This window comes from Hemicordylus capensis, chromosome 6, assembly GCF_027244095.1.
Source record: "Hemicordylus capensis ecotype Gifberg chromosome 6, rHemCap1.1.pri, whole genome shotgun sequence".
NCBI lineage: Eukaryota > Metazoa > Chordata > Lepidosauria > Squamata > Cordylidae > Hemicordylus > Hemicordylus capensis.
This window is the reverse complement of record NC_069662.1, coordinates 29,020,465-29,078,917: the sequence shown is the minus strand read 5'-3', so window position 1 is coordinate 29,078,917 and position 58,453 is coordinate 29,020,465. Positions and strand designations below refer to the sequence as shown.

Sequence of the window (58,453 nt, the reverse complement as noted above, 5' to 3'; positions counted from 1 at the left end):
ATTTAGAAGGAAAAATATCTCCAAGTGACACCAACTGGAATCTGCCCAAGAGGTAGGAGTGGAGCCACTGCAAAGCAGTGCCTCACACCCCCAGCCACCTCAAATGTTCCAGAAGGATACTATGGTTGATAGTATCGGAAGCAGCCGAGAGATGCAAAGGAGTCACACTCCTTACGTTGAGTCCCAATTAAAGATCATCCATCAGGTCGACCAAGGCAGTCTCCACCCCATAGCCTGCCTGAAAAACAGTTTAAAATGGGTCTAGACAATCAATTTCTTCAAATACTGCCTGGAGCTGGGAGGCCACCACCCTCTCAATTACATTGCCAAGCCAAAAAGGATGCAGGCAGGCCTGTAATTGCTTAACTCTGAGGGATCCAACACATGCTTCTTCAAAAGAAGTCTAATAATTGTCTCCTTGAGATAAGGAGGCATCTTGCCTTCCCTCAGAGAAGCATTTATAATCTCTACCAGGTCTTCTGCAACAACCCCCCTGGCTGATAGTGTAAGCCATGTCGGACAAGGATCAAGAGAACAGGTGGTAGACCACACAGCTCCAAGCAGCTTATCCACATCCTCAGGAGTCACAACCTGAAACAGAACCCACCTAACCACATAAGAGGAGTCACTGGACATCTCTGCATCAGTCACCGCAAAATTGTGGGATCTGAATCTACATCAGTGCAAATACGAGATATTTGATCCTCATAGTAACTCATTTAAAACATTCAGTGGCTTTGTAATTGATGGTTCCAAATTCTGATTCACGGGAGGAGAGGCACAGACTAGTCATCTCAGAACCCTGAAAAATTCCACTGGATGTTAGCTTGTGGACGCAATATGGGCAGAAAAGAATAGCTTCTTTGTTGCATGTGTCACCTGAGCATAGATCTTCAAATGTGCTCTATATTGTAATCTGTTGGATTCGAGCTGAGTCAAGACTTCCTCCACTTGCGCTCCGGTCATCTACCTTGCTGCTTCAGCCACCATAGTTCTTCCATGTACCAAGGGGACAGTTTCAAAGCAGGTTTGAGTGGAACCCTGAGTCCAACCTTAACAAGATGGTGGTCCGTCCATGACAAAGGGGAAATCGCTGGAGTCCCAACCCACAGAACACTACTGTCATGGCCCAAACCTCTGAGTCAGAAGATTCAGAGGAGGAGCAGGAGGATTTGGTTGGGAGAGCAGGCTCAGAAGCACAGCAGGAGGATTTGGCTGTGAGAACAGACTCTGAAGCTGAGGTGGAATGGCAGCAGACAGGGGAATCTGAACAGCTGGCAGAGATGAAGGCTGAGGAGACTGATCAGGAGGAAGTTGGAATTTCACCTGTGTTAAGAAGACGTCTCAAGAAAAAGGCTCAGTGGGAGACACGCAGGCGCAAGATCTCGCAGGAGAGGGAATAGAAATGCTGAGTCAGGAAAGCCTGATTGGCTGCCGATTATCTTGAACCCTATATCAAGCAAATGCTGTTCCTGAGACAGTACTGTCAGCAACGTTGCCTACCACAGACAGTGTTCCTCGTGCTTATAATTGTTCAACCTTTCTTGTTTCAGCCTGTCCTTGTTGTGTTCCTTCCTTGCTCCTTTATTTCAGTTATTGCTCAGATATCATAGAGGGGGATACCTAGTTTAGTTTCAAGGGGACCTTTTTTAAATATATATACTACTTTATCTTTGATGGTCATTCTTCGCTTTCGTCCATGCAGCTAAGCTGCTACTTTCTTATCTAAAGAATTCCTATCTTGACTCACAGAAGAGAAGCTGGAGGGATCGTAAATCCTGTCGGGTCAGCTGTGCCAACAGATTTACAACTACTCTGATCAGAGTGAAAAACCAGATCAAATGTGTGACCACCACTTGGGATAGATCCATAGTTGTCATGGCCTCTATGAACTCCTGAGCTGCCCTGGACAAATTTGTCCCAAAGTAAACACTGAGGATCCCCACCATCAAAAGCCTGAGGGACTACAACGTCAACCCGAGACCAAGTCTTTGAGCTCAGTTAGGGACTCTGTTGGGCAGCGGGGTGATAGGTACACCAAAAGAAGTCACAATCCATCCCTGGTCTCCAAATCCAAGTACGCATTCAATATGGTCAGACACTTCAACAGGAATACATCTGGTAAGGGAGATGTTATTCTTATAGACCACAGCCACTTCAACCCTTGCCCATGTCTCCTCACCTGAGTACCCTGGAGGGAGAATCTGGGACCAGACTGAGCCACCAGCCTCCCCCAACCAAGTCTCCGTGATACATACCAGGACAGTCCCTTTATCCAGAATCAAATCATGGATAGTTTCCGATTTATCTTGGGCTGACCTAACATTACAAAGGAGCAAGCTGAGGCTCTGTGAATGGCTGGCACTGCTCCTCATGGTCAAAGAGCTGGCAGGAGAGCTGGATGGTGAAACAGCTACAAGATTTCGGATTTCCCTTCCCCTGTAATGGCCCACTGACCTGCCAATGTTACTTCTTCTATTCGCCACCACCACTGGAATAGCTACCCCATAGTTTGCAGCTATTCCCCCTGTCTCCCCATCTCCAGACAAACCCAGATACATTATAAAACAATCTCACCCAGGACTTATATAAAACAGAAGCCAAAATATAAAAGCCCACCCACTACTAACACATATAGATAAAATCCTGGGCCAGGAGGCTGGGCCTTCACCCTCGCTATCACCAAAATGGCACCACCAAAGGCATGACCCCCACTTTGGTGTTGCCACTTTTTGTACTCAAAACCATTTCAGGTCTTTTGTAGACAAAACAAAATGCCAGTTTTTCAAATCCGAAAGTTTTATACACAAAGCAAAACATCTCTGTTTCAGCTACAAAACGTTTTGTTGTTTCGGACCTCCATTTTATGCCAATCTCTGAGTCAGTCTCCATTTTGTGTTTGACATCTCTTTGAATTTCCCGCCCTTCCAGCCTTCCAATCGGTGACCTAAAGCATGATCTGACCTGCTGATGATTCCCTCCTTGTTCCCCATTGGCTCTTTTGCTTCTTGCCACTCTTCACTGACCCCATATTGGCCAAGGGAAGGGTCGAAGAAGGGGCAAGGTTGGGGGAGTTCAAGGAAGGGTTTTCAATTCATTGAACAAGTTAGTTACTCATTCGCCATTCTGCCTTTATGCCTCATTAAAGAGAGAGAGAGAGAACTAGTTTGCATTGCATGGCATGCCTCAAGTTGCCATGATGATGCCATACCATTGCCTATGCCTGCCTCCCTTGTTGCCAGCCTGAGCCTAGCCTGCCAGCCTGCTATGGCTACTGCATGCCAGCCTGGGAATGGATTTATCTGCTGCATTGCCTTTTTGTTCTAGAAGAATTTTTTTCACCCCCTTGAGAGATGTCATGCCATTGCCTATGCCTGCCTTGTTGCCAGCCTGAGCCCAGCCTGTAGATTCTCTGGCAGCATATGAAATTTTCAATGACAAACCATGAATCCACTCTCATATGCTACCAGAGAATCTACACTCAAAACAGCTCAGAAACAATAGAACCCAGTACCCCATGGGTTAGCAACCCATGGGGTGGTTGGCACCCTATGTGCTCTACACCACCACTTGCTCTGGGCCACTCTGGTGCCCCCCAAGTGCAGTAATGGGGCTGCTGAAACCTCCATCATTCCCTATGGTGAAGAACCTTAAAGACACATAAACTCCATTAAATCTTTAAAAATCAGACCTCTGCCCAATTCCTTTGAAATGTTTCTGACAGCTTCCTTGCCCCGACTGGGCACTACCACCCACCCTACTCTCCTCTGGGCCACCCCCTTTCACTCCAATGTGAAGCTATACTTTTGCTGAAACCTCAATTATTCCCTATGGGGAAAATCTTAAACTTCAAAAATTCACCAAAAATCAGCCCTTTGCCCAATTCCTCTGAAATTTGGGTGGCAGCTTCAACCCATTGGGCACTACCACCCCCACCCACTAGTTTTGCCCTGGGGCCATTTTTTAAAATACAAAATGTTTCAGTTTTGGATTTTGCAATTTTGAAAAAAGAACAAAACTTGTGTGTTTCAGATTGGCTGATTTCGAACAAAACAAAATTAGGGTGTTCTGTATTGGCTGACTTCAAACAAAGAACAAAATGGGGGTGTTTCAGATTTGGGCCAAAAACAAAACAGAAAAAAAAGCTCAACCCTAATCATGGTGGAGGACCTCCCCAATTTCCAGCAACCCCAGGAGAGTGGGGTCACTGTTTCAGGGCACAAGCAGGGGTGCACATGACCACATGGGCAGATGGGTTAGCAGGGGGCACACTTGGCAACAGTTGCTAAGATAGAGAGAGCTCTTGGCAACAGTCTCTTGGCAACAGCCGCTAAGATAGGGAGAGTTGTCGGTGGGGTACCCTTCCCCACGGCTTCCTCCATTGAGCAACCTGGCTCAATATAGAGCCCCAATGGCCTGACACTCTCATGAGAGAGTTGTCTCTGGGAGAATGTTTTTTTAAAAAAAATCATCACACATTATTAGTGATTCTGCCTGGCAACCGTGTCCCCACAAACAGTTCTTCTTGTGATTTGTGTGTCCCCATGGCCTGACACTTTTGTGAGAGAGCTGTCCATGGTAGAAGGGGTTGATTTGTTGTCACACATGAATAGAGATTGTGGCCGACACCCCTGCCCTGTCGCCGTCATGGTTTTTCTCATGAGTTGTGAGGGAGTGTTCCCCATGTCCTGGCACTCTCTTGAGCGAGCACAGTCCATCCTGGGTCAGCATCTATTATTACCACCGAGGAGGAATCTCCCTTCTTAGTAATGGCAATGCTGATCCTGCTGCCCAGCTTTTCTCTTGATTAAGTCTAGGGGCCAAACAGATACCCCCAAGGGGAAGGGGCTGGTCCCCCTGCTCATGTTCCCAACTTCAGTGTTTGTGCTTGTGAACATACATCATTCTAATTTCATTCTCAGGGACCAAAGCACTCTATGCCCCCCATCATCCTGCCCCCTTTTCCTCCTACTTGTCAGGAGTGGGGAACAAGGGTTGGAGTGGGAAGGGGGAATGTCTCTGTGTGACTTTGCCGCATGACAGGCTTGGAAGCCTGGGATGGGACATAGCAGCATCTCTGTTCCCGGGCTTCTGCATTGCTGGATAGGTGACAGGAGGTGTGGGGCTGGTGCTCAGAGAGGCGGCCAGCGAGAAGCAAAACAGATATGGAGCTAGCATGATTGCAGGCGAGTCTGCACCCTTGTCTTACTCATAGTATACAAATAATGGAATTGAATAGATTCTTTATTACTGTCGTTGATCAGACAGAAATATAACACAATAAGTAGTAACCTTCAGCAATCGTGAATTCGCCAAAACTTTCTCACAGAACACAGTTTAGAATATTACAATACATAATACAGCCAACATCCATGATTTTACCAATTGCTCCCTTACACAACCTGCTATGTAACAAAATTGTGTCACCTTGATAGAAACATTAATATTACTGTTGCACAAAAGAAGAGACATGTAAAAGGCCAATGGCCTGTGAATTTAGACAAAATTGGTAACAAAAGTGCCGACCAAATATCCCTATAAAACAAATGGGGAAGCAGCATGCGATTGATCATGACAACCATTCCTGACTGACATGGGCATAGCCACTGAGAAAAACAAGATAGCAACCTTCTAAAATACAAATAATGGGAATTCACACAATGTGGTGACATTCACTTCCACTCTGAATCACCATAGCATACTATATATTGTCCTCCCTTTTATATTATGCTCTATCTAGCCAGGCCAGGCCCTTCTCCTTTATGTTAAGATTGACATTACCGGAAATACCTGTACCCCCAAATTCAGCAAGCACACCTTCAGTAGTCACCATCACATAAATACATCATTATTGATGGTGTATTTGGTGATTGGGTTAACGTATTTCTGCTGAGCTGAACCACACTCCAGTTCAATTAGGCAAAGCTGCCTCTGCATGTCAGAAAGCAAAAAGAGCATATATATCATCTGCACCAGCTCTATGACTAAAGGTGGAACTCACCAGCCTTATCCAAAAGTGAAGGCGTTTTAAATTTTTAATTAGACATCTTTGTGGCCAATGGACAATTCTCTGTATACTGGTGACATAGATCTCTTATTTCTTACAATTGATACCTCCAGTATTTCATTCTTCACCACTACGGACACAGCTATTCTGAATAAGCTAAAGATATGCCGTAATTATGAACTATTCCTGGGATAACTGATCTCTTCATTAATCCTCACCAATTCCCTCCTTTTAAAACAATGGTGGAATTTTCAGGGTCTGGCTATCTAATTCTGCAGTTACAGAGCCTGTAGAGAAAAAGGGATACATTTTCCCATCATGTTTTTTAATAGCAAAAGTGTATAATTTACTTTCCTTCTGGACATCATAAAAAGTCAGACTACTGCTACTGTCTGACATATTTAAGAAGATCCCTATCCTTGAAGGTTTACCACTCAAGTTTAGATGGGTCCATGGGTCTGTCCGAGCCCAGCACTCATTTCGCTCATCAAACTCGATGACCCAGTAGCCATTCTGAGGGTACAGTGTGACATCTCCTTTTCTGGAAGCGGATTCAGAGGCAACCCCCAAGCCCCACCTCTTTTTTGGGCCAACCTCCACTTCCCAGTAATGCTTGCCGTTAGAAAAGCCCTCTGTTGCCAGGATACATGTGTAGGAGTCAAATCTCTCCTTACTATTTGAAACCTTAGAAACAATTCCTGTGTCCCTCACACATTTCCCATCTTCAGATACTTCCAGTCTTGGGTGAGCTGTCTTGGGGTTCAAGACAATATCAGCTGCAAAGAGAAGACAAGGCAAAGGTCTTAATGAAAAGACGCAGAAGTCATCCTGTGTGCATTCTCTTCAGCATCACCTCTTATGGAATACACTCAGGTTTTTATATACCTTCCAGTGTATCAATTAATAGAAAATATAGATTGCTCTCAAATTTGAGTGGGAAACTACACATACTAAAACATGGCCCGCTACTACATTTACATTTTTCTTTGTAAGCAGCAGTTATGGGGGAAGGAAGCATCAGGACCGGGATCATGTTATGGATGGAGAGAAGCATTAACCCTCCTGACTCCTAACTGTATTCCTTTTTTTAAAAAATCACCCTGGGACTAATGCTGGGAAGGAAGTTACTATATGGATTAATGTGCACAGGAATTCTTATTTAAAAATGTTAGAGGAAGTGCTTATGTGACATGCTCCTGAAGCCTTACGTAGACACAGACAGAGTTTTACTGCTTTGGCAGTTTAGCATTAAACTCTTCATGTCACCAGTAATGGCCAGTGACACCACCTCCCTCTCATCCCTATTTTGTGGGGCATTAAGAACATTTATTTTACTTGCATTACTTTCCCATTCTTTAGATGTTGAGTCACGTGATACTATTCAAGTGGAAGAGCATCCATGGAGTCTGTTTTTAAATTGCAGTTTAAGAGCTCAATAAAGCACACCAGCCATCCTTCAATAATGCACCCTTTCAGAATGTCTTCCTTAAAAGAAAAAACTAGATTTGAAGGTAGTATACTACCTCTCCCTATGTTGTAAAGCATATTTCTTCTGAATGAAAAAGGTCCAGTTTCACTTACTGTTTTGATTGTAAGTGAAACACAACTCCAATTAAAAGGAGGCATCCCCCTGATCTGTACTGCGTCTTTTGAGGACTGATGTAGCTCCAAGATATGATTACCAAGAAAGATTTGGGTTACACTTCACAGGATATCATCATCATCATCATGATGTTTATTTACGGTCATAGACCAAAATTTAAAGCATACATAATAATATACATATGATATAATAATAATAATAATAATAATAATAAGTTCAAAGATCCAGTATTAGCTCATCCTAATCAGCAGTTTCCAGTTTACATAATCTGGTTTACCATCTGTTGTCTAACATTCTTAGCTGCCTCACAAAACTTAGCAGCTTTAATTGTTACTTCCTCCTTCTGATCTGAGAGCAAATAGTTGACGTAGAATACATCTGTATGTGCTGGGAAATCATCCAGTAATGGAGAAATATAACGAGATCGAAAATCCCTATAAAAGAGGCAGCGGAGTAGAATATGAAAAATAGACTCCTGTTCTCCAGAACCGCAAGGGCATAATCTCTGCTCTTTTGGTATCCTTTTAAATTTACCTTCTAGTTTGGCTGAAGGTAGCACATTAAATCTAGCCAGTGTAAACATCCTGCGATACTTAGTAATCGTAATCTTATCCAAGTAGTTCGCAGGTTTAGTATTATACATTTGTAATCCTAGAAAAACTTCTTTGGAGATTAAAGATAGATCAATCTGCATTTCCATATCATAGATCCACTGCTTTAGTATCAGTCTTGCACGAGAGAAACCCATTTCTAATAGAACATCCGGACTAAAGCCATATAAACTTATTTGATGGGATATTGACAGCTTTCAACTAGAATTAAAATTATCAATAAAAATTAGGTGGACGAGACCTGTAGAGAAAAAAGACAACAGGATATCTGGATAAGATCTACAGATTTTCCCTTAGTGTTCACCTCGTTTGTGTACGATTTTGTAATGTGTAATTTTTTTACTTTTTAAAAAAGTAGTATTTGCTAATCATACCTCTGTAGAAACGGGCATCTGAGAATTCTGTGAATAAATCAAAGAACAAGAAGGTAATACAGAACTGTATTCACATAACTAGCAATACTAGCAGAAGAAGCCCAAACACCAATTCTAGGCATGGCAATACTCCATGAACTGGATGGTATTGCAAAAAGGAAGGAAAAATGGTGGGGGGGGGGCTTAACTTTGTAGTGAAAGAGCATACATGCCCCTCGCAAATTTGCAAAATGTAGCATGAGAAGGATTTTGTTTGCCTTTTTGCTCTCCAAAGGAGAAAAAAATATCATAGAAGGGAATGGTTCAAATTATATTAGCACATTAGTGGTAGTATAGTTAAGAATAGGGCTGCGCACTGAATGTTTATGGGCCTCCGAACCAGTTTGAATGACCGGCAGTTCCACCGGTTCGAAGGCGAGAGGAGTTGACAATAAGGGCAGGGGGGTGCACTTACCCCTCCCTCTGCTTTCCCCCCACCGGCACTCCGTTTGCAAAGGGATACCTCCCTGCTGCCCCATTGCCTCCTTGGTCCCTACGTCACTGGAAGTACCTGATGCAGTTGGGTTGAGAGGGCAAGTTGGCAAATTCTGGAGAATGAGTTCCTGGTTCTATAATTAGCTTTTTGATAAGAAGAACAATGTTCCCTTCCTTCTGAAGTTGCTAGTGCACCCTGAAAATATTCCCTGACTCCCAGAGGCACAGTTTTGGATTACACAGATAGTTTCAAAGGACAGGGAGATCATTCTTCCCTCCTCTGAAGCACTGGCACTCCTTTAGTCTGCAACACTGCAATGCTGCACTGACACTTCACTAGTCGAAATGCTGGCCATTGTTTCTGATGCTTCCATACAGGATCATTATAGTGAACAACTATGAGAATTCTCTCTAGAAATGGCAGCTCCCATTTGCCCTGCGACATCTTCAGAATGGAAACACATCTTTCATCTTCAGAATGAAAGAGCATCTAAAAGACCATCTTAAACGCCACATCAAAGCAAGGGGTATGTTTCTTAGGAACAGACTAACTTCACATGAGTCTTTTAGCCTTCCTTCCTTAAGGAAAGTCAGCTTATGAGATCTCACAGCTGTGTGTGTGTGTGTCCATGCTGTGTCTGTGTGCATGTCCCTCTATCAACTTCACAGTGCCTGGAATGATTTCAACTAAATTTGGTACAGTGTGAAGACACATAGGGATACCTCAAAGGAGAAATTTGTGATGATGTCATCCACCCCAATTCAAGATTGTGGATGCGTAAACATTTGAGGCAGAAGTGGCTAACTTGTGAAGATGGTAATTTTAAACTAAGATTCTAGTTAAAGAGAAGTAAGCAGAATATTTTTTACTAGAACTTCTTATTTTTGCTCCCTTTGGTTCATTTTGGAGTGCATATACTCATCGTTGATATCAGTTATGAAGATAATAGGCATGTGTAAAATATACTTTTTTCTTAAATATTCTTAGAAATAAACTCAGGTTTTCCTTGTTACCACATTTGGTATTTTAAATGGGGGAAACACATTTAGGTTATTGGTACTTACCCAACTGATTTTGTAATTTCTCTGCAAAATAAAAAATAAATCAAATGAAATATTAGAGAAAATCACTATATGAAGGTCAACATTATGGGGAAACTCTTTGCCACCAATAAAATCATTTGTGACTGGTACTATGCTGCAGAAGGTATAAAACAGATGCAAAGCTATTCTTCATAGAATTTTTGCTTACGATAGTTTGTAAGTACTGGCCCAACCACCTTCTTTGATTGTTAAGCATCCAACTATGCATGTTTTGTTGAAAAATGAATCCTTTGCAAATTTGGATTTGCAATGTCAGTTTCAATCTGACATCACTAAAAATCAGTAAAAATAGGTAAAATCAGAATTAATTCCATCATGTCATGTCAGAATGCCAGAATTTGCACTGTGCTGTAAGAGAGGAACACAGACCCCTTTATTATCCTAGTGAAACGATCTCTGTGTTTTTTGTAAGCTTCTGACTCTTGTGAGCAGTTGTGTTAAAAGGATTGCTGTTGGTGGTAGTGCTTTTTGGCTGATTGCACTTTGCTTTTTTGCTTGTTTGTTGGTTCCATGGTATTTTCCTTTGTTTCTTGTCCTGCCTGGTTATTATTTAGGGTCCTTGATTTCAGATTTTTGTGTGTGCTCTGTATGTGTGTTTGCTTGCTTTATTCTGTTAGTGCAGATTATTGCCACTTCCCTGTTCCCTTTAGGCAAGTATTGTGGTTTGTTTGTTTGTTTGTTTGTTTGTTTGTTGCAGTCTCTCCCCTCCCATTCTCCCCCGACTTCTTATCAGTCTCTGTACTGACCAGCCTCCCCTCCCTCTAAAGAATTGACAGGGCATGAACCCTTGTCTTTACTGACAGGCTAGTGAACTCCAGGGCAGCCAATCAGTACACCAGATGGGTGGGACCTAGAGAGCAGTTGGGAATTCTGGGAGCAAGAAGCGTGGTCTTTGTTGGAGAGAAGCATGTGTGGAAAGGCTATCATGGATGTTTCTCTCATGGAATAACTGCAGGTCCTTGAGAGACAGGATTGCAGGAAGCTTGATTCTCATCAAATGTTGGGTGAGATTTTGAAGAAAAGGATTAAGCACAGCGAACAATTTGTTAGATTTTGCGTTAGAAACTTATATTTCTTTGTGTATGTGCTTTGCATATTCCTGATAATCTTCTATTATTGTTTACCTGCAACGTAATTAAAATAGGATACAGTAGCCTACGCTCAATCCACTTAAGGTATTGCAAAAGACTCTGTAAACCTTTAAGTGTGCCTAAATGCAAACTGCAACTTAAGCATAAGACAAACTATTTTTGTAACCTACTAAGTATTTTTGAGTGTATTTAAGACCTAAAAGCCTCAGATGGAAGCAGTCTGTAGTAACTGAATAAAATTGGTTTTTTGTTCTTTTCTTTTTACAAGCCTCTCAGAGTTCATTTTTAACTCAGGAAAAAAGGGGCCAGAAAAGTGGATTTCTCTGGTGCAAAAGCATCCTCAAGCATTCAGCTGTCAGTTTGTTTTCTCATCCATACACGTGGATGAGAAGCATACATGTGGAAGGGGTTTTTTTAATTTGCCCAATACCCAGTTACAGAGGGGCCGTGAATTAAATTACCCAATCCACTGGTCCAGTTCTCTGCAAGCTTTAGTGCAATTGTTGGCAGCATTTTAAATCTACTTGAAATATAGAAAGGTTTTATGAGAAACCCACCCAGGCAGCTCAGCTGGGATGACTCGTCATTTTCATTCCCTCACGAGCTAGCTCTGGGACAAAGGCTTTAATTCACTACAATCCCCCTACCCCTTCTTTAATTTTTATAATTATTTAAAAACCTTCTGTATTCCTCTTTGCTCTGTTGCTTGTGTCTCTGTGTTGACTGTCCTGTGCTGTATGCTTCTCAGTGCCATAAGCACAAACACATTATTTTCAAATCTTAATGATGTGTTTATTTTTCATCCCCTTTCACTCACTTTCGTTCCCCTTCCCTTCCCTAGTCTGTGCAGCAAAGCACAAAACACACACACCGTATTTACCCATATTCCGGGATTATCAATATTTTCTGTCTGTTCTTGGCTTACCATTATTTCAATTTTACAAAAGAATTATTCAAGTTTGATATGTATCATCATTTGAATTTTTATTTTTATTGGTCAGTACACTGTTCACTGTTCAGTAAACTGTGCAACCAAACAGTTTGCCATGCAGAAGCTAATGTCAGGCAGAGCTCATGGTAGAGCCTGAGGCAGCTGTATGGGTGTGGGTGAGGCTTCTGTTTCCCACCCACCTAAACTCAAGATTTCCCTGTTCCTTCCATCTGGCAGGGGAGTGGAAGGACTGGGTGAAGGAGGTGATGTGCAGGGGTGGAGCCACCACTAAATGTTATCATTCAAATAACCCGGGCTGCCAATGGAAAGGGCTGTGCCAGATGCCTAGCGCATGTGACATCATGCACACATGAGTGTGGCTAGATCACTGGTGGGTCTGCCCTAACCCTCCTGAACACATTCCCAGCCAGTGTTTGATGGACGAGTGCATTTATTTATTTATTTATTTATTTGATTTCTATGCCGCCCTTCCAAAAATGGCTCAGGGCGGTTTACACAGAGAAATAACAAATAAATAAAATTTAGCTTCTTCTCCCTTGCTGGGGGGAGAGGAAGGGAAATAAATGAATGAGTTCCAGAGAGCTTGCAGGTCTCTCTGGAGCCCTGGCCACATCCCTTTTGTGTGTGACCAAAGTGAGCTCTCCAGAGCCTACTGCAGCCCATTTCAGACTGGCTGTCATTTGGGAGACAGGTGGTAGGGTGGAAGGAGCCCTTGCCTCTGTCTCCACCACCATCCCTGGGCACCTGTGAGCCATTTCAGGATGCCCAAAATGGGCCACAGCAGGCCGGGCTGTCATCTTGAAGGCAGGCGGGAAGGTGAAAGGAGTCTCCACCACTGCCTCCACTGTCCCCAATATGGCAGCGGCATGGGCTCCTTCCACCTTCCTGCCTTCTTCTCAAATGGCAGCTGGCCTGAAATTGGCTGCAGCAGGCCCAGTCTGACATTTGGGAGGCAGGCAGGAGGGTGGGAGGAATTCTCACTGCCACGGACACTGGGATGGCATAGGAGAGGGCTCCTTTCTACCGTTCCTTTACAAGTATACAGGCAAGCCCATCGAGTTGGCTCGATGGTGGAAACCGACCCAGCCGCCTGAGCTGCCCAGCACATCTCAAATCCAGCCAGTTCCATGCACATCCCTTTAAGCACTGTCATGAGAGGGAACTGAGTATGATAGTTTAACTTGGTATTTTGTTTCCTCCCTTAAAGCCATTATATAAGTCTTCTTCTTCTGAAAACGTTATAACCACTGCCACCATAAAATCATATGTATGTTCCACTTGTCCCTTTATGCTGGTCAACATGACTTCAGGGAGCTTCAGTAGGGTTCAACAGAATAACTCAAATTAGATGTCTTTCACAAGTAAAATAAGGAACTGAATTTTCTTCATTTTAGCTTGTTATCAAAGGTTTGATCATTGCTACTTGAACTTGCATCAGTTACTAGGTCACCATTAACTAAACTTTTGGCTTTTGCACACACCTCCCAGGTGTTTTGACAACCATTTAACTAATTATTTTCCTTGACTGATTCATAGTGGAATGTTTATTTATTTTTTTCTTCAACGTTCTTCAGGTCACCATTTTATCTTTAAAGTTCACACCAGGCACCTTTTATAAATACCGAACTCTCCCACATCAGGCTTTTATTTGTTTGTTTGTATTATTATTAGAGTCTCTAAGCCTCCCCTTCTTGGGACTGACCCTCACCAGACCCTAGCTCCAACTGCTTCTTCCTACTGCCTCAATGGTTTCCTTGCTTTTTGACTGACAGCTGCTCTAAGCACATTGGTAGAGAAGTGCAGAGCATCTTCCCTTTAAATGCCTACTCATCAGAAGCAACTTGCTTAATAATAGGCATGAAGACCATATGTTAGGGATGTGCAAACTGGTTCGAATTCAAACCGGTTTGGCGGTTTGAATTCGGACCAAACAGGCATTGGGTTCGACCTGCTCTTTCAAATTAGAAGCAAATTGAACCTGGTTCAATTAGAACTGGTTCAAACTCATTTTAACTGGTTTGGACCTCCAAAGGTGGCTTTGGTGGTAGGCACCCATGGATGCCAACTACCACCCAGACCCCAAAGCAATCGGGCACTCCTAAGATTTTTTATGAATTTTTTGAAATTTTTTATTGCCCAATATTCCCTATGTGGAGTACCTAGGGGCACAAAGGTGGGGTGAGTAGTAAGCACCCAGGGGTGCCTACCACCCACCAAACCCCAAAGCAATTGGGTGCTCTTACTATTAATGGTGAATTTTAAAATTATTATTTTCCCCCATAGGGAATAATGGGGATGTTGGGTGGCCCTGAACCCCCCTTTGAGGGGTGGCAGGGAACCCCAAGGTGGGTCTGGGTGCACAGCAGGAATGGCCTCAAGCCATCCCAGGCACCCCCAGGTCCCTGGGATTTTTAGTTCTTAAGATAGTCTGTAGACTATTACTTCCCCTGCAAGGGAACACACTGTGCACTGATAACCTTAATTGCTTAATGACTGACCTGAGGTCAGCAATTAGGTCAGTGAAAGTCTTTCTGCAAAATCTGCAACATGCAAAATGGAAGGAAAATATAAATACCTTTAAAAATCCATATCTTAAGAACTAAAAATCCCAGGGACCTGGGGGTGCCTGGGATGGCTTGAGGCCATTCCTGCCATGCCACCAGACCCACTTTGGAGTGCCCTGCCACCCCAGAAGGGGGGGTTGGGGCTGCCCCACATCCCCATTATTCCCTATGAGTGTCCAACTGCTTTGGGGTTTGGGTGATAGTTGGCACCCATGGGTGCCTACCACCCAAGCCACTTTTGGAGGCTCAAACTAGTTTTAACTGATTCAAACCAGTTCAAACCTGGTTCGAATTCAAACCAAACCCGGGGTGGGGGTTTCCAAGCAAAATAAAAACCAAACCACCGCACCCTGGTTTAAACCCAGTTCAAATTTGAACTGAACTGGGCAAACCGGTTTTGTGCACACCCCTACCATATGTATGGCAGACTTTCCCCCACCCCCAATAAACTAGCAGGAAATGCTAATGTACTTTCAATGGAAAACCCATATTTACAAGATTGTGTACTCACCGATTTGCTTTTGAAGTTCTTCTACAAAATAAAAAATAAAGACATTATATATGTTGTGTGAATTTGTGTGTGTTTATGTATGTGTGTGTGTGTGTGTGTGTATATATATATATATATATATATATATATATATATATATATATATAGCAATTTTTAATATTTTTCCTCTGCATTTAGCAGGTATAATCAGTTGTTTCACAGGTTCCCAATAATTTTTCCTGCTATGTGGCCACCAGTTTCTATATAATGTATCATTTTCACAATAGAAAGATTATCTGGAGAACTTATCTACTAGGGGTGTGCAATTCGGATTTTCAGTGTTTTGATTTGGATCTGAACCGAAACATACCCAATTTGTTTTTGGGTCAGAATTTGACCCATCCAAATCACCCCAGATTCAATTTGGATCAGAATTAATCTGAATCTGAATCCGAATCAACTTGGATTTAAAAAATGGGTCCCAGGGACAAAAGTGTGGGATGAGGTTGTAGTGCCTAATGGAGGAGGCTAACACCCAAATTGCAGAGGGATTGGGCAAAGGGCTGGTTTTTGGTGATTTTTTGAATTTTAGTTTCTTTGGGGCAGATTTGAGGCATAAAGTGGAATCTGGGGCAGAAGAGTGGGGTGGGGTGGTAGTGCCTAATGGGTGGAGGCTACCACCCAAATTGCAGAGGGATTGGCCAAAGGGCTGATTTTTGTTCATGTGCCTTTAAGGTTTGCCCCCATAAGGTATAATGGAGATGTATCACTTCATGTCTGGGGGGAATGGGTGGCCTAGAGCAGTGTGGGGTTGGTGGTAGTGTCCAAGGGGGGCAAGGAAGCTACCAGAATTTTTTCAAAAGATTTGGGCAGAGGGCTGATTTGTTGAAGTTTACGCATCTCTTGAAGGTTTTTCTCCATAGGGAATCATGGAGGTTTCAGCAGCCTCATAACTGCACTTGAGGGATGCTGGGGTGGCCCCGAGTGAGTGGCGGTGTTGTGCACATAGGGTGCCAACCAACCCCATGGGTTTCTAACTTCTGTTGTTTCTGAGGTGTTCTGGGTGTAGATTCTCTGGTAGCAAATGAGAGTGGATGCATGGTACTGAGCCCTCCCACATCAGGTGGTTTTCATTCATTCATTCATTCATTCTTCTCTCCAGACCTTTTTATTGCGTAGATTAAAAGAAAATTAAAAACTACAAATAAAGAACAGACATTTTGACATAGAGACATCAACTTCAGGGTTCCATGTTCAGTTAATAAATAATATTTATTTATTATTAAAGTCTCTAAGCCTCCCCTTCTTGGGACCTACCCTCACCAGACCCTAGATCCAACTGCTTCCTCCAACTGCCTCAATGGTTTTTTTCTTTTTTGACTGAAAGCTGCTCAGAAAGGTTCCAAGCAAACCAACAGAAGTGCAGAGCATCTTCAACCCCTATTTGCATGATTGTGTACTTACCTATTTGCTTCTGATGTTCTACAAAATAAAAATAAAAGGAAAGGTAAATCAATCAATTAGAATCCTTTTAAAAGTGTAGAAAAAATCAGCAGCCGGTTGCTTAAAGTCTATCCAGATGCAAAACATTTTTTCATACTTCCTTCCCATGCTGATCATTGCTGCAACATACACAAGAATCACATCTCACAATTTTCTGAACATCTATTCTGAGAATTTTTTCACTTCTTCAAGAGAGGAAGAGAAAAATTCAGTGTTTTAGCTGAAGTGGGCTTTACAACTGATGTTATGATAAGGAGTCAAGAATCAGGAGATGGCAGTGTTTGTTCTGTCTATTTGTAATGTGAGTGTTGCTCATAGGGACACTCTGGAGACCTAATGGGTAAGAGGTCAAGGTAGAAAAGCATCTCTGCTAGTTAGGGATGTGCCCAGGACCAGTTAGGATAGTTTGGTTCGAATATGAACCAACCCAGCCCAGTCTGGTTCCTGTTCTAGTCAAATTATGTTATTGTAAAATGCCCAGAGGCGAAAGTACAAATTTGACAAACAAACAAACGGGGTCCAGTCCAGTTCAATCATTGGATCAGGGAACTGTTTGTAAATGGGAATCTGGTGAGGATTCCTCTTTATGAGCAAAGGGGAGGGGCTTCCCTAAAAATAAACGGAGTGAGAAGGGAGTCAGGGGATCTTACCCCAAGCTGTGGCAGTGTTGGCAGCATAGACAGTGTTGGGGACAGTGGTGGGGATGGCGGCGGGGCGGCAGTGGTTTCCCACAACCCCCAGCAGCCTCCCTAGGGCAGCCTGGGCTGGCTGCACATGTGAAGAGGCATGAACCTGGCTGCAGGAGGCCCAAATGGGTCCGTAGCCAGCCCAGGCTATCCTGGGGGAGGCTGGCAGGGGTTGAAGGGAGCCAGTGCCACCCTACCCCCACCTACACTGCTGCTGCTGTTCAGGGTAAGGTCCCCTTACACCCCTCTTGCCTGTGGTTAGCTTTAGGGAAGCCTTCCAGGCCCTTCGTTCATAAAGGGGAATCCTCATAGAATCCCCCTTTATTAGCAAGCCCTCAAATTGGTTTGAGTCAAAACAGTGTAATGAGACATGTACAAATGAACATAGTGCCAAGCTTTGAAGAGTGCCTTGCACAGATGCTGTTTGGGGTACTACATATTCTTGCTCTCACACTAAGTAAGTTGGCATGTGTAACATTTCCACCCCTAAATGAGTATTATGGTAGGATTCAACCCAGTTCATGGTCCATTGTCAAAGAAGCCTTATCCATCTACATGGATATTGAATGAGCTATCTTTGCAAACCTCAATAAAATACTGCACAAAAGAACCTCATTACCTGCAAGTGTTCCGTTCTGCATTGGAGGGAGTGGGTAGCAAAACCGCAGATAACGGGGCATTAGGGCAATGGGAATTGGGGGGTTAGGTCCCCTAAGCAATGAAAAAGGGGGCAAAAGGGTGGAAAGTAGGGGAAATGGGGGGAGCATCTTACGATGCTCTGTGGGTCCCTAGCTGTCTAGCAATGCTCCCCAAATGTCAAAATTTGCTCGGTTTTTCCACCAAAAAAAAAAAAATCACACACCCCTGTGTTTTTACCAAAAGGAGCAACAAAATGGCTCCCTTACTCAAAATGGCTCCCTTACTCAAAATGGACGGTGACAACGTCCTTAGAGGTCAGTTTTGCTCACCCCAACCTGTGGTTATGAAAGTCTTGACCCCCCTTTTTTGCTGGTTTTCTTTGCATATGCAAAGGTCAGGTGCCAATTACCCAACCATGGATACACCAAATTACAGATGGGTCCACAGATGCTGAGGTTTGCCTGTATTGCTAAAGTATTTAGAATAACTGATTTATTTTGGAAATCATCAATATTATCACCAATGAGAAAAAAGTGGATGGATAAGCAAACAAATACTTCCATTTGCAACCAATGGGTTGAGTTGGCTTTAATCCTGCCTATCATGTATCAAGAGTACCTTTAGGAACGAAAGGAAATATTTGGCCTAGATGGTTTTGAATGGTTTCCCTTGTTGACATCAGGAAATTCCGTGGGGAAATATTTGAAACAATCTTCATGTGACCATGGATCCCAGAAAAAATATCAGGGAAAATATTTCCTGAAACACAGAAATGACAAATAACATTATTCCCTACCTGAAGGATTAATCCCTTCTTGAAGACCTGGAGAGATCTGAGACATTTAGAGAGACCTGACAAGACAAGACAATATTCTGACACACATCACAGATGAAATTTAGGAGAAATCTCTGTTTCAGTTTTTCTGCATTTTGATATTTGAGGCTGAAGCTCAGCTCCCAAAGGATCTGCATATAGCCATTCAGATTTCCAGCAGAGAAAATATGAATTTGTGTCATAACCTTTGTGCATGGAGCTGAGTAGCAGGGATGGGTAACATCAGAATTACGAGATACAAATTACCGGGGACCAGTGGTCCCGAAGGAGTCCAGGGCGCGACTCTGTTGCATATATTTTTGTCTTGCCTCTTGCCGCCATCCCGCGCCCGCCCCGCGGCCGGTATGATCCCAAACCGCTGATCTTTAAAATAATTCTAGCCACCATGTGCATGGCCGGAGGTTGCGGGGTGAGCTGAGTACCCCCCCACACCATGGGCGGTGAGCAGAGTGGGAGTGGCTGCTGAGCCCGACCATCTCAGCGGCCCTTGAGAATTGCGTCCAGCACACCTGCACAGTTCTCAAGGGCCACTGGGCCAAAAGGTCAGTCTCAGTGGCAACTCCTGCTCCACCCACTGCCACTGCCATGGGTGTGTGTGCTCAGCTCACCCCCACCCCCCATCTGAGCACATGGTGGCTAGAATTATTTTACAGATTGGTGGTTTGGCCTCGTGATGGCAGCAGTGCGCGTGCATGGTGGCAGCAGGAGGCAAGACCAAAATATATGCAACATAGTCAGGCCCCGGACCTCCTTCCAGACCACCGGGCCCCAATAATTTGTACTGGCTCCCCCCCCATCAGCCCCAGTTCTTACAGGCAGCCAAGCCTAGGCTTGACTGCCCATGAGAACAGCCTCACATGAAGAAGTTTGTATCAGTTCTCAATAAACACTGCCACTTTTATTTTGTGCCCAGGCAATTAGAACTCCTTTTTATGAAGCTATCCATTCTTCTACTAAGTATCTGCTGCTAAGGTACTAGGAAAGCAGTTTTCCTCTATTTTTTATTTATTTATTTATTTTTAAAACGGCTTGGAAGAGTAAATGCATTAAAAAACAGCCCAGATTTAAAAAACAGCCCAAAGCTGCTATGGCACTGTCATGACTCCTACCAGAGCCAGAGGAGGTGGCAGGAGTTCACTGGATTTGAATCCTTATCTGTAAGGGATTCAAAGTAGGCTGCCACCATCCACTATATTTTGATGTGGGAAAACCCATTCTCCATATGAGATTCCTGGGGGGTAAAATGGCAAAACCTTCCCAAAAAGGGCTGAGCAGTCCTAGGCTTTCAAAGGCATGTGACTATAGCAGACCCAAAATGAAGAATAGCACACTTCACCTACAAGGATTTATTTTTAGATTAAAAGAAAAACAAGAGTATGCAATCGGAACAATTGTCTCTTCAGGCAACTTCAGAAACACAATAAAGGAAAATAACTTCCCGCTTGCGTCTAACTGAACTGATCCCTATCTTAATATTCTCAGGCATGGCACTTCCTGCTGTTTCCAGCCTCCCAATTCCCCAGCAGCTTCTCAGCCCACTGTGTTCACAAGAACAGACTAACCAACATGCCAAAGCTTCTGCGGGAGGGTGAGCCTTTCCTAAAAAGGAAAAAAAGCCCAGGAAATTCAAATCAAAGGGACCAATCCAGAGGACTGGGTGGGGATTTGTTGCTCAACCACCAGCCATTCCAGAAATAAAAAATGGGGAGCAAAAAGGGGTGGGCAGATTTCCTTTTATATGAAGGCAAAGGGCGGAATCTTCTTGGGCCTTCTCAGTTGCTGCCCCGAGATTATGGGATGCGCTCCCTGCTGAGTTACGATCCTCCCCATCTCTGGCTATTTTAAAAAAACATTTGAAAACCCTTTTTTTTAACCCAAGCTTTCTCAGGTTTTTAAATAAAAAAATACTGTTTAATTATATGGTTTTTAAATTATTGTATTGTTTTAACTTTATATGTGTTATATGTTGAACTGTTTTAACTTTTATATGTGTTTTAATGGTTGTTGGCTGCCTAGAGATGTAAGTTTGAGTGGGCTATAAATTTGATAAATAAAATAAATAATGAATAAATAAATAAATGAGGCCTGAAAAATGGTAGGGGCTTCAGTTCCTGAAGTTTTGGGAACTTTTTGCCATGAGACAAGCATTGTATAGCACTCAAGCCTGAGGAAGTGTCCAGTGTGCCTTAAAGAGTTGGTGATAGCAGCAGAAAAAGTTTTCATGGGATTAAAAGTGTTCCTGGCAAGGCTGGGTCCTGGATTTAACATGTGGCCTCTGAGTCATGGCACAAGTACATAGTCCTTAGCCGGCATCATAATGACCAATTTATAAAATGAGACTTAAAGATGACTAATATTCCATCTGCATGAATACTGTATGAGCTATCTTTGCATACCTTAATAAAATGCTGTGTAGCTAAATATTTAGAATAAAATTTATTTTGAAAATCATTATCACTATCATCATCAATGAGATAGAAGAGGACAGATAAGCAAATAAGTACTTCCATTTGTAACCAATTGATTAATTTGGCTCTAATCATGTCTACCATGTATTTAGAGTACCTTTAGATATGAAAGGAAATATTTGGCCTAGAGGGTTTTGAATGGTTTCCCTTGTTGACATCAAGAATTTCCAGGGGGGAATATTTGAAACAGTCTTTAAGTGACCACGGATCCTGGAAGAAATATCAGGAAGAATATTTCCTGAAACATAGAAATGACAAAGAACATTAATCCCTACTTGAAGACCTGGACAGATCTGAGACATTCAGAGAGACCTGGCAAGTCAAGACAATATCCTGACTCATATCACTGATTAAATTGAGGAGAAATCTCTTTTTCAGTTTTTCTGCATTTTGATGTTTGAGGCTGAAGCTCAGCTCCCAAAAGATCTGCATATAGCCATTCAGGTTTCCAGCAGAGAAAATATGAATTTGTGTCTTAACTTTTGTGCATGGAGCTGAGTGGCAGGGATGGGTAACATCAGAATTACGAGATACAAATTACCGGGGACCAGTGGTCCCGAAGGAGTCCAGGGCCCGACTCTGTTGCATATATTTTTGTCTTGCCTCTTGCCGCCATCCTGTGCCCGCCCCGCTGCCGCTATGATCCTAAGCCGCTGATCTTTAAAATAATTCTAGCCACCATGTGCATGGCCGGAGGTTGCGGGGTGAGCCGAGTACCCCCCCCATGGGCGGTGAGCAGAGTGGGAGTGGCTGCTGAGCCTGACCATCTCAGAGGCCCTTGAGAATTGCGTCCAACACACCTGCACAGTTCTCAAGGGCCACTGGGCCAAAAGGTCAGTCTCAGTGGCAACTCCTGCTCCACCCGCTGCCACTGCCATGGGTGTGTATGCTCAGCTCACCCCCACCCCCCCATCTGTGCACGTGGTGGCTAGAATTATTTTACAGATTGGTGGTTTGGCCTTGTGATGGCAGCAGTGCGTGTGCATGGTGGCGGCAGGAGGCAAGACCAAAATATATGCAACATAGTCAGGCCCCAGGCCCCCTTCCGGACCGCCAAGCCCCAGTAATTTGTACAGGCTTTCCCCCTGTTTCATCAGTCCCAATTCTTATAGGCAGCCAAGCCTGGGCTTGACTGCCCATGAGAACAGCCTCACATGAAGAAGTTTGTATCAATTCTCAATAAACACTGCCACTTTTATTTTGTGCCCCGGCAATTAGAACTCCTTTTTATGAAGCTATCCATTCTTCCACTAAGTATCTGCTGCTAAGGTACTAGGAAAGCAGTTTTCCTCTAATTTCTTTTTTGGAAAACTGGGCTTGGAAGAATAAATGCATTTAAAAACTGCCCAGATTTTTAAAAACAACCCAAAGCTGCTATGGCACTGTCATAACTCCTACCAGAGCCAGAGGAGATGGCAGGAGTTCACTGGATTTGAATCCTTATTTGTAAGGGGTTCACAGACTGCCACCATCCACTTTATTTAGCAGGGGGAAAGTAACTGGCTCTATCTACCCCTATAGATAGGGCCCTATGCCACCATCCCAATGCTACCATCCTCTTTATTTAGCAGGGGGAGAGTAGCTGACCCTTTCCACCCGCAGCACAGTACCGTCAGTGACTGTTGATGGTGTCTATCTTATGTTTCTTTTTAGATTGTGAGCCCTTTGGGGACAGGGATCCATCTTACTTACTTACTTACTTACTTACTTACTTATTTCTCTGTGTAAACCGCCCTGAGCCATTTTTGGAAGGGCGGTATAGAAATTGAATTATTATTTCTTGTTTACACAGTCAGACAGGTGTTATTGACCGGTTTGTTTTATCCAGATATCGAGTCCTTCCCAAGGACCTGGGATGCCAGAATTTTATTGTCAGTTGTTATAGATATCGTCGCAGAATATAGGCTGTTCCCAGTAAAGCTGCTTTTTGTAATTGGCTGATGGTGATTTCTGTGGCCCCTATGGTGTTGAGGTGCTCTTCAAGGTCTTTTGGAACTGCACCCAGGGCGCCAATTACCACTGGGATTATTTTGGTCTTTTTCTGTCACAGCCTTTCAATTTCAATTTGTAGATCTTTGTATTTGGTGATTTTTTCTATTTCTTTTTCTTCTATTCTGCTATCCCCTGGTATTGCTATGTTGATTATTTTGGCTTGTTTTTCTTTCTTCTCGACTACAGTGATATCTGGTGTATTGTGTGGCAGATGTTTGTCTCTTTGTAGTCGGAAGTCCCATAATATTTTTACATCTTCATTTTCTTCAACTTTTTCAATTTGATGGTCCCACCAATTTTTGGCTCCAGGTAGCTTGTATTTTTTGCAGATGTTCCAGTGTATCATCCCTGCTACCTTGTCATGCCTTTGTTTGTAGTCAGTCTGTGCGATCTTTTTACAACAGCTGATTAGGTGGTCCACTGTTTCATCTGCTTCTTTACAAAGGCGGCACTTGCTGTTTGTTGTTGACTTTTCTACATTTGCTCTTATTGCATTTGTTCTTAGTGCCTGTTCTTGTGCAGCCAGTATTAAACCCTCTGTTTCTTTCTTCAAGTTGCCATTCTTAAGCCATTGCCAGGTCTTGGTGATGTCTGATTTTCCACTTATATTGTGCAAATATAGACCATGCAGTGGCTTATTTTTTCCATTTTTCAGCTCGGTTCTTGATTTGTTCTTTCTTGAAGGCCTGCTTTGTTTCATTGGTGTTAAATAGTTTCGCATTATTGACCATTTGAAGTGCATCTTCTTCACTGTCCTTGATATATTCTTCAAGGCCTCTTTTCTCCTCCTCTACTGTTTGATGGACTTGCAGCATTCCTCTGCCACCTGAGCTGCGAGGGAGGTATAGTCTATCTACATCACTGCGGGGGTGCAGAGCATGATTGATGGTCATGATTTTCCTGGTCTTACGATCTAGCGTCTCTAGCTCTGCCTGGGTCCAGTCTATTATTCCTGCAGTGTATCTGATAACAGGTATAGCCCAGGTGTTTATGGCTTGTATGGTGTTCCCACCATTGAGTTTAGACTTGAGGATTTTTCTAACTCTCCTGATGTATTCACTTCCAGTTTTTCTTTTAACTTCAGTGTGTGCAATGTTATCAGCCTGGAGAATGCCCAAGTATTTGTAATGTTCTTTCTCTTCCAGATTCTTGATCTTGCTTCCATTGGGCAGTTCTATTCCTTCTGTTTTTCTTATTTTCCCTCTGTTCATTATTAATGCAGCACACTTGTCTAGTCCAAACTCCATTGCTATATCGCTACTGAATATACGGACAGTGCTTAGCAGTGATTCGATTTCTGACTGGGACTTTCCATACAACTTCAGATCGTCCATGTACAGCAGATGGTTGATTTTACTGGATGTTTTAGATGTTTGGTATCCGAGGCCTGTTTTGTTTAGTATTTGTGAAAGTGGGGTCATGGCGATTACAAACAACAGAGGGGATAGTGAGTCCCCTTGGAAAATGCCTCTTCTAATGCTAACCTGTCCAAGTGTCTCGCCATTGATTGTTAACTGTGTACTCCACATGCTCATTGCTTTTTTAAAATAAATATCTGAATGTTTTTGCTGACACCAGTTGTTTCTAAACATTTTAGTATCCATGTGTGAGGCAATGAATCAAAGGCTTTCTTGTAGTCAATCCATGCAACACTTAGATTGGTTTTTCTTGTCTTGCAATTTTCTAAAATCATTTTGTCAATCAGCAGCTGGTCTTTTGTGCCTCTGGTGTCCGGGCAATTTCCTTTCTGTTCAACAGGAAGCTGTTTGTTAGTTAATAAGTGTTGCATCACTTCATCTGCTATTATTCCATTTAATAATTCGAACATGGTTGGCAGGCAGGTTATTGGTCTATAATTACTTGGAACTGCACCTTTTGCTGGGTCTTTCATGATGAGATGAGTTTTCCAAGTTGTCAGCCATTGTTCAATATCACCTCCTTGCAAAATGTGATTGAACTGTTTTGATAGTTGTTTATGAAGGCTTGTTAGGTGTTTAAGCCAAAAGCCATGCAGTTCATCGTTGCCTGGCGCAATCCAATTTTTAATTTTCTTTGCTCTTTCACTTCTTAATTCTGGTGTTATTATTAGATCTTGCATTTGTTGGTTACATTTTTTGACCTCTTTCATCCAGCCTGCTTTTTTATTATAATCTATTGAATTGTCGCATAATTTCCCCCAGAATTGTACTGTTTCTTCTTTATTTGGTGTTTCTACGTTTCTTGCAGTTTCTCCTTCTATGCTTTGGTAGAAATGTCTCTGATTTGACTGGAATTGGAGATTCTGCCTGTGTTGTGTAGTTCTGGCTTCATATCTGCTAATCTTCTTTGACACAGCTGTTATTTGCTGCTTTATTATTTCCAGGACTTCTCTAATTTTCCTTGAATCTAGGTGGTATTTTTGGATCAGATACTGTTTGGTGTTTTCATTCTTCAGCTTCTTGTCTTTCATATCTTTCAATTTACTAGCATCTGATCTAAGCCTGGAAATTTTATTTTCTAATCTAATCTTCCATTTAGATGATGAACTGCTTTCTTTCTTTACAGGTCTACTGATCTTATATCCGAGCTCTTGTGTTGTTATTGTTGCTGCACTGTACATTAGTTGGTTTGTTTCTTGCAAATTCTTGGTTGTTATCTCTGCAAGTGCAGCATTGACATCTTTTAATGCCTGAGCGAGTAGTTTTTTGGCAACTGTTTTTAGAGGTGGAAGTTGAACCCTGATGGTTGTTTGGTTCATGTGCTCAGTTATTTTTTGCTTTAGTTCTTGTTGCTTTTCTGTTAAACGGCATTTGGGTTTTTGAGGTGAAGGCAAAGGGGAGGTTGCCTGATTTTGATTTTGAAACAGTTCAGTAACAGTGGCATCCTCGATTTCCAACACCTCCTCCACCTGCCCCTGAGCAACTTCTTCACTTGGTGGTAATTCTTCTTCCATGTCTTGAGCCTGTGTTGCTCTTTGCAGTTCTTCCAGCTCAACTCCTGTGAATACTTTATTTCTTATTATGTATCTTCTATGGTCTGCTAGACTTTGTTCTGTTATTTCTGTATCTGGATGCTTCTCTTTCCAAATTTGGTACATTCTTTTTAAATAACCTCTTCTAGTTGGACTAGACTTGTAATAGCAGATCATTATTTCCTTGTTGGCATTTTTCGTATATTTTTTTTTGGATAAGCAACATTTCTTCCAGTAACTTTGCTGTCTTCAGCCCTGGTTGCTCAACTGAAGATCCTGAGTCCTGTTGCCCACTTGCCACCAGATGTCCAGGGACTATAGCACCTGGCACGGTCCTTGTTGACCCGGGCGACGACCGATCTGGTATAGATTTATTAAAGTTACGTCTCACCATATTGTTGATGGGAGAGGCACTCTTTGTCTGGCTCCTCTGGTGAGACCTGTCCAGTATGGTTGGACCTCTGGCATAGCTCTCACCTTCCTCAGAGCACACAACCACGCCAAGGTAGTGCCTCACTGGGGGAAATTATTATTATTGTTGTTGTTGTTGTATGTACCTTCAGTTTGTAGTGAGTTTCACCACTGGTAATGTAGGTTTTTCACACTGCAGCATTACAAGTGAACACTTCGACTGAGATAAAACCAGAGTTGAGGGAGGAAGCTCCTCCCTCACTCCTGCTGTGATTGACTGCCGGGGCTATCCTTCAACCAAGTAGGAAACCCCAAAAGCTACTTTCCCCTCCCTCTGGCAGTCTCCCTGACTGTTGTTTGGGTCTGGACTTATACTTCCAAACCCCGACAAGGAGTGTCCCATGGGGGGAGTGGCAGTTGGAACCATGGGGCCGTTGGACCAGGAGCTCCATGTTACATGCAAATGGTGCCATAGTTTGAGGTTGAGGAAATGGGAGGAGTAGGCTAAACCTATACCAGCTCCATGCAGGCAGGGAGGACAACATGACTTTGTATGCACCACTTCAATAATATGCAAGAGGGCACATGGAAGGCAGGTTTTTTTTGTCTTGCTTTCTTTATATGATGGGTCCTTTTTGTTGGAGTCAAAAGGCCTAGAGGAATATGCAAAATACTGTAAACCCCAAAACTCTGATGCTCAGTTCTATTTTACAGAAATCTCATAGTTTTGGAGATTCTCAAACCTGCCCCCCCCCAAATGGGCACAAAGGTAGGATTCAATCCAGCTCATGGCCCATTGTCATAGAAACCTTATCCACCTGCATGAATATTGTATGAGCTATCTTTCATACCTTAATAAAATGCTGAATAGCTAAATATTTAGAATAAAAATTATTTTGAAAATCATTATCAGTATCATCATCAATGAGATAGAAGCGGACAGATAAGCAAATAAGTACTTCCATTTGTAACCAATTGATTAATTTGGCTCTAATCATGTCTACCATGTATTTAGAATACCTTTAAATATGAAAGGAAATATTTCGCCTGGACGGTTTTGAATGGTTTCCATTTTGGACATCATGAATTTCCAGGGGGAAATATCTGAAACAGTCTTCATGCGACCACGGATCCCAGAACAAATATCAGGAAGAATATATCCTGAAATAGAGAAATGACAAAGATCATGCATCCCTACTTTAAGACACCTGGAGAGATCTGAGACATTCAGAGAGACCTGGTAAGACAAGACATCTTGACTCGCATCACTGATGAAATTAAATGGAAAGTTCTGTTTCAGTTTTTCTGCATTTTGATGTTTGATGCTGTATCTTTCCCTCCTGCAGAGAAAAGATGATTTTGTCTCTCCACCTGTGTGCATGAAGCTGACTGGCAGGGATGGGTTAACATCAAAATTACCTGACTGAGGAATCCTTTACTGTCTCAGTGCCCCAAACTGGAGGCACCTTTTTGAGTAGGAATTATCTTATATTTGACAGCTGTAGAACTGTAATATTCCAACATATCATCTTTTGTAGGGGCTGTCAGCCCCTTTGGTAGAGGGAATGTTTTTTGTTTCAGTTCTTTATCTGTGTAAACTGCTTTTGGGACAGTTTTGTTGAAAAGCAGTGTATAAATATTCTAAATCATTACAATAATTCATTTCCTTTCATTCATAATCCACCACTTCTGGAGCTGCACAGTGATCTAACCATCAGTAGTCACAGATTTACTGCTCTAAACTCTTTTCATATACCCCACAAATTTCTAAATATCCTAGATATAACTTGTTCAGGTTGGATTTCTCAGATACAAGCTCTAAGCATTAACTTCTTTTTCATAGTCTGTAGATCTGTTCATACGTATTGGCAGCAGCCCATCAGAGTCTTGAGAAACTATTTCCCTAAGCTTGCTACTTGGGTTCTTTTGAGTGGAAATAATAGGGAATGAATCTGGGACTTTCTGATTGGAAGATGTGTATTCTACCACTGCATTGGACAGGGTTAGACTGAAAAGCAATTATTTTTGAAACCCCACCTAGAATAGTAGTAGGCCATCCTAGAAATGTAGCAGGCCATCCTTGTGAAGAAGACTGGTTATGATGCTGAATTGCATGTTCCTTTAAATCCATTGCTTCTTGTGTCTTTTCAGCAATTTCTGATCTGTAATACAAGTGACAGTAGCAACAAATGTAATTATGAGCAAAACACTATCTGTCACATTCAAAATGAACCTAATAAACCACAACCACCTATCTTATTTAGCAAAACATCTGCTCTGCTCTGCTCAACTGCAGCTATCCCCTTTCTTCTCAACTACTCAGAGGGGTCAAGAAAATATGAAACCCTCACAATCATTTAATTCTTGCCTCCCAAATGTGTTTCATCTGCTTGTAGCTGTTTGCCTTCACCACCCCCACCCCCAACACCCACCTTCTTGTCACTTCCTACTGCTGAGATTTACCTTGGGAACAGGGACTTGTCCTTTTTCTTTTCTGGTTATGTTACTTCATAAACCACCATGTACACTGATGATGCTGGCACGGCATAATAGCAAGAGCAAACCCATGGCATCTGAGCTTCTTCAGTCTCTTACTGATTTTCGGTAAGACTGAGCTTTGTAATTCTTTCCAATGTTCTTAGTTTTGAAAAACCAATTGCAGATATTCCAATCATTTGAACTACAATTCAAAAGTTAAGATGACCATTTTATAACCTGTTTGTGCACATGGTGGCCCAGGGAGATGCAGGGGAGGCCAGTGGGGGGGAGACACCCACCCACAACTACAGCAGCACCCCACAAGGCCACCGTAGCCCCTGGCAGCAGTAAGTCAAACTTTTTCAAAACAAAATTTAATGTCACTCACATCCCCGAACTGGGCATGAACCAGTTTGAATTCGAACCAAACTGGGACCCCCATTCGAGGGGGCAAACCCAAACATGCCTGATCAGGTTCAAATCTGGTTCAGCTTCAAACAGAACCAGGCAAACTGGTTGTGTGCTCATCCCTACTGCAGAGGCAGTGGCGGGCACGGGTTGTAGTGGCAGTGACACTTTGCTGCCTGCCGCTTGAAAATGTCTGCAAAGAGAGGAGAGACCCACAGCTCTAGTTCTGCACGTGGGCCCCTTCAGAGGTTGTTATGCTCCTGCTGACCACAGTCATGTTGCTAAGGGCTCTTCAACACCTGGAAGTAGCCCTAGTTAGAGCCATGTTCAGGAGTGATCCTAATTGTGGACATGGTACACAAGAATCAGGAGTGACTCTAGTTTAAGATAATAAAAGAGTCACAAAGAATCTTATAAAGGGAGTGAGGATTTTGCTACACATTAAATAGTTATATGGTAAATTAATGGTGTTAGTTTAACTACCTTCTTAATGAAGTTGAATGTGCCTGTTGTGACATGAAGCAAATTTCCTACAACTTTCTTCAAGTGAGAAGACATGAACAACTTTTTTCTAGTACCCATGATAGTCAGGTCCCATAACTTGTCTCCTACCTGCATTGCTTCACTGGCTTCTGTGGCTTATTCTGAAGTGCTGGAGTGAGTGAAGGAGGCCTCTTTAAATAATGGAGGTCTTTAAAAATAATTAATACAAGTTAGAGGGCCATATTATACTATGACTGGATTGTCTGACACTTTACTGTAAAGTTCCAGTCCCAAGTGGGACAAACATTTGGGGTAAAATCTGCTACCTGTCACTCTTGACAAGAATGCTCTAGCAAACCCAGTCCCATTTTGATGCATTTTGTAACCCCACCCCCACATTTTCCATGAGTAAAGTATTTGTCTGAGAAGACAGACATTGTACTCAGAAAGAAATTCTCCCTTTTATCATGAATACTGGGGAAACATCATTCCTTATCACAGGGAGACTCTGTCCCCAAGTACAGTACTTGCCTCCTTAGAGAAAAACTTTACACATGGACTACATGGGTGTAAGGTTAAAGAACATGATGACATGGGGCCTGCCAACACACTCTCATGGATATTGGACCCAAGTACAGCATTCACAGTCAGGATCATGCTTGATCAGGGCTTAAAGGTTAGGAACATATTGTGAAATTTATTGACACTACAAATGGACAGGCAAAATGATATAGTTTACACCAACCCTTTTGGACCCTTCTCATTCTCCTCCTCTCTGCCCCCACAACCCAGACCTCTCTCTTCATCTCTCCCAACATATTGCCTCTTCACTAGGGATGTGTGGCTCTATTCAGGTACAAAACAATTTGTACACAAATCTACCAGTTTTGGGCGATTTGTAGACAAAACAAATCGCCCCGTGCTAGCTGGCCAGATTCAGGTCCAAAACAAATCTCCCAGATTTCAGACCTGAAAAATTTGTAGATTCAGACCTCCATTTTGTGGTGTTCTCGCTTGCTGTCTCTATTTTGTTTCAGGAATTTTCTTTTAAAAATCCCGCCCTCCTAAGCTTCAGATTGGTGACTTACAGTGTGCAATGATTGGCTGATGATAACCCCTGGTTCCAGATTGGCTCATTTCCATTCAAATCTTGTGTTGCCAAGGGTGACTGACCCCACATTGGCTAGGTGAAGCGTCAAAGAAGAGACAAGCGGCAGGGAGTTTGAAGGAGGGATTGTCAAATATACTTAAGGAGGCAGGCAGCCACCATTCAACCTTTCTACCTCATGGGAGAAGAGAGAGCGAGAGCCAGAGAAACTTTGCTTTGCCTTTCCTACCTGTTGCCTGGAGTGGATTCTCTGCTTTTTGTTCCTGCTTTCCTGATTGAGGAAAAGAGAAGAGAATTTTTTTTTACCCCCTTCCTACTGCTGGGAGAATCACTGCTTGTGCCTGCTGTCTGTGAGAATCGATTTGGGTACAAAATGATTTGTACCCGAATCTACCTGTTTTGAGACATTTGTGGACAAAACAAATCACCCCTGTGTGAGCTGGCCAGATTCAGACCCAAAACAAATCAGGGGTGATTCAATTTGGGTACAAATCAAATTGAAAAAATCGATTCATGCACACCACTACCCTTCACCATGGCACACAAAGCGAACCATGGAAAAATTTCTCTAGCACTCCAATCTTCCCAGAAAGTATGGGTTTTCCCCATCTTCCTCACCTGTTCTTCCTCACAGCCCCTTCTCCATGATCTCTTGTCCCTTTCTAGCCTGATGGTGGTTGCAGTTGCAGCAGCTTCTCTAGTTCCTAGTCTCCTGTTCTCCTTGCCTTTTGAAAGGGCAACATGTGGGGAACTGAACAGCCAGAAGTGTGGACCCCTTTTTAAAAGGTAGGGGAAACTGGAGATTTGCAGTAGAAGAGCAGGCAGGGCTAAATGGGGCCTGGTGAGGTGGTTGGGGTGCCACCTCTGCCATCAGCCCTTCCAATATGCTACCTGAAGTTAATGCCTTATGATGTTGGATTGGTGGGCTGGTTGTAGCAAGAAAATTAAAGTGGCACTCACAGCTCGCAAAGTGTCACTTCAATATTTATGGATTTACATCAACCTTCAATTTGGTTCCAGCTGCAATCAATTAAAAGAACAGGTCTTGAAATATAATGCCCCAAATGGTCTGGAACCAAGATAGCTGAAAAGGTTTTCTTCCATATCAGTTTTACAATATGATGTGCTAATGAGGGGGGATGTTGCTCTGGTTGCCTCATTTATCAGAAATTTGGCAGGATGCAACCAAAGACTCTGGCTGACATACAGAGCAGGGAACCATTGGTCCAGTGAGAAAAGCAACCTAACAGTGTTTCCAGACTAACAGCACCATCCCATTGAGGAAGGGGCAATTATTAATGACTTCCTCTTCCCCAGGACACCCTCTGTGCCATCCAAAAATATCTGATGGCTGCTCAGCCACTTCCTGAAGAAAGGGAGGTCATCATACATTGCCCCTTCCCTGCTGTACTGCTGCAGTTAATCTGGAAGTGCTGTTAGTCTGCTCTTCTCACTGCACAGATGTTCCCTGACTCTACATGTCAGCCACTGGCTTCTCCCCCCCAGTCATTATGCCCAGATTTTGGAACTTCCTCTGCAGGTACAAAAGAACATAAGAAAAGCCCTGTCGTATCAGGCCCGTCCTATCTATTCCTGCATCCCATTTACTGCAGTGGCCCACCTGATCCCTCTGATGCATCCTAGTCAAGCATCCTGTTTCCTATAGTGGCCCACCAGATGCCTCTGAGAAGCCCACAGGCAAGGGGTGAGGACATGCTCCCTCTCCTGCTGTTGCTCCCCTGCAACCAATATTTAGAGGCATCTTGCCTCTGAGGCTGGAGGTGGCCTCAGGCTACTACTCTGGCTACTACTCTATAGCCCTCGGAGTAGTAGCCATTGATGTATCTGTCCTCCATGAATTTGTCCAAGCCCCCTTTTAAGACATCCAGGCTAGTGGCCATCACCACATCTGTGGCCAAGAATTCTATAGATTAATTATGTGCTGTCTGAAAAAGTACTTCCTAAAAGTACTTGGTCCTAAACTTTGTTGCCTTCAGTTTAATGGTTCTAATATTGTAAGAGAGGTAGAGAAATTTCTCTCTGTCCTCTCTACTCCATGCATTATTCTATACAACTCTGTAGTGTCTCCCCGTAGTCAAATCTTTTCCAGACTAAAATGCCTTCTTAAGAGATGGTGACCAGAACTGTACACAGTACTCCAGATGTGGCCATACTATACTAGAGATTAATATAAGAGCATTGTAGTATTAGCATTTTTATTTTCTATCCCCTACCTAATGATCCCTAGCATGGAAACGGCATTTTTCACAGCTGCCACACACTAAGTTGACACTTTCAATGAGCTCTCCACCATGACCCCAAGATCTCTCTCCTGGTCCATCACTGACAGTTTAGAGCCTATCAAAGTATATCTGAAGCTGAGCTTTTTGCCCCAATATGCATCACTTTACATTTGCTTACATTGAATCTCATTTGCCATTTTGTCGCTTGCTCACCCAGTTCGGAAAGATCCTTTTGGAGCTCCTCCCAATCTGTTTTGGATTTCACTACCTGAAAGAGTTTAGTGTTATCTACAAATTTGGCTACTTCGCTGCTTACCCCATCTTCTAGATCATTTATGAATAAATTTAAAAGCTATGTTCCCAGTACCATCTGGAGGACCCCACTTCTTACTTCTGTACATTGTGAAAACTCTCAGAAGCTTTAGAAGCATTTAATCCAGTATAAGCAAGCGTGGCTGCTTGATTTTTTGAATTGTTCTGTGTCCCACAGTGATACTGAGGCTGTTCTCACGACCAGCCTAACCCAGGCTAGGGCAGCCCAGCCTTGGTTTAGCTGGTTGTGTGAAGCGTCGGGATCTTTGTAGATCCTGGCACTTCTGCACAGCCTGACCCCTTTACTAAACTGTTAGCCAAGTTTAAGCTGTTAGCTGGTGTGAGTGCATTCTTTACCCGGCTGCTGGATATTGTGTGTCTCCTCAAGCTGCATGCAGCCCAAGGAGACACAGAGATGGGGGGATCTCCCAATGCACTGCGCACAGTGCATTGTGGGATACATGGTGGCTGGAACAGGTTCTAGCCACATATCACTCCATACTCCCCCCTGGAGCACTGCTCATCTGGGCATGTGGGAGGCATGCTGAAGACCCAGGGCTTGGTTGCCTGGGGAAAGATGAGTTAAAAGCAGCCTTCCTCTGGACCCTGCCCACCCACTCTCCACAATCATGATTATCACCTCAATATTTCACACTCCCACTATAGCCAGGTAACCTGGAAAGTCAGCTAAGCACTCTGCATGGCCTAAAGCAATATGAACACAAAGCTTTCTAAAGGTAAACTACAGACACAGAGCATGCTGATGCTATGTTTCACAGAGAAGTAAGAAATGGAAATTTGCTACCATTAGTCAGCCACAGTATGCAATGGGGGACACAGACAGGGAGATATTTTAAACGACTCTGCAAAACAACCTAACTCAGCCTTAGGCAAGTTGAAAATTTACACTGGACCAGAAGAACTTCAGCCTCTTCAGGTCAGGTCAGGTTTCTAGTTGCAGCATTGCAGCTAGGGGAACAGAGAAACTTTAAAGCAAGTGAGCTTCGAGGTAGGGAGTTCTCTTGCATCCAAATCGGGGGTGGGTGGTTAGATGCTCTCTCTTGCCCCCCCCACCACAAATGGACTCTCATAACACTCTCACCCCATTTCCCATTTTACAGGGACAGTGTCTCTCTTTCCCCCCTTTGATCTCCCCTTGGATTTTCAAACTTGGCTGGCCGATCAGTCAACAGTGGAGTAAAACTATTCAAACTTCAGGGGACAGAGAGGGAGGGACAGAGAACACACATGAGGATTCTTGGAAGCCAATGGGCTGCCTGCTTGCAATAAAAAAGGCAGCTCCTGAAGCAAGAAAGTAAAGCAGTGATTGGATGAGATGTAGTTTGGTTTCGGAAATGTATTTTAAAAAAACAGAATACCTGAGCAAATGTATTTTAGACACAAAATATTTCTGAGAAGTATTATAGATACAAAATACAAAAGTATTGAAAATACGTATTTTAAATACATGTAGTTTAGATATTGCCCATCTCTGCCTGCACGGCACTCCAAAACTCACTCCCTAGCATTGAGTGAGTTCAAGTGCCGTACCATGCCCACTTGCATGGCCAGGCAAGCATGCAAAGAGTGTGGCCAGGCAAGGGACCAGGGCTGTGACAGTTCCTGAATTTCTACAGAAAAAGCCCTGTCTGGTACAGAGCCTGATCATAGAGACAGGTACATTTGCACTGCTCCTTTTTAAATAAATGTTCCAGCAGTAAGCCATTTTTTTAGATATTGGTGGGCTTTCCTCAGCCTCTTAATACTCTTCACCCTAGATCTTGTAAGCAATTGGCTTGAAAATCTACACAACCTCTCTAGTTCTGAAGAATTTTCAGATCTGAACATCTAGAGATCATCTATGAACTAAATTAAATTTCACACAAATATTTCTGAACAACCCCTTGCAAGCTGGACCACAGCATACCATGTCATATGGGATTTACTTAAGCTTACCTCACTTTTTTCAATATGGTAGTATAATCAATGTGATATGATAATATCATAACCCCCCCCCCTTTAGAAAATACCTTTTCCAGTAACTGTGATGGTGTAGAGAGTGTTCAGCCTCAGACTACCAAAAAGCAAACCACAGGTGATAGTTAATATGTTGATCTGGAATAGAATGGAGATTGGAAAGCAAATTAAGCCAACTACTGAACCTTGACACCAAAAATGAAAGAGGACAAGTTACATATTAACTGTCAGAGTTCTTTGCCCCACAACTATGGAATTTTTCTCACCTGGGAGATACAACAGGCTCTTCCTGTCCCTATTTTTAGGCATTTATTGGTTACTTTCCCTCTCTCTTCCAGGGCCTTTTGATCCTGTTTTACAAGGACTGTGTAATATTGGATCTTGGTGCATGCTGGTCCAGGACAAAGTCAGAGCACACACTGGTTGTGCCATGCTGCATGCTGCCTGATCAGTGCACATTGCTGCCTGCTGTATCAGGCAGCATGTGCTGTGTCCAGCTTTTCTGCCACTGTGTTTCGATGGCATTCTGGTCTCCCTTCCAACAGCCAACTGATTGGCTTTTGAGAAAGCTGGAAAACACAGTGGGAATAGCACACAGCAATGACATACGGAGGCTGGCAAAACAGTGCATGACTAGAAGGTAAAGAGTGTGTGTGGAAGCAGAGGGTTTTGCTCTGGTCCCTAGAGAGCCCAAGAGAAGTTGCCCAGTTGCATCACTGCCAGGTTTGCCCCCCACCAACCCCGGGAAGAGCTGGTGAAGGGGTAAGGCAGCGGTTTGACATTCACCTGCAGTGACATAGGTCAACAATCCATCGCTGTTGATTCTGGAAAGGCAGTAAAGGTAAAGTGTGCTGTCAAGTCAATTTTGATTCCTGGCACCCACAGAGCCCTGTGGTTTTCTTTGGTAGAATACAGGAGGGATTTATCATTGCCTCCTTGTGCAGTATGAGATGATGCCTTTCAGCATCTTCCTATATCACTGCTGTCCAATACAATGCCAGCAGGAATTTGAACCAGCAACCTTCTGCTTATTAGTCAAGCATTTCCCTGCTGTGCCAGGCAGTGGATGATATGAATTCGAGTCTGGTGGCAGTTTGGAGTTGGCAGAGATAGAACAAGCTAAAAATTAAACCAAACCAGACAAGATCAAAATAATGATTGGATGGGGGTTCTGATGATACTGATTTAGATATTTAACCTGATCTGGATAGGGTTGAAGTAACAGGTTTGCAATTTGGAAGTACTTCTAACACACAGAAAACACACCGCTCATCCCCAAAAATCCTCCTCCAGCCCTGGGTGATGGTGGTTTCTGTGACAGAAGGCGAAGCATTGGCCAGAAATCTGTGATGCTCTCCCAGAAGTATTTAATTAGGTATCCCTAGAAAACTGTTAAGCAAAACTCCTCTGCAAAACTTCATTCAACAATGGCTGCTCTTCTTCATGAACAATATAGTCGCAGAAGATAAACTGTGTTTAAACAGTTTATCTTCCCTTGCTATACAGAAAGCTTCTTATTGAAAGCAAATTTAATTAAAATGTATGTTTGTGATTTGGTGCAAAAAGGTCTGTAGCTTTCCCTTCCTTATCTGAAGTGGAGAGTTGTGTTGTATTTTTTAAATATGTTTAGTTCTGAAAAGCTGAAGCACCCAATCCTACTCAATTCCCAGAAGCTGTAGAGGGAGGTTGATGTTTTATTACTGCTTCCCTCATAAACACAAAATAATCTTCTATAGATTTAACAAAAGGTTTAATCAGAAACAACTCCATTTTCTGCATCTCCTTTCCCTCCCTTTTCTTATCTGACTCCACCCTCCAATAGGGATGTGCACAAAACTGGCTGGAGCGATTCAGCTTGAGTTCAAACTGGGCTTGAATCGGGTGCTTCAGTACCAGTTTGGCTTCAGTACCAGTTCAGTCGAGCCAACTGAAGGTTTGGCTTGTGATCGAACTGTACTCGAGCCAGTTCAAAAGGGTTCACCATAGAGAATAAAGGGGATTTGAACAACCAAATTATTCCCCATGGGAACCACCTAGGGGCACACAAAAAACCACCTGGGGCACCAAAATGGAAGGGTGGTTAGGGTGCCATGGGTGCCAATTGCCACCCAACTCCCTAAACAATCGGGCACGCCAGTGATTTTTAAGGAATTACTTAGTTTTTTCTGGTTTTATTTTTTCTGCCATTGGGAATAATGGGGAATCGAAGCAGCCCCATTATTCCCTGCTGGTAGTGCCTCAGTGCTTTAACATTGGTTGGATGCCAACTACCTACCAACCCACAATGCGGTGGGGCAGCTGGATGATTTTTAGGGAATTTTTATGTGTTGAGGAATTTCTGGTGTTTTACTCCCCACCCCACACCACTTTTCATAGGGAATACCTATGAAGAACTTATGGAACATTAGAGAATCTAACCACAGTGTAACCACATAGCATATTTCCCCAATTCAAAATCAAATTATTCTGCACATTCCTAGAAGTGACAAGATGAACTGGTGTTGCAGAAGCTAAAGCTATTCATGAAGCTAAAATAAAAGTTGCTTAATGAAACCTGAAAGGAAGGGTAAAATTGGCATTTACACAGAGGTAAGTGCTAGCCTTGTTATAAAGATAACCACTCAGGTTCAGCCTTACATCTATTTTCAGAAACCAATTTCCCCCACTTCCTTTGAGGTCTCTGTGAATGCACTCTTAATATTTTTAGTTTCCTAAATAGCTTTAGTATTGCAGCTGCATTCCCCATCCCCTTTCTGAGTTGCTCATTTTCTGGCATAACTACCCTAAAGGCTTTTTTCAAAATGAGGCAAAACATGCATTCCTAACTATTCAAAACACACAGAACCCTTATAATGCTGAATACAAAGTCCAGACTGTCCCCTCTGCAGATAGTCCTTAGAGTAGGGATGTGTGAGATGGCCCGATTTTGAGCCTGCTCAGCTTGAAGGCTTGAGCTCAAGCCAAAGAGGCCATTGGGGAGAAAAGGGCCAGTCTGAGTTCGGGCCAATAACAGTTCTAACTAAACCGGCTGAAAGGCTTGAGCTGCCATTTTGTGACACAGTGTCACTTTCAGAGATTGACTGAGTTCTTGCCACCCTGATTGGCCTAATGTGTCTGGCCCTTTGGTTGGCTTCCCAATTGTGCCACTCAGGAATGACTGTCACCCCTTTGGCCAGGGGGGAGGGACAAGAAGGGGTGCAGGAACACTCTGGCAATGACCACCAAGTTGGGCCAGACTTGGCAACACGTTTGGCCCTGTCTTCTGGCCTGCTACCTGGTTCTGCAGGTAATGAAGAACACACTTCTCAGCACTGCTGCAGGGCTCAGTGGGCTCCTCTCGTACCCCTGGCACGGCATCAAGGAACCTCTCCACGAACAACCAGGTTGTACACTGAGTGGGAACCTCTGGCTCATGTGGCCCTGCCAGGGATACCACACTGCCAGATGGGGAAATGGCAGTGAGCCTGCTGCTAGGCATGGAGTGTGCACTAACAGCAGGCACTCTAGCACCCTTGTCCTGGTTGCACCCCAGGCACCTCTTCTCGGCTTGCCTAACCTTTGCAGCCAGGTGGTCTCTCCACCTGGGGAGCTGGTCAGGGGTGACTGCTCTGCCTTCATCCTTGGGTCACAAAGGCAGGCCAAAACATGTTCTTCCAATGGACCCAAGGGTGTCCTGAGCTGATCCAACACTCCAATCCTCAGCCAACCTACCAAGGCAATTGCTTCCCTGATGGTCACTGTGGTCTGGAGCTCACCCATCATCTTCTTGAGAAGGGTGATGGGCAAAGCCTGGATCAGCATTGTTGTCTTGGCACATAAGCTGTTTGAGGCAACAAAGAATGGGTTGAGTGCCAAGACAACCATGGAAAGGAGCACCCAATCCATTTTGGATAGGTCACACCTGTCCAAGCCACGCCTCCTTGCCAGGTCAAGGCTCTTGCTCCTGCAGGTGCTGGAGTGAGAGAAAGGTGGAGTTCCACTGGGTTGGAGCATCCTGAGGGATCAGATGTTCAGCTAGGCCCAGCTCAAGCTGCCTCTCCTTAAGCATACAACTACCTTTTTAGCTCTGGTGGAAGAAAGCTGCTATCTTGTGGCACCTCTCCATAAGAGCAGCCATGGTAAAAGCAGGATGGCACCCAGCATCTGCAGCAAGGATGTCTCACGTGGCCAAGCACATCCTGCGCAATCAGGTTCAGAATGTGTGCCACACAATGGATTGACACAAAATGAACCTGCTTGGCTGTCTTAGTTATGTTGGCGGCATTGTCAGTGACCATGAGCTTTCAACAAATGTTTGGCTGCCTGGTCAGCCATCCCTCCACCTGATGAACCATGGCCATTGAGAGCTCACCTGCTGTGTGGTCAGTGTCCAGCACCTGCACATGCAGCACAGCCTACCTGTGCTTTGCTGTTTGGGAGGGGCTGGCCACAGATCCCCTCAATTCTATGTTAGCCACCACAGGTGGCTGCACTGCGAAGCCAGGCTCCACCGAATAGGTGAGCCTGTGCACAACCGTATCGGGGGGAATAACTTGAGTAGGAGGTCCCTCTCGCTGTTGCCCACTACAGCCAGCAGAAACCACCAATCTTCCTGCCAATCAGCTTCTGGCTGTGCCTTGCACCATCCCATGCATCTTGGGTTTTGTTTTGTTTTAATTGAAGCCCTAACTGATGGGAGGGGGAAGAAGTACCTTTAAGGTGGATATTTTAAAGGGGGTGTGGAGTCAGGGGTGGTGGTCTATTTATTATACTGTGTGTGCCACACCCGGTGCTATATATAGCAGTGCACACACAGAAGCTAGAAATATTAAATCTCCCAAGTAAGGAAGCAGGCTCTATTAAATGTGTTAAATAAATACAATAAATATTAAGGAGGGGTTTTTTTTTGGAGAGCAAGCAATAATGATGCAAGTCTAAGGGAAGGGAAGCCAAAGGGCCTCTGACCCAAACCCACCCCTCCTGTCCTACAGTCCTGCCATTAGTACCTACCTAATCCCTTCCCCCAAGCTAGATGATATTTAAATAACTCTACATTTTATTAATCTGACCAAGGTGGGTGGGGGTGTCTCACCTTCCAGCATCTTAGGCTGGGAGTTTCCAGTGGTCTGAGCAGACACTGCCACTCAACAGCTGGGGGGAGGGCAGGTGGATACCAATCATGTACCCAGCCACCAAAAAAAATACCAAAACCTGGGGGGAGGGGAAAGGTAAATGGAGAGAGCTTAGCAGGCTGGGTACCAAACAGAACACATCAGTTTTAAAACAAAATTAGTCCAGGCATACAGAAGCAGCAGCAAAAAGGTGCAGCTTGGGGCTCCAAAAGGAAAATAAAAAGTCTGGCTACAAACAGCAGAAAGTGGGGGCGGGGTGGGGGGGCACAGAAAAAAAAAGCAAGCAAGCAGAAGAAGAAGAAGAAGAAGAAGAAGAAGCCAGTGCCAGAAAACAAATCACCAGGGGGCAAACAGCCCTCCAAAATGGCGACCACCACTCGAATCACTCAAATTGTTTGAAGTAAAATCAGGGCTTATTTGCTTCTGGTTCAAATTGGGGTGATTTGATTCAAACTCAAATCACTGGAACCTCCCTGGTTAGACTTGAATCAATTTGAGTTCAAATCGATTAGCACATCCCTACACCCTTTTCCCAGACACTCAGGGTGGCAAACAAAATTAAACACAGAATAATAAAATTTGAATTAAAACATCATCAAAATACAATAAATAAAACTGCATTCAACTAAAATGAAATCAGAAACCTACTTATTGGTCAAAGACCAGGATAAGAAGAGCAGTCCTCGGTCTCTTCTGGAAAACTGGGAAGGAGAGACTTATGCAGATCTCATCTGAACATGGGTTCTGCCTGCTGGGAGCATCACTAAGAAGGGCTCATCTTGCTCAGTGCCAGCATGTGGTGCAGGGTCCTCCCAGCTAATACAGGTGGCAGCAGGTGGTAGGAGGTGGTATTTAAGGAACAAGAGGCTGCCTGCTCTCAGCTGAGAAGTGCCCCTCCTAAAGTAGTTTTTGTCCACCCAAAACGTATTTTTGTTCTCCTCAAAGAGAAGTGAGAAGCTGCTCCTCAAGCTTTCGCTCTGTCTGCACTCCATGGCTTTCCTTTAAGCAGGGTCAACATACAATGGCACATATTCAAAGTCAGGCTGTGCTTTTGGTTTTATTTCATGATTGCTTGGTGGAAACAGTGCAGACTATGCCATGGAGAAAGACTTAAGCCATGTGTACAAGGATAAACTGTATATGCATGTTCATGTTTTTGTAGTTCATTCATTCTAAAAGTGATCCTGGGTACAAGCACCCTCAAATGCAAGGTACAGAAAGGAATAATACAGCTGTACTTGTGCTGAACATAATGTGTGAATTACTGCACATGCTTACAGATCTATATGTACATACACTATACAACAATTGTATATGCATTGAACATAACAAGTGGGTAGAGTTCTGCACAGAACTGGCTTGGCAGGTTCAGTTCAAATTTGAAGCAAATTTGAACTGACCTGGCCCAGTCCAGTTCTGGCCTATCCAGGTCCAGTCTGGTTCAACCACCGAACTGAGCCGAACCAGTTAATGGACCAGTTCGTGGTTCTACTTGGAATCTGGTGAGGATTAGGGGTGTGCATGGAACCGGCTGGTCTGGTTCGGCACCCCCTCGTATGGCACCCCCTTGGCACCCTGGTTCGGTTCGGCAGGCCCTTGAGTCCAGCACCCCATCGAACACCCCCCCGGTTGGTTTGGTCGGGGGGGGGGTCACGAACATTTTTCTAACTTTTTTTTTTTACTTACCCACTTCAGCGGAGTTGTTGGAGGAGGTGGGGGAGGGGTCCTCAGAGATTCCCCCTCCCCCTACCAGCCTCCCTTTATGCCACCACTGGCCATTCGGCCAGCTCTTCGGCCCTTTCAGGCCTTCCCCCTCTGGCGTTGCAGCCATTTTGGAGGCCAATTGCTCAGGTGTGGCAGCCTCCAAAATGGCCATGGTGGTGGCCAGTGGCGACATAAAGGGAGGCCATCAGGGGGAGGGGGACCTCCATGGACACCCCCCTGCTACCTCCAACAACTCCCTCGAAGGGGGTAAGTACATTTTTTTTTTTAAAAAAAATCCACAACCCACCCACCCCAAACAGTCGGTGTGTGTGTGTGTGTTCTGTATGGGGTCGGACCAAACAGGGGATGGTTCAGTTCAACCCCGAACAGTTGAAATGAACTGGTTTGATGCCGAACACGTTCAACATCAAACCTGTTTGCACATTGCTAGTGAGGATTCCCCTTTACAAGTAAAGGGGGATTCCCTAAGGGCACGGGGGGGAGGGGAACTGATTTTTCTTCTTGGGCTGCAGCCCAGGCTGCTCTTGGGGAGACAAGTGGGGGGTTTAAAGAAGCAGCCACTGCTGCTACCACTGCAGTGAAATTTTGTGGCAGCTTTACTGACAATGCCCTGAATGGTAGTTGGCTAAAACCTTCACACCTAAGATATGATGTAATACAATGGAAGTCATGGACAGAATAATAGAAAAGAATAAATCCATTAACTTAATGAAACTGTAGCTCTAGCCAGTTTACCCTCAGATCCCTTGAAGGTTATCTATCTATCTATCTATCTATCTATCTATCTATCTATCTATCTATCTATCTACCTACCTATAATTTAGTAGTTTCTAGATGTTTGTTATTCGGGGGAGTGAAAAAAAGAATGCTACCTTGATTCTAGAGTGATATTTCTAGTCCGTGTGACTTACTAGAAGTAATCATGTCAAAGTTTTGCATCTTTGACTCTTGACTACAGCCACATGGTGCATGTGTTGGGGGAGGGGATGGAGACACAAATGCTACAAGAGTCCTGGTTATTTTTGGCAGTTCTGTGAGTGAAGTGAAAGGACCTGAGAGTGTGTGGTAGGAAGGAAGGACCCAGCTGCTTCTTCAGGAGTATCAGTGACATCCCAGCTCTCTGATGAACCTGCTCTGGCTTTTCTGTGAGTCTGGGGAAGCGGCATAGGAAATTTGTGGAAATAGTTTATTTAAGGAAAGTCTGGGGAAAAACACATTCCTGCAGTCTCTTCAGAGCATGCGTGCACAGCAGGGGTGGTGGTTGGAGGGGAGGGAGTAGAGGGGTGGAGTGGCAGGGTGGAGGTGGAGGTGATAGGGGATTGTGTCCTAAAATGTAGCAGAGGGATGAATAATTTAGAGAGAGAAAATTGGATATTTTCATGAACTTATTCCATATTGGTTCAATGGTGCTGCTGAGATGAAATCTCATAGATGCCTCTTGGAATATTTTTTTCTCTTCTGCTAAGGACTAACTCCACCTACCCAAGGTGTTATTCCAGTTTGTAGTATTGATGACTACTGTTCTAGTGTGCTTTTCCTTTCCAGACTTTCCTTTACAGGCTTTTCTTATCTTACAGACACATAAGGGGACACTTGAACTTACTTCTGAATTGAGTATGGACACTTGTGCCTCCATCTGTGACAGTGATGTCACATATCTATGTGCTCTCATGTTGAAACTGTCTGCATAGAGGGAGAATTCTTTGACCCCATTAAATGAGCAAAGAGGAAGCAAAAAATGGTGATTCTCTTGTACAGGTGAAACTCGGAAAATTAGAATATCGTGCAAAAGTCCATTAATTTCAGTAATGCAAATTAAAAGGTGAAACTGCTATATGAGACAGACGCATTACATGCAAAGCAAGATAAGTCAAGCCTTAATTTGTTATAATTGTGATCATCATGGCATACAGCTCATGAAAACCCCAAATCCACAATCCCAGAAAATTAGAATATTACATGGAACCAAGAAGACAAGGATTGTAGAATAGAACAATATCGGACCTCCGAAAAGTATACAGTGTACTGTGCTTGATTGGCCAGCAAACTCGCCTGACCTGACCCCATAGAGAATCTATGGGGCATTGCCAAGAGAAGGATGAGAGACATGAGACCAAACAATGCAGAAGAGCTGAAGGCCGCTAATGAAGCATCCTGGTCTTCCATAACACCTCATCAGTGCCACAGGCTGATAGCATCCATGCCACGCCGCATTGAGGCAGTAATTGCTGCAAAAGGGGCCCAAACCAAGTACTGAATACATATGCATGCTTATACTTTTCAGTATATAGTGCAAGGATATCAACTATCCGTATCAAACCCAACACAGCATCCCTCCAGTGATTGTTGTTAGAGCCCACTTTGTGTTTATTTTTTAGATTGTGACCCTTTCTGGGACAGGGAACCATCTAATTAATTTATTGGTTTTTTCTATGTGAAAAATTTTGAGAACTTTGTTGAAAAAGCCATATATAAATATTCATAATATTTGTAGTAGATATTTTCATCACAAATGCTTGCACTGCTGAAGATGCAAACTGCTGTTTGTAATACATTTTAAGAAATGGTTTGCTTCTTCAGCATGTGATGGAAATTTCAATGGAACTTTGGGCTCTTTGGCATTTCCTTCTTAATTTTTCATGGCAATTTTAAATGTGCCAGGGATCAGTTTAGAACCACTGGTCCATATAACAGACGTGAATTTACAAAAGGCACTAGTGGATAGAGATGCATAAAGCAGGTGGGAAAGGAGACTTTTCTTCCTTGTCACTACATGTAACTCTTCTATACACACTCAGAGAAACACACACATACGCATACACAATCTTCTCTGAACTAAGGATGTGCACTGAACAGGATTTGCTGGTTTGGAGTGAAACCAAACCAGATTCAAGCCAAGCCAGCCTGGTTCAGTTTTGGGGCTGGTTGAACTCAACCCGGTTTGAGTTTGAACCAAGCTGGTTCAAGCCAGCTTGGAGCTCTACTGGTAAAGGGGAGTCCAGAGAGGGTTCGAACTGGATTCCCCTTTACCAGTAGAACTCCGAGTCGGCTTGCTTTGAACTAGGCCCCATCTGGTTCAAAGTCAGACTGGCCTCGGAATCTGTTGAGCCAAGCCGGCTTGAGCCTAGCCAGCTTGATGTTGAGCCCGGCTCAAACCAAGCCAGTTTGCACATCCCTACTCTGCACCAGCCTAATTCATATAGTGCTTTGGTATTTACCAAGATCTGACAAGAATATCTGTATGGAATGAAACTGGTTCTTGCAAGCATTTAGTATTTACAGGATCAGAGACTTCACCTGCTGCTATAAACTAAAACCAAATGAATTAGTGGGTTATGTAAACCATTTGTAATCAGTGTTCTATTATTACATTGTCCTTTTTTCAACATTGAATCTTGTTGTTTGCATGTCATTGCAGGTGCTCTGCTTGTTGCAGCTCACTGGAGTTGGGGCAAAGCTGTTGGTGCCACAGATTTATGGTTATGCAACTCTACAGGTGAGTCTGAGCAAAAACAGGCCGGGGAATGTCAATGGTTGGGCAAGCTGGTTGAGCGAGTGGTGGCCTCTCAGCTCCAGGCAGTTTTGGATGATGCAGAATATCTAGACTCATTTCATACTGGCTTTCGTGTGGGCTATGGGGTTGAGCACCTGTGGAGGAGCAGGCCGGTGATGTGAATGGGAAGATAATTGAGACAAGCCAGGGCGAGTGTTTGGTGCAGGAGGGGCTAGAAGCCCTATATGATTTTTGGAGAGAAGGGTCAGGATCTGAGCCAGAGTCTGAATGGCCACTATCTCCTTGAGGATGCAGATGTGAAAAACATCAGCAGCTGGTGAGGGAATTACAGAAGAGTAATTGGCTCACGAGAAGGCAGCAGGAGCCAGTTTGAATCTATGGCAGCTGGCAGGTGTGGAGTGTTGATTAAGTGCAGGTGGCTGCTGACTATAAATTGGGCAGCCTGTGCCTTGAACAACTGCTGGAAATAACACGTCAAATCGGCTTGAGTCTCTGTTGGTGAGATTGTGACCTTGGAATCTGGGCTTCTCACTTAGGGATGTGCATAAAACCGGTTCTCCCGGTTCGGTTCGGATCCGAACCGGGTCCGAACCGGACCAGGGTGGTTCGGTTTTGGTTTTGCCGAACCACCCCCCCGGTTCGGATCCGAACCGAACCGGTTCGGATCTCAAAAAATAGCTGGTTTGAAAGGGGACCTTGTGTTCTACCTGCCACCCAAATTTCAAGTCGATTGGACCTTCCTCTGATTTTTGGCGATTTTTTAAAGTTTTAGTGACTTTGGGGCAGTTCGGGGGCATAGCATGGGATCTGGGCAAAAGGAGTGGGGTGGGGTGGTAGTGCCTAATGGGTGCAGGCTACCACCCCAATTTCAGGGGGATTGGGCAAAGGGCTGATTTTTGGTAAATTTCTGAAAATTTCATGTTTTTGGGGCAGATTGGGGCATATTGGGGCAGAAAGTGGGGGCTGGGGCAGAATAGTGGGGTGGGGTGGTAGTGCCTAATGGGTGCAGGCTACCACCCCAATTTCAGGGGGTTTGGACAAAGGGGTGATTTTTTGAGAATTTTTGAAGTTTTAGTGACTTTGGGGCAGTTTGGGGGCAGAAAGTGGATCTGCCCCAAAATAGTGGGGTGGGGTGGTAGTGCCTAATGGGTGGAGGCTACCACCCCAATTTCAGGGGGATTGGGCAGAGGGCTGATTTTTTGAGAATTTTTGAAGTTTGGGTGTCTTTGGGGCAGATTGGGGGCAGAAAGTGGATCTGCCCCAAAGGAGTGGGGTGGGCTGGTAGATAGTGCCTAATGGGTGGAGGCTACCACCCATCCCCAATTTAAGAGTGATTGGGCAGAGGGGTGAATTATGGTGAATAGAAAAGGTGTGAATTCTCATTCTATCATAGCAAATGAGATTTTTTTCAATTAAACAACTCTCATGACCCCACTTTCACTTTTTCACACTTTCCTTTACTATGAATAATATGAGGAAGTAATCAATTTAGCACACTTCACCTTATGAAGACAAACCTCATACAAATAAATTCACCATAATTCACCCCTCTGCCCAATCACTCTTAAATTGGGGATGGGTGGTAGCCTCCACCCATTAGGCACTATCTACCAGCCCACCCCACTCCTTTGGGGCAGATCCACTTTCTGCCCCCAATCTGCCCCAAAGACACCCAAACTTCAAAAATTCTCAAAAAATCAGCCCTCTGCCCAATCCCCCTGAAATTGGGGTGGTAGCCTCCACCCATCAGGCACTACCACCCCACCCCACTATTTTGGGGCAGATCCACTTTCTGCCCCCAAACTGCCCCAAAGTCACTAAAACTTCAAAAATTCTCAAAAAATCACCCCTTTGTCCAAACCCCCTGAAATTGGGGTGGTAGCCTCCACCCATTAGGCACTACCATCACACCCCACTATTCTGCCCCAGGCCCCACTTTCTGCCCCAATATGCCCCAATATGCCCCAAAGATATGAAATTTTCAGAAATTTACCAAAAATCAGCCCTTTGCCCAATCCCCCTGAAATTGGGGTGGTAGTCTGCACCCATTAGGCACTACCACACCACCCCACTCCTTTTGCCCAGATCCCATGCTATGCCCCCGAACTGCCCCAAAGTAACTAAAACTTTAAAAATTCACCAAAAATCAGCCCTTTGCCCAATCCCCCTGAAATTGGGGTGGTAGACTCTACCCATTGGGCACTACCACCCCACCCCAAAATTTTGCCCCTGGTCCCCTTTTTACCCCCCCGAATCGATTCGGATTCGGATTTGGATTAAATCCAAATCCGAACCAAATCAAGGGTGATTCGGGTGACCCAGATTCGGGCACAAAACAGAACAGGGGTGATTCGGTTCGGGTCCGAGCCAAATCACCTGAAATCCCAAATTGCACACCCCTACTAAGCACACACACAGAGAAGAAGCAGGAGGCGGAGTGTGGATTCTATGATAGCATATTAGAGTGGATTGATGGTGTCTCATTGAAAATCTCATTTGCTATCATAGAATCCACACTCAATACCTCAGAAACAAGAGAACCCTGTACCCATGGGGGTGCCCCTACCAGAGATCCCTGTACCCCATGGGTTAGAAACCCATGGGGGTGGTTGGCACCCTATGTGCACTACACCACCACTTGCTCTGGGCCACCCCAGCACCCCCATGTGCACTTATAGGGCTGCTGAAAGTTCCATTATAACTTATTATGAGGAAAAACCTTAAAGACGCGTAAACTTCAAAAATCACTTAAAAATCACCTCTTTGCCCAATTCCTTTCAAATAATTCTGATAGCTTCCTTGCCCACCCTAGGAACTACCACCCACCACACTGCACTCTACGACACCCCTTTCCCCCCGACGTGAAGCTATACATTTGCTGCAATCCTAATTATTCTCTATGAGGAATTCAAAAACACTTAACAATTCACCAATAATCAGAGGAGTGTCCAATTACCTTGAGATTTTTTGGGTGGTAGGCACCCATGCCTGTCTACCACCCACCCTGCTTTTGTGCTCCTAGGTCCTCCACAACAGGGGATATGGACTGGTTCGGGTCCCATTATACTCAATGAGAAAAATAATTAAAAATATTTCAAATATTCATAAAAAATCATAGGGGTGTCTGATTGCTTCAGGGTTTGCATGGTTGTTGGCACCCATGAGTGCTCCACAATAAGAAATAATGGCCTGGTTCGGGTCCCATTATATCCTATGAGAGAAAAATAAAAATATTTTTCAAAAATTCATAAAAAATCGTACGAGTGTCCGATTGCTTTGGGGTTTGGGTGACAGGTACCCCTGGGTGCCAGCTACCATCTGACCAATTTTCAGCTTTCCGAACCGATCCGAACCGGTCCGAACCGGTTCGAAACGAACCACCCCCAGTTCGGTTCGGATTCGAACCGAACCAGGGGTGGTTCGGTTCGATCCGAACCTCCGAACCAGAACCGGTTCGGACCCGAACCGGTTCGGATCCGAACCGGTTCGCACATTCCTATTCTCACTTCTGTATTCCTGGTGAGACTGTTAAACCTGTCTATTTAGCAATAAAACTGAAACCTGAGCTACTGGCTATGTATCATATATTTCTGGCCAGTATCTTCCATCGAGTGAGTTCGTGACACATATGCTAGTAATCTCCAGGCTTGACTACTGTAAAGTGCTCTGCATGGGGCTGCCTTTGTACATAGTCAGGAAACTGCAATTGGTACAGAATGCAGCAGCCAGATTGGTCTCTGGGACAACACAAAGGGACCACATAACACCAGTTCTTCTGAAAGAACTGCCCTGGCTGCCAATATGTTTTTGGGTGAAATACAAAGTGCTGGTTCTTACCTATAAAGCCCTTAATGGCTTAGGTCCAGGCTATTTAAGAGAACACCTCCTTTGTCATAAACCCTGTCATCTGTTATGATCCTCTGGAGAGGTCTGGTTATGGATGCCACTGGCTCATTTGGTGGCGCAGTGGTAAAACTGCCGCCCTGTAACCAGAAGGTTACAAGTTCGATCCTGACCAGGGGCTCAAGGTTGACTCAGCCTTCCATCCTTCCGAGGTCGGTAAAATGAGTACCCAGAATGTTGGGGGCAATATGCTAAATCATTGTAAACCGCTTAGCGAGCTTCAGCTATAGAGCGGTATATAAATGTAAGTGCTATTGCTATTGCTATTGCTATTTGGTGGTAGCCCATGACCGGGCTTTCTCTGTGGCTGCTCCAGGGCTTTGGAATATGCTCCCTACCAAAAAAAGAGCATCTCCTTCTCTGTTTTTTTCAGTAAGAACCTCAAGAATCTCCTGTTCTCGCAGGCTTTTAATTAGAATTAATTGTAATAATTTTAAAACTTGTTCTAGCATCTATTTTATTCTATTGTCTTTTTATGTATTTTAATCTGTAACTTTTAAATATTTTAAACTCTGTACACTGCCTAGAGATGTACATATTGGGCAGTATAGAAATATGACAGATAGATAAAATAAATTCCACCTGCTGCATATTTCCCACATAATTTATTCATCTATATTTTCTTATTTCTCAATATTCATTTTTGTTTCAAGGAAGTCAGTCTGGGAGTCTCCAGCATAGTTCTATAAACGGTGCATAAATCATGTTGTTGCTTCTTCCCCAGCTGTCTTTTTGTGGAAATAGCTCATAGGCTACAAGTGTGCAGTCTAGTCCTCCCTAATGTCCTCCTTTCCAAGAAAACTGGCACTGCAATTGGACGTACATCAAATTAAGAATTACTAAGGAGATGGGAAGGGTAAAGCTGTTCTTTGAAGCTACAACTTCCCTATGGCTTAGACATGGCTGGAGGGCTGATATTTAAAGAGGGAAAATGTGTTTGTGGTGTGAATAGCCACATAGATTAGGTTTAAAAATAAATTTTAAAATTACTAAAAACATAAATTATATGCTAGTTTTACAAAATAAATCATACAAATTGGGCATAACCGCAATATAAAAAGAATTAAAACAAGCAGAAATTAAAACAAGACTGTGAGACATAATAATTAATAGTTATAACCTATATATATCCTGCTTCCATATAATTTAACAACAGTTAGGAACATAAGGGTTTAATTATCTATGAACACTTAAATACTTGCTCTCACTCTATTTTCACATGCTTTATTATTCTAGGTGAACTTTCTGCCCCTACGATGGTCCTGAATGGAACTTCTGTTCAAGAGGGATGGTTGGTCTTTTTGATATGTATTGGGCCCCCAGATGTGTCAGTGACCAAGTTTCTTGTTTGTAAAGATGGATTTGCCATCACATTCCTCAAAGCAGCATCCAATATTCTTGTGCACAAACTCAACATCGCACAGGAGACTGCAGGCCATTACTCCTGTGGGTACCAACTAAAGGGCAGAAACAATCAAGAGAAGACATCTGCCCTCAGTGATGCTCAGAAGCTGATTGTCTTGACTAGTAAGTTTGTAGGAATTATCAGAGTGGAAAGGGATCAGGAGCTGTTGTTTCCTAGAAGTTGACATTTTAAAATGTGTAGAGATTTATTTATTTATTATTAAAACTTTTATACCGCCCTTCCAAAAGGCTCAGGGCGGTTTAAAAAGCCAGGAGATGATTTTTTTTCTGTAGAGTAACTTCTCTTAGCATTGTTTTGGTATCTCACAGAGCAGAATCTATATGTTGTCAGAACAGATGTATGAACATCTATAAAAGCCACAACTGGGTGATGAAATACTACAGTTTCAAAATCTGAATCAGTCTATAGGGATGAGAGGTCATTAGGGTTGGGAAACAAACTCTAGTATAATGATTCTGTTCCCCTATCCAGATGCCTGGTTAGACAATCCCAGAATTTGAAGTGTCTGTTGTTGAGGGTGGAACCTCTGCATGGGATAAGATGGAGATTCTGTTGGTGTACTGACTAGGCCTGTATTATCAGTATTGGAACACAATGGGGAGGCAGTCAATCATGGAGCAATTGCCCCAGGTGATGTGTTGGTGGTGGTTAGGGGTTCTTTAAGTCTTGACCCAACAATGGTTTGGGTAAGGCTGAATGATTGGGGTTGGTGCTGGAATGATCCAGCACCCCCAACCACAATAAATTGTAGCTGGGGAGGATGGGAGTTGTAGTTCAGAAACATCTGGAATATCCGAGGTTGAGAACCACTACTCTATTGCATTCATGGCTGTCTATTCCACAGTGTGAAGCACCATCATTTATGTGTTGACTCAGAAGAAAGTCTGTATACAGAGCAGTTTAGTCATAGGTAAATGTGTATAGGATTTTAAGCTTAATATTGCGAGTTTGTCAAGTGAGGGGAGAATCCTAATGCACATGCTCATACACACGCACATGCACATCTGTTTCTGGTTTATTTCTTCATTTCTAAAGTTATATATACAGGCTTTAATAAAGAGAGCATCCCAAAGTGGTTTACAAGAAATACTAGATAGCACTAAACAGTCATAAAAACATTAAAGGGGCACAGGAATGCCCCCCAATCAGATTTGTATACTGCCCACTACTGTACTCACTTTGCTTTAATTAAGGTGAGTAGCAAAAAATGTTTCTGCCATGGGCATACCATCAATTAGGCAAGGGGAGACTGTTGTCTCCTGGCCCACTGCCTCGAGGGCCCCCCCAGAGGCAAATCATGTGACATGACTCCCCAGTGCCCACCCGGGCTTCCTTCAGTATTCCGAATCCTTCCATTTCGTCCGCACTGTATTCCTTCTCTCTCTGTGTGTGTCCCTCCCTCCCTCCTTTCCCAATCACCACCCTTTTGCCTTGGCTTGGCTCTTCCTTCCCTGTCCTGGCCCCATCCGGCTCTCATTGGCTGGCAGGTGGACGCACGCATCGGTGCTGCACATGCATGCTCGAGGGAGAGGGATCTTGCCCACTTTCCCAAAAACAGGGAGATCTGGTGGTGGTAGTGCCATCTACCAGGGCCTCTGGATATCCTGCTCTTGGCAGAGCACCAGCCAGATCCAGTGCAAGGTCTATGACTTGGTGCTGAATCTCCAAGGTGAGGGGCCACTGGGGGTGCTGGAGGATGGGATGGAGGGGGCGGAAAATGAGAGTGAGCGCCCCCTGCCCTTGGAAGGCTCAGGGGAAAGTGAGGGGGAGCGGGGGGAAGAGGCAGCAAGGCAACACATTGGAGAGGAGTCGGGGCAGAGACCCCGGAGGCCACTTGGAAGATGAGAACATTGGGCCAGGAGGTGGGAGGGAGCTTGCTTGGTCCCCCCGGGGGGGGGGCTTGAAGACGCTCAGCATGGAGAGAGGCAGGTCTGAGGGGGGCTTCCCAGCTTGCTCGAGGGAGGGAGTGGGGGTGGCGCACTGGGCCCTGGCATGGAGGGATCATGGAGCTAGTGTTGTCCAGCCCAGTGGACACCCCCAAGCCTGCAAGCCCTTGGAGGGTGGGAGCACAAAGCCAGATCTGGGGTGGGGGCAGGGGGCTGGGGGAGAGCACCTTCCTCTAGGGATGCCTCTTGGCCTTTGGCTCTCACTGGGTACTGATTAACTCAATGGCTTCTTCTTCTCCCTGCCCCTCTCTGCCACGGGCACACCCCTTGCCTGGAGAAGCTGCAACTTTGGGGCTCTGAGCAGGGCTGCAGCAGCAGCCAGGGGGAGAAAGAGAAGCTTAGATAGATCTCACCCTTGGCATCATGGGGGCAGAGGGGCTATTCTCCCCCCTGCCTTCTCTGCCTCCCCCCTCGCCTTTCTCTCCAGCGTGGCAGCACCCAGAAATTCAAACCTCTTGGCTGTTTGCTTAGTTGTGGGGCAGTAGCAGCAATGAGCGGGGGGTGAAGAACGGCACAGCCCCCTACAGGTCTCTCTTCTTGGAATTCCCCTCCCCTGAATCTGAATATTTCCCTAGTGAGCGGTTTGAAAAGCTATTGGGAATCTTCTTAGACCAAACCTTTAACATGTGTAATGAACCCCCTTTTGGGGAGGGGAAAATACACTTTAACATAAGGAGCAGGGGCGTAACTATAATAGGGCAAGGGGAGACAGTTGTCTGGGGGCCCACTGCCTTGGGGGGGCCCCCAGAGGCAAGTCACATGACTGACTCCCCCAGCCACGCACCCGCCAAGGCTTCCTTCAGTTGTATTCATCCTCCAAAATTGATGTGGGTGTTAAGACCTGGAGCAACCAGAACAGCATGTCTTTCTCGAGTAACATTAAATGACTTGCATCGTCCACAATTTGCAAAACCTTTTAAAAAATAATTTAGGATGATGTTCTATTGTGGCACATAGGGGTGTGTGTGTGTGTGTGTGTGTGTGTGTGTGTGTATAAAAACTATGTTTTTTGTTATCACTATTGAGCCCCATTTAAGACTTCTTTTCTTCATGAGCTGAGCTTCAGTGAGGGAGGGCCCATTTTAAATTCTTGTCTCTGGGCCCACTCCAACCTTGCTACGCCCCTCATAAGGAGCCTTTAAATGGCTGTGTTTCTCCCCTCAGTCACCCCTGCATCTTAAATTCTGTTTGCTAACTGGTTTGTGAACAAAGTACTTTGAAGGGAAGAGGGCACTTTCATTATCTGGGAGGTCTTTTTAAAAAAAAAAAAAAAAACAACCCTGAAAGTATGTGGGCTAACTGGTTAACGTCTGGCATGGGAAACACACAACCCACCATCAGTTTAGGCGTGTTTGTGAGGATGGACATGGAGCCTGACTCCTTGGTTAGTATGAGACCCTGTGGAGCAAAAGGCTGATCCTGACACCGCTGTGGGGTGTGGGGATTTAATAACAAAACACTTCCAAACTCAGTTGCTAGATTTCACTGCATCTTCAAAATAAAAGCACCAAGAATATTTGGGTCTCAATATTTTTATGTATATGGTTAGCCCCATACTCAGCTTGTTTGGGCTGATAAATAACAGGCTGTGTTAAATAATTGGAATGATTTAAGACTGTTGAGTAGGACTGCAGCTGAAGCACTACGATGTGCCTATTTTTAACGGGTTATTTTAAGGGCATAGATTGCTACTATAAACATCCCTTTCATCTTTAACCGTACAAGTAGGTCCATTTTCAAGAGACAGCCATTTATTTGTCTAGCTAACTGGGCAAAGAGGCACCTTTTACCATGGTAATTCTCTTTATTTAGGGGGAGAGTAACTGGCCCTATCCACCCCCAGCATAGTACTTCCAGTGACTGTTGCTGGTGTGTGTCTTATGTTTCTTTTTAGAATTTGAGCCCTTTGGGGACAGGGAGCCATCTTATTTGCTTGTTATCTCTTTTAGTAAACCACCCTGAGCCATTTTTTGAAGGGTGGTATAGAAATTGAATTAATAATAATAATAATAATAATAATAATAATAATAATAATAGCTATAAACAGTAATTTATGATACACAATCCATTCGTATTTACTCCCTTCCAACACTTTGGAAGTGATATGAAGCTGTTCAGTTACTTTCAATGAAAAGGCTATGTAATTATCATCTGCACTGGGGAGACCAAACTATTCTGGTCATATATACGTTTGTAAAAAGAGATAATGAGGTCAAGAGCATCATCCACTGTATAAGAATTATTTATAATAAATTTTCTTTACTATCTTTCCATTTTCAAAACGAAATACCCAAAGTAGCTAACAGGCGCCCATAACATACTGCATCAATGGGAGCATGAATATCCTAAGAATTCATAATGCTAATTTGCTACCTCTTAAATACTTTTAAGACTGAGTATTGATATGTGCAATGATTAAAGTTCTTCATTGCTTGTATTAGTTGGTTCTGCTGTTATTTACGCCTTGTAACTAGTTGGGATAGTTAGCAGAGACATCAGGCCAGGAGAAAGAGAGGAAGGCAGTGAGGGTCCCATTTTAAAATCTCATCTCCAGGCCCACTCCAGCCTTGTTACCCCCCTGGTTTCTGCCACTATAAGTCTCAAAATTCTATTGCTTATAAATATGATAGCTGTTTAATAACTTGAAACTTCATGTGCATTATCTACTTGTCAACCTTACCTACAAATGTGCCTAATTTCAAGGAGAGTTGATAAAAATAGTCACAGCTACAGCAAGCTCAAACGTGCTGAAGATTGATGCTTTGGTCCTTCAGTCTTTAGAACAGTGCAGCATATATTTCTTTGAAATTTTGGTGAAAATGACTGATGCACTCTGATTTAAGAGGTACTCTCGTAAATACCCTGGACCCAAGGCATAAAGAACTTTACAGGTAACAACCAGCACTCTGCAGTTTGCTTGGAAACATATTGGCAGCCAGTGGAGTTATCTTAAGATTGAAGTTATATGGTTTCTTCGGGTCACCATTCTAAACTGCTGCATTCTGCACCAATTGCAGTTTCTGGACCACATACAAAGTCAGTCCCATATTCAGTACATTACAGAAGTCTAGCCAGGAAGTTATGAGCAAAATATACCATTGTTTTGAGGTCACTTACCTCCAAAAATGAGCATAGTTAGTGTATCAGCCAAAGTTGATAAAAAGCACTTCTGGCCACTGCCTCAAACTGGGAAACCAGAGAGCACTTGCAGGATCATGATCAGACCATTGACTCATCTAGCTCAGTATTGTCTACACAGACTGGCAGTGGCCTCTCCGAGGTGGCAGGCAAGAGTCTCTCTGCCCTATCTTGGAGAATCCAGGGAGGAAACTTGGAATCTTCTGCATGCAGGTGCTCTTCCCAGAGCAGCTGCATCCCCTAAGGGGAATGTCTCACAGTGCTCATACATGTAGTCTCCAATTCAAATGCTACCAGGGCAGACCCTGCTTAGCAAATGGGATAGCTCATGCTTGCTACCACAAGGCCAACTCTTCTCCTCCTAGACTAGTAATACTAAGCTTAAAATTGTATACACACTAACTCATGAGTAAGCATCATTGAATCTATATACAGTTTTCTTCTGAATCCCAGGAAATCTGTGGAACTCTTCATCCTTCTGTTTTACTTGACCCATTGGTAAATCAAGTACATTTGACACTGCCCATGTTTATTTTTGGTCCAGGTAATTCTGATCAGTCCAGCTCCTGTGGCAGCAACTCTGGTAAGTAAAAATGTTCATCTATCTATTTTGAAAACACCAGTTGTGCATCAAACTTAATTCTATTAAATTTATTAGAATAATTTTAAATGCACAGAAATTTCAGTTAAGCACAGTGGCTGGTATCCTGAAGTGCTTGCATAATAAGCTAAGCTATGCTGGCACTAAAGTTGCAGGATTTGAGCAATTGCACAAAAGTTTGCATTTAAAACAAATGACACATGCTGCAGTTGTGCACTGTTGTGCCAGCACAAGCATGTTTAGGATAGTTTAGCATGCTTCCGGATTACATACCAGCTTTGTGCTGGTATGACATGCTTCCGCAAGCACTTTGTTAGTCAGGATGTCAACCCATGTGTGTCTCTTTTTTCTGCCTTGTTTCAATTATATCCTCTAAATCAGGGATTCTCGACGTTGGGTCCCCAGATGTTATTGGACTTCAGCTCTCATAATCCCCAACCAAAGGCCAATGGAGCTAGGGATTATGGGAGCTGAAGTCCAATAACATCTGGGGACCCAACGTTGAGAATCTCTGCTCTAGATATATAATTTTTTACAATCTTATGTTATGCTGTAGTCCCTTAATTTGGAATGATTAAAATAGCTTTCTAAAGATATACACCTTGATCCACAAGAGAGACTCATACATGGAACATGTGCAGCTTAATTAAATGTATATGTGCACTTGGATGTGCATGCCCATCTGCAATGGGTCACTGCTTGACTCACTGTCTAGATGTACCTTTGATGTAACAGGAATGCACATCTTCATTGCACTAGTTACACGCAAGGATGTGCCTAACCATAGCTGATTCAGAACAATAAGATTAACCTTTTGTAGTCCAAACATTAAAACTCGTATTTTGAATCAAAACTTTTTATTTATTTTTTCAGAAATCAAATCTTTGAACTGGTTTTTACCTTAAATTCTTGATATTCATAGATCAATAAATGGACCATATTTTCTTGGGCAATGTGTGTTTCTCTTTTGAAAATATAGAAAGTTCTTGTAGGCTTATATTTATCACAACACTAGTTGGATTAAAAACCCATTCAAGAGATTAGCAACTTGTGAAACACAACCTGTGAAACACATTTGGACATAACGCTGTGTGGGGAAAGATAACTAAGAGGAACAGTGAAATGTTCAGAAAAAAGAATAGACTTTAGCTTACGGGCTGACTGACCAATTAGATCAGATATCAGAAATTTAAAGTGTAGGAGAAATTGAACATGGCAGTTTGTGAAACAGAATGGTTTAATGGCTTGTCTGTTCAAAGCATGAAATGTAGGGGGTTTGCCTACCTTACACAGGACTGAACTTGGTTCTTTGATGGGAACGACACA

The 58,453-nt window shown here is 43.7% G+C and overlaps 1 protein-coding gene across 8 annotated transcripts; it reads right to left on the bottom strand.

Annotated features, from left to right (window-relative positions):
- Positions 1-5,226: 5,226 nt before the first annotated feature.
- LOC128330183 (butyrophilin subfamily 1 member A1-like) lies at positions 5,227-41,557 on the bottom strand. Of its 8 annotated transcripts, XM_053262624.1 has the most exons (12): positions 35,817-35,879; positions 31,461-31,502; positions 29,218-29,434; positions 28,792-28,916; positions 27,775-27,915; positions 21,499-21,639; positions 18,717-18,857; positions 16,735-16,752; positions 15,292-15,312; positions 10,135-10,155; positions 8,596-8,622; positions 5,227-6,783 (listed from the first exon to the last, which is right to left on the bottom strand). In XM_053262624.1, the coding sequence occupies exons 4-12, from the start codon at positions 28,883-28,885 to the stop codon at positions 6,239-6,241; spliced, it is 1,149 nt and encodes a 382-aa protein (XP_053118599.1). In that variant the 5' UTR covers positions 28,886-28,916; positions 29,218-29,434; positions 31,461-31,502; positions 35,817-35,879; the 3' UTR covers positions 5,227-6,238. The 8 variants fall into 8 exon arrangements, with proteins under 8 accessions (XP_053118599.1, XP_053118603.1, XP_053118598.1 ...); XM_053262628.1 differs by lacking the exons at positions 29,218-29,434; positions 31,461-31,502 and adding an exon at positions 41,523-41,557 and having other exon boundaries at positions 35,817-35,901; XM_053262623.1 differs by lacking the exon at positions 31,461-31,502 and having other exon boundaries at positions 35,817-35,881.
- Between the last annotated feature and the right edge of the window lie 16,896 nt (positions 41,558-58,453).

What these genes read in the sequence shown, in the direction of transcription:
- LOC128330183 (XM_053262628.1), bottom strand. Translation starts at nt 28,885, where the DNA reads ATGGATTTAAAGGAACATGCAATTCAGCATCATAACCAGTCTTCTTCA. An exon ending in ATGGCCTACTACTATTCTAG is followed by an intron (nt 27,916 to 28,791) that starts GTGGGGTTTCAA and finishes TCTCTATTTCAG; the next exon opens with GATATATTCTTCCTGATATT. An exon ending in GAAATTACAAAATCAGTTGG is followed by an intron (nt 8,623 to 10,134) that starts GTAAGTACCAAT and finishes ATTTATTCACAG; the next exon opens with AATTCTCAGATGCCCGTTTC.